Source organism: Hypanus sabinus, chromosome 10 (assembly GCF_030144855.1).
Source record: "Hypanus sabinus isolate sHypSab1 chromosome 10, sHypSab1.hap1, whole genome shotgun sequence".
Lineage (NCBI taxonomy): Eukaryota > Metazoa > Chordata > Chondrichthyes > Myliobatiformes > Dasyatidae > Hypanus > Hypanus sabinus.
Window position 1 is genome coordinate 164,208,497 of NC_082715.1, and position 60,948 is coordinate 164,269,444.

A 60,948-nucleotide genomic window follows, 5' to 3' on the forward strand; every position below is an offset into this window, starting at 1 on the left:
TCCCGACGGCAGCACTGGTCTCACCATTCCAGAGAAATCCCTTTGCCCCTCATGTCCCGCCCTGTGGAGTTGCAGCTTGAGGCGAACCTGTTACCCCTGCTTCCCGATTCTGGAAAACCTGCCTGATCCTGGAGTATATTTTCGTCTGTATCAACCACTCCCGCTCCCGTCACAACCCGTCCCGATCGTCACTCTCTTTCTGTCCTCTTTTTCTCTCTGGAGGTTCTCCCTCTCACTGCCACCTTGAACTACGTCGCTGGAAGAGAATTTTAACTTCTTTACAATTGAAGACAAAGTGCCCTTGCGTTCACTTGTGGCTCTGTGAGAGAAAGAGAAAGTGAGCGCGAAGAGGAGACATCTCGAGAGCGAGATAGCGGATGAGACATCGCGAGGGTGGGATAGAATGAGTCAGAGAGAGGGGAAGAGAAAGAGAGATAGTGTGAGCGAGGGAGAGAGAAAGAGGCAATCTGCGTGACATTGTCGGATCTGTGTTTCCACTCCAACAATGAGATCGGCTTGTTTACTGGAGGAAAAGTATTATTTTGATTTATGAACTGCTGCTACTATTGACATTTTTGTTCTCTATTAAAATCGTATGAATTCTAACCAAGTATTTTGCTTCAACAAGTGTGCACGCTCCGAAATACCCGGAGCTGAATCAAAAAAAGAATACAATGAATACAATGAATGAATTTTAAAACAATTCTTATTACAACGAGGCACTCAGATAAGCACGTGAATGTACAAGGATGGATGGATATGAATCACATGCAGCAAACTCTTTAACAGGGGAGACGCAGACGAGAGTATCTGTGGAAATGAATGATATTGCAGGATGTTGCGATACCTCCATCACGCCACGGCCAAGGATGTCAGTAGCAGCCAGGCGGAAAATTATTAATTTGTTGTTACCCTGGATATTATCACGGGGCATTTAATGCTGCCTGCTCCATATTTTCCCAGTCCTACACCTTTACCTCCGCTAAACATGATGCTGCTTCACTCAGACGGATGTTCAGTGACAAACGGACTGCTGTTGTCTCCTTTTGTACACAACACCTCGATCTGCCCGAGGAAGGTGCAGAGAGACAGACTGGGGCAGAGGATGAGACAGAGTCAGAGTGACCGACTACAGAGAGCGGCCCCTCATCTTCCAGTTCCAGGCAAACTCTCTCACACACCGGATCCATTCTGAATGATTCCCTGGTTTCTCTGCGCCCAGTTCTGCTCCAGAATTATAAGAAATCATTTTCCATTCTGCAAACAAACACTGGAGGAGTTGGGGGGAAAGTGAAGTAGGTCCTTCTCCGGGTCCAGGAACAGTTCAGCTCGCCTTCCTCACACACAGCAGCTGGTGGGCGAAGGTGCAGCTGGTTTCAATGTAAAACAGTTGTGGTACCAGGCTGTCAAGAGAAAATGAAAATATAGACAGAGGAAAATGTTGCATATACAAGCAGATCTGTACTTCTGGGGCCTTCAGAGCGTAATTAAACGGATTCAGGTAGCTAAATCGGACTGGGTCCTCACAGATTGCAAAGGCAGCAGATAATGGCTCAAACAGCAGATTAGAAAAGCCAAAATGGTTATTAATGTCCTTGGTGAACAGGATCAAGGATAACCTCAAAATATTTTACCCCTTTTGGCTGGAGTTTATTCCCTGGAGCGTAGAAGAGTGAGGGGATATTTGACAGTGATATACAAAATTATGAAGGGTATGGATATTTAACGCAAAATTTGATAGGTTCTTGATTAGTTAGGGCATGGATGGTTACGGGGAGAGGGCAGAAAATTGGGGCTGGAAGGGAAATAGATGAGTTACGATGAATTCATAGGAATGACTCGATAGGCCAAATATCCCACTTCTATTCCTATATTTTATGCTCATATGATTGTTTGCCTCTCTTTGTTGTGTGTGGTTTTCCATTGATTTTATTGTGTTTCTTTGTATCTGCTGAGAGTGCCTACGCGAGAATGAGTCACATGTTTGTATATCGTGACAGAAACACATTTAGACAGTAAATTTGCTTTGAATTTCCCTCATATTGATTAGGACATCCATACACAATTGGCTTCGATGGAACAGAATTTATTAAATCTGTCCTAGACAGTCCTCTCTAACAATATGTAGTGAGGGAACAACACTGGAGCTCTTACTGGCTGAGCAAGTGACTTAAATTTCCCTGTGGAAACACTTCAGGAGCAGCAACCATGATTGTTAGTTTCAAAATACCGTGCTTCCATTTAATTGGGTTATCAGTTAATTCGGACATCTGCTTATTTAGGATAATTGCCAAAGATCAAAAACATATCAAGAAATTAGCTCGGATTCACTTCATTTATTTCGGACTCTATATCATTTAATTGGAATAGGAAACTGGTGTCAAACAGTTCCTAACCATCGTCAGTCACGTGCACATTGTGCGGCCATTAGATACTACACCGTGCTAGAGCAAGCAATTTTGAAAAAGTGACACTTGGGTGTGTTTTTGTTCAAAAGAAACATGGTTCTTGTCACTGCTAGTTGGTGAGTAATAAACAGTCAGACAGTTCACCACTGTATTGCTCACTGCGGTTTCAAACATTCAGCCTTGAAGATGCCAGAAAAGGCAAAGATTGAAATGAAATAATTTCACTATTTCATCAAGTTAGGAACTATGGAGAATCATCTTGAATGTTACAATGAAAATGAATATTTGGAGGATACAAACATCGAACACATTGCCTGGCAGCTGCCCATTATCTGCGCTAGGTGTCTGCGCTGATACAGTACATCTATTCTCAATCAAAAGAGTACACCATCACACTCTATGGAGGAATTTCTCCATCGAAAACTGCTAGGAACTAGAGTTTTATGGTACAGTAGTTCTATATTAAAGTTCTAATATGTACTATATTGCAAACAAATACATAACTTGTTAGTTAGTTGAATGTTAGTTTGTCATTTTATACCTTATTAACTATTTTCATGAAGCTTTGGCTGATTGGGATAGCCGCTTAACTGGGCCAGAATGTTTCAACAGGTTTCAGGAGTTATATTTAATGTCAGAGAAATGTATACAATAAAGATCCTGAAATTATTTTTCTTCCAAACACCCAGGAAAACAGAAGCGTGCCCAAAGAATGAATGACTGTTAATGTTGGAACCACAAAACCTCCCCAACTGCCCCCTCCCACTCATAAGCAGCAACAAAGCATCGACACCTCTCACAGGGCACTTAAAAATGCAGCAAAGCATCAATAATGGCACAGACTTGCAGTACCCGAAAGACTACTCGTTTTCCCGGTATTTCGAAATACCACAAGCCCTCTCTCTAATGGGGAAAAATTGTCCCATTTAACCGGAATCCAATGTACTGGCCCTCATTTTAAAATTGTCAATAAGGGCTGAACAATCTATAAAGGCTTTAGGCAGGAACTTTCAAAGCTTGAATGGGGAGGCTATCTGCAGTCTGAGAGATTACCGGCATGTAGAAACCTTCTAAAATTCAGAATGGGAGAGATCTGAGACAGTGAGTTTCTATCATAGTGATAGCCAATGCTGGAAAAACTGGGGAATACTGGTTAATGAGTCTCTGGGCAGGGAAAAAGGAGGCGACATGTCAGCTACAGGCTCTGTGATCAGTTGAATCCCATAAGAAGTATACGAGATATCGGAGTACATATCAAGGGAAACTGCAGAGTGGAAAAGGACATTCAATTTCTTTGGCAGATCAGGAGATTCCTAAGAGATTATGGGTGTCTATCATGGACAAGAGGGTAAGTAGGGAAAGCATGAGTCCCTTAATGATCAATGTGGTAGTCAGTGTGTGGAACTACAGGACATGGGCATCAGTGAAGCTAAGGAATTAAGGGAAATGTATAATGAAGAAACGGAGCATATCCACAACAGCAGAGAAGGTACCGGCAAAGTTGAGGCATATTCAGATCGATAAATCTCCAGGGTCAAATCCATTAAATCCTAGGACATTTTCTGCAGGCACTTAAGTAATGTAAGGAGTCCTGGCAGATACCTCTTCATCTTGAGACAAGGGTAAGTCACTGGAAGACTGGTTGATGGCTAATGTAGATTTGTTATTAAAGAAGCCCTGCAAGAACACACTAGGTCAGAGAGTCTAACATCAGTGGTAGTGAAGGAAAATCTGAGGGGCAGGACCTACTATTAGTGTTTGAAATAGCAAACCACGTTGATTTTCAAATGAACCGATTCTGTGCCTTGCTATTCTTCTGCTCTTATTATACCAGAGCTATAGAATTCTTTAGGATTCCCGTTTAGCTTGTCGGCTAGACCAGCTTCATGCCCTCATTTAGCCTTCCTGATCTCGACCTTGCATTTCCCAAATGCCTCAGTGGATCCTAACTGCCTATACCTGATACGCACCTATTGCTTGTTCTGTTCTAGGTGCTGAATATCCATTGATAACCAATACGCTCTAAAACCGTATGCCTGCTCCTTATTCTAATGGGAAACATATAGATCTTAATATTCATAATAATAATCATCTCTGTTGGTAAACAGCCTGCCCCAATGCATGCCTACCAGATGTCTTCTTATGCTATCAACAATGGCCATACTCCAGTTCAGAAATTCAACCCGCGGACCAGTCACAACCTTCTCCATAATTATCCTGAATCAAATGGAGTTATGGTTGCTGGGAAGAATGTGTTACCCTGAACATTGTTCTGTCACCTGCCCTGTCTCACTTCAAGAGTAGATTCAGTATCGCACTCTCTTTGTTAGGACATCTCCGTGTTGATTAAAGAAACTTTCCTGAACACACTGAGCAAACTCTATTCAATACATTCCCTTTACAGTACAGGAGTCCCAGTCAATATATGGAAAGCTACTGTGATATTTCTGCTATCTCTCTAAAAATGTTTTCCTGTAAATCTTGCTAACTATTGGGAGGTTTACTTACTTCCATTTATATGATCAGCTGGAGCACCATAAGACATAGGAGGAGCATTAGGCTATTTGGCTCATCAAGTCTGTTCTGCCATTCAATTTTGGCTGACTTATTATTCCCCTCTACGCAATCTTCTTGTATCCTTGACATTCTTACGAATCATGACCAAAGCAATCTCTATTTTATATAAATATGGCCTCAGCAGCCGTGCGAAAGCTACAGATTAACCGCCCTCTGTATAAGGAAATTCCTCTCCATCTCTGCTCTAAAGAGACGTCATTGCATTCTGAGGCCATGCTCTCTCGTCCTGGACTCCTCCGCTTTTGGAAACACCCTCCCAAATTTCATTCTATCCAGACCTTCCAATATTCAACAGGTTTCAATGAGATTTCCTTTTTTATTGCTCAGTCCCACGCATATCATCTCAGTCGACGAGCCGTCTAGTATGTCCTGTCCGAGTACTGATATGACCTTTTCCCTGATGAGTCAGGCTATCCCCGCTCCTTTAACACTTGCCCTTCTATCATATCTAAAACAAGTCAATCTCAGAACATCAATCTGTCAGTCCTGCCCCTCCTGCATCCAAGTCTCACCAATGGACGCTACATCATATCTTCACGTGCGGATCCATGCTGAAGTTAATCACCGATTGCATTGAAATTGATGCATGTCCGAACATTTGTCCCACCAAACTCATCAACCAGTTTCTGTCTTTGCCTCAAGGCTTCACATCGAGTTGCTCCACATGGACTCCACTGTTCCCTCTAAGCTGCACTACTGCAAAGCCATGTAGTAACGGAAATGCTCCCGTGCAGCTGAAATTTTCTTTCATATTATGTTACCATAATGTGCCGTCTAACAAATCTCTGCTTTGTGGCTCTGGCAGTTGAAATAAACAAAATTAGAGGCAATGTAGATCCACTCCACTTGCTACCCTGGCAGTCTCGTTCCTACCCACCATAACTCTAGTTTAAACCCCCATCAGAGAAGCACTAGGAAACCTTCCCAAATGGATATTGGTCCACTCCATCTCAGCTGCAAACTGTCCTGTTTGTACAGATCCTGCCTGCCCTGCAGAAGCACAATGATTCATAACTCTGAACCCCTTCCACTTGCGCCATCTGCTGTGCGAGATGTTAAACTGCACTCTCTTACTTCTTCCACTGGCAAGCGGCACGGGCAGTAATCCTGAGATCACCATTCTGGAGGTCCTGCTTTATAACTTCGGACCTAATTCCCTGAGCTTGTTTTACAGAACCTTGTCACTCCTCTTGTTTGTATCATTGGTTTCCTTGTGAACCACATTTTCTGGCTGTTCACATTTCTCCTTAAGACTCCATGCTGAATAAGATTTAAGAAAACATCTGGGCATTTTGTAAAAACACTCCAAACAAGACTGTTGCGATGGTCTGGCGAAGGGTCACGGCCCAAATCGGCGACTGTACTCCCTATAGATGCTGCCTCGCCTGCTGCGTTCCACCAGCACTTTGTGTGTGTTGTTGCGATGGTGAACGTTGGACCTGTCGAGGATAAGCAGGGAATTTCTGCTTGGAGCCTAAGGACGTGGTGAGGTTCCAAGCAAGTGTTTCGCATCAGTATTCCCAAAGGGATGAGTGTGTAAATTGCTGATAATCTGGGCAGGTTGACATCAAGGAAGTGGTGCTGCATTTCTCACAGAGTAGAAATGTCAAATATGAGAGGACAAGCCTGAAGGAGATGTGTAGTGTTAATTTTTGTTTTACACAGATTGGTAGGTACCTCGGAAGAGCTCCCTGCTGCGGCTGAGGAAGCAGACACGAATACGGCATTTAAACAGGTATGTAAGTCTGCACGGAATGGAGCATGTGCAGGGAGATTGGTGCAGTATAATTTTGTGTCATGTTTGGCATAGGCATCACAGGTCAAAGAGCCGATACCTGCGCTCTTCCATCTTTCATAGTGATCCCTGTGTTTCATCCCACACCATGTAATTGTACTGAGCCCAGGAATGGGAAACTCAGTATTCCGGGATAGCCAGCGCTCAGTAAAAAAGAAAGAGGAGGAGGGGGAGGCTGCCGTGTTAATCATTTGGTGATGAGGTAGGATATCAATGCAGGGACAGTGAAGTTATGTGAGAAGTATGAAAAATCCAAGTTTGTCAATTACAGGGAAAGACGTGGAGATAATGTTGTGATGGGATCATTTAGTCTCTACAGCAGGAGATAACAAGGTTGGGGAACGGGAGAAACTTGTTAAATAAAGCTTCATGTCTGAAAGTATGAGGTCAATAGGCGGACTATTATGTGGAGAGTAATTATGTACAGAGGGATCAAGGCTTACTTGTGCATGAATCACTCTGTTTAGTAGCCAGATGGAGCAAGGATTTATGAAAGGAAGTGGAATGTCGATCTTTGTTACTGAAGGATTTGAGATCAGAAATTGGGAAGTTCTGTTCCCATTGTACGGAGAGCTGGTGCGGCCACTCCTGCTGAACTGGGGACCGTTCTGATCCGCTTGCTGAGAAACAGATCTATTTGGTCATTCAAAAAGCGATTCAACATTCCTTAGATGATACAATTGTCCAATCATGAGTTTCTAGAAAAACCATGTTCAGAGCTTTGGAAAGTGGAAAAGAGACGACTGAACTATCCCAATCACACAATATCTTTAGCGCTGCTGACAGGTGAGAAGGTGAGATGGTTGCACCAGTAGGTGAAGCTGGAATGTGGGAATACCGTTAAAAGGTCATTTAAAGTTGATATCAGAAACATCTGGCAGAGGGTAGGGAATATTTGCAATTCTCTTCCCTAGAGAGTATAACAGATTGGTAACTAGAAGAATTCAATAGAAGAGGGCTACATTTTGGAAAGATTAGGGGATTGAGGTAATGTCAGAGAATATGAGCTGAGGCCTGGGAGAGGTCAGCCATGATCACATCGAGTGGGCAGGGCTGAGGCTCCGATTCTCTTGTGTTCCCCTGAGTGCGGTTCCCATCTGGGTCCCACTGCCTGTCGCGCCGGTGGAAACAACCAGTCAGGATGGTCAAAAGGGTCTTGGACAGGTTCATCAGGTGGATTAACTTGCAGAGCTGTGTGAAGTGTTGGGGATGGGACTGATTGGATTGTTGTACCAGGAACTATGATCCTCTTCTTCTCTATGTGCCTCTCCTTTCCCCCATCCAACACATTTGAAATGCAAGGTGGACAAAGTCAGATTGTAAAATAAGGGCACACTACTGTAAAACACAGGCACTGTACTTTAAGGGCGCAGATCTTCACCAATGTCGTCACTCTATTGTAAGGATACAGATCTTTAAAAAAAATCAATTGGACAAGACAGTGAAAATTAACCATTAAATGTGTCAATGCTGGAACATATAAATAGAAATAAAAGATACTGAAGCACTGACAGGTCAGACTGTATCTGGTGATTGATTACAGTAATTTCCGGTTTTATATCATTGAGATTGATACCTGGACGCACACAGACTGTACCAGTGGGACACACTTGCATATGTACACAACAGATAACTGACGCTGCACTGTGTGACCTGTACATTCCATAAGGAAACAACAATGCACCCCTGCACTGCTAACCAAGAAGCATGGTCATGCTGTTCCCTGAGGGATTTACCCCTGCACTGCTAACCAAGAAGCATGGTCAAGCTGGATTATTCCCTGAGGGATTTACCCCTGTACTGCTAACCAAGATGCATGGTCAAGCTGTTCATTGAGGGATTTACCCCTGCACTGCTAACCAAGATGCATGGTCAAGCTCGTCCCTGAGGGATTTACCCCTGCACTGATAACCAAGATGCATTGTCAAGCTGGTTCCTGGAGGCATTCAGAGAGGATCCCCATACTGCACTGTACAGAAGCAGTCAACTGTGGTCTAGCAGAACAGTGAACTTTACAGTACCGATTCCATTTTCATAAATACACACTTATAAAGCTCTCAGCACTGTGCAGTGAGCACATAGATCTATACACACCCAGCACTGTACTCCACCTTTAAACATCAGTACTGCAAGGACAGAGACCCGTACATCCCCAACAGCAGACTGTGATTCATGGAGCAAAAAAAGTATTTCCGCGATCGAAGTTTCCAGAACAAGTGAGAATGTCGTAAAATGAAAATAAAAATAGAACATGCTGAAATACTGTCCTATGTTGTGAAGTTCTTGTATTCTGGCAGCAATTCAGCACAAGGTATACAAATTGCGATTGTAACCCTCGCTTTGCCTGGTGGCATGATCTCGGGGGTTCTAACCCCCCCCCCTACCCAGCCAAACTTTAGAACTCCCGTTTGGGTGGATGCTGTGTGAGGTGTCCCCAGTGTCAAAATCAGTACGCCGGAATAACAAACAGTACACAATATACGGTTAAACAAGTAAGATTTCATACCTCTTACTTGTACTATGAGACTAGTAGAGAACAAACTATAAAGTGAAAGGCGCAAAGAATTTATTTAATCTGGTCGTTCACAATTCGTAGGAGCTCACGGTTTTCCTTCGCTGATTCCTCCTTCGATCGTCATCGATCCTCGGCTCTCGTCGGAGCCCGAGGGTCGGGCAGCCCACCGACTCCTCAATTCGAGCATCCTCTCTTCATTTCCTTCGCTGCTTCTCCCCAAAGCCCGCGAAAACCAACAGCTTTCACAAAAACAAGAAAGAATAACATCTCGCCCATTGGTTCGCACTGAATTCCAAAGTCCCGTTATCTCTACCTATAACCCAAACATGCTGCTACAGACAGCCCATTACCTCAGCAGTTAACAGTACAGTGAGGCCATTTTATTGTAACACTACAGAGAAGCCAATGTTATTATCCTTAACAGTTAACATAAAAGTGAAACCCTTACGCAAACCTTTCAAGAGAGATGGGTAAGCGGATGGATCTGTGGATCTACAGATAGATCACCAGGCTGCTTGCATTAAAACAAATAAAACAAATGCAGTTTGGTCTCTCAGGCTGTTCTGACCCTGCCTCTCCAGACTGCAGAGCTTGCTCGCTTTACATTCACACCACTGAACCCTACCCTCTACCAGTCACACTTCAATCCTCCTGCATTGCATTGATCGATCTGTCTGTGAGAATATTGACTTGGCTGATTCTGGTGCAACTTGTTTCACTTCTCCAGGATGTCTCTGCTACAACAAAGATTCCGGTGGTTTGAAACCTAAACCCTCCTTGTGGACCAGCTCCTCATCCTCACATCCACCTTCCTTGTCTTCATTTTCCTGCCCTCTCCAGCACGTGACATCAGGAGTAAACCTGTGATTACAGTGAGACTATCTCCCACCTCCCCTGCTGTACATCGGAGTCACAGACCTGGATATCGCTGCTCTCCTCTGAAAGGCCATGTCTCCTTTTGATGAAATCTCCAGCAAACAGCTTCTTCCTCTCATCCAGCAGCACTCCAAACGGTCTATGAACATCAGCGTCACAAAACCGGCTTGGTGGAAGGACATAGAGGGTGGTAGTGGCAGCTTGTTATTCAAGCTGGAGGTTTCTGACCAATGGCTTTCACTGGGACTGGTGTGGGTGCTGTCATTTGTCAGCTACGTTAACAAGTTCTTTGACATTCTTTAGCTGAAGAGATCGTGAAGCCATTAGAGTCATAAAACACTGCACACAGGAAAATACTACTCCGCCAATCTAGTCCGTGCCAAAGCATTAAACTGCCCAGTTCCACCTGGACCATAGCCCTCCATATCCTCCTTACCCATGGACCTAAGCAAACTTCTCTTGAAGGTTGAAATCGTCCCTGCCACTTGCTCTGGCAACTCGTTGCACTCTCTCCCTGCCTCTGAATGAAGAAGCTCCCCCCTAGTTAAAGTAATGAGTAATGATCTATCACGAATCACTAGATTTTGGAACAGTTTTGACAGAATGGAGAGTTGCAAATGTCACGTCACTCTTTAAGAAGAGAGGGAGGCAGAAGAAAGGAAATGATAGGACAGTTAGTCTGATCTCAGTGGTCAGGAAGATGTCAGAGTGAATTAAGGGTGAGTTTTTTGGATACTGTAATTGAGGATGCATGATGAATTCGGCCCAAGTCATCAGGATTCCTTTAGGGGAAATTGTATCTGACAAATCTCTTGGAATTCTTTGAGGAAATAACAGGCAAGATAGATGAAGCAAAGGCAGTGGATGTTGTTTGCTTGGATTGTCAGATGATCTTCAACAAGGTACCCATGCAAGGCTGACAGAGAAAGTAAGGAGGCATGGAATCCAAGGGGACATTGCTTTGTCGATCCAGAACTGGCTTGCCCGCAGAAGGCAATGGTGGTTGTAGAAGGGTCATATTCTGCCTGGAAGACGGTGACCAGTGGTGTGCCTCAGAGATCTGTTCTGGGACCCCTACTCTTCGTGATTTTTATAAATGACTTAGATGAGTAAGTTTTCTGATGGCACAAAGGTTGGAGGTGTTATGGATAGTGTGGAGGGCTGTCAGAGGTTACAGCAGGATATTGATAGGATGCAAAACTGGGCTGAGAAGTCCAAATGGAGTTCAACTTAGATACGTGTGGGATGGTTCAATTTGTTAGGTCAAGTATGATGGCAGATTATAGCATTAATGGTAACATTCTTGGCAGTGTGAAAAATCAGTGGGATCTTGGTTTCCGAGTCCATGGGACACTCAAAGCTGCTATACAAGTTGACTCTGTGGTTAAGAAGGCATATGGTGCTTTGGCTTTCCGTGGGATTGAATTTAAGAGCCGAGAGGTAATGTTGCAGCTATACAGGACCCTGGTCAGACCCCAGGGAGTAATTTGCTAAATTGTGGTCGCCTCACTACGGGAAGGATGTGGAGACCATAGAAAGGGTGCAGGGGGCATTTGCTATACAAGGATGTTGTCTGGATTGGGGAGCATGCCTTATGAGGTTGAATGAACTCCGCCTTTTCTACTTGGAGTGATGGAGGATGAGAGGTGACCTGATAGAGGTGTATAAGGTGATGAGAGGCGTTGATCGTGTGGACAGACAGAGGCTTTTTCCCAGGGCTGAGATGGCTAACACGAGAGGGCACAGTTTTAAGGTGCTTGGAAGTAGGTACAGAGGAGATATCAGGAATAAGATTTTTACGCAGAGAGTAGTGAATGCGTGGAATGAGCTGCCAATGGCAGTGGTTGAGGCGGAGACTTTAGGGTCTTTTAAGAGTTACCTGAATAGGTTCATGGAGCTTAGAAAAATAGAGGACTATATTTAAGCCTAGGTAGTTCTAGGGTACTGACATTTTCAGCACAGCTTTGTGGGCCGAAGGGCCTGTATTGTGCTGCAGGTTTTCTATGTTTCTCAGGTGCTGCGCGTGAGGCTGCTCAACAAGATCACAGCTCATGGAATTACAGGAAAGATACTTGTATGGATCGAAGAGTGGCTGACTGACAAGGGAGAAAGAGTCAGAATAATGTGGGCAATTCTGTTTTGCTGTCGGTAACTAATGGTGTTCTGTAGGGGTCAGTATTGAGAACACATATTTTCATGTTAAATCTGAATGATATGGAAGACCGAATTGATACCTTGGTGACGAACTTTGCAGTTGATACAAAGATAGGTACGGGACAGGTAGTTTAGAGCAAATCGGGAGTCTACAGAAGGACTTCGATAGGTTTGGAGAGCAGGCACCGAAGTAGCGGATGAAATACAGTTTATGCAAGTGTCCGGTCATGTACAATTGGTAGAAGGAATAAATGCGTAGAAAAAAATAAATGGGAGAAAATTCAAAGATCAGAAGAGCATAGGCACTTGGGAGTCCTTGAGCAGGAATCTCTAAAGGTTTGCTTGCAGATTGAGTTGATTAAGGATGACATCTGTAATGTTAGCATATAAGATCAAGGATGTGATACTGTAGCTTTATAATACATTGGTCAGATCACTCTTGGCGTATTGTGAGCAGTTTCCGATCTCGTCTCTGAGAAAAAGATGTGCTCGTATTGGAGCGGGTCCGGAGAAGGTTCACGAGAATGATTCCAGGAATGAAAGTGTTAATGTATGAGGAGTGATGGATGGCTTTGACCCTGTACTTCCTGGTCCGGAAGGACATCGAGCTGGATTGAGTGCAGTGGAGATTTACGAGAATGCTGCCGGTACTCGAGGGACTGAGTTCTGGAGAGAGGTTGGGCAGGCTGGGATTCACACCTTGAAGTGCAGGAGATTGAGGCTGACATTTTGCAGGTGTTCCGAACCATGAGTGTACAGAAATGGAGAATATGCGCAGTCCTTTTCTCCACTTTTGTGGAATCAACAACGAGAGGGTGCCGGTTTCAGGAGAGAGAGGATTGATTTAATAGGGATTCCAGGGAAAGTTATTAATCCACTCTCCTTCCGGTTCATTGTTTAACTAACTCGATGAGTGCACTCTCAGGTTGGCGGAGCAACAAATCATATTACATCCGGGAGGTTTACTTCCCGATGGCATGAACATTGATATCTTTAACTTCTACCTCTAACTTTTCTTTTCATCAACCCACACGCCTGTCTCCTCCATTCTGTCTCCACACTTCTCTCTTCTCCACTGCTCATCGTCTCCCTCTGATTCCTCGTTTCCGTCGTTCTTTTCTCATGATCCGCTTCCCTATCTTATCAGATTCCTTCTTTTCAGCCCTTTGCATTTTCCACCTACCACCTCACAGTGTCTCACTTCATCACCCACCTCCCCCACCCACTCACCTTCACTCTTATCTGGCTTCACCTACAGTGGCAGGCAAAAGTTTGGACACCCTTGGTCAAAATTTCTCTGACTGTTAATATCTAAGCGAGTAAAAGAGGACCCGATTTCCAATAGGCATAAAGTTAAAGATGACACATTTCTTTAATATTTTAAGCAAGATTACTTCTTTATTCCATGTTTTACAGTATCAAAATAATAAGGAAAAGGGCCCGAAGCAAAAGTCTGGGCACTTTACATGGTCAGTCCTTAATAACAACCCCTTTGGTAAGGATCAGAGTTTGTTAACGCTTTCTGTAGCCAGCTGAGTCCTTCATTTATTGTTTGAGAGATTTTCGCGCATTCTTCCTTGCAAAAGGGTCTCACTGTGAGATTTGGGCTGTTCTGCATGCATTGCTCTGCTCTTTTAAAGTGAATCCTCAGATTTCAGGTGATGTTTAGGTCGGGGGACTGTTAGGGCCATGGCAAAACCTTCTGCTTGCGCTTCTTGAGGTGGTCCATTGTGGATTTTGAGGTGTGTTTAGGAATATTATCTTGTTGTAGAAGCCATCCTTTTTGCATCTTCAGCTTTTTTACAGACGGCGTGATGTTTGCTTCTAGAATTTGCTGGTATTTAAGTGAATTCATTCTTCCCTCTACCAGTTAAACGTTCCCGGTACCACTGGCTGCAACACAAGCTCAAAGCATAACAGATTCACCTTCGTACTTAACATTTGGAGAGATGTTCTTTTCATGAACATCTGCACCCTTTTTTCTCCAAATATACCTTTGCTCATTGCAGCCAAAAGTTCTATTTTAACTTCATCAGTCCACAGGACTTGTTTCCAAAATGCATCAGGCTTGTTTGGATGTTCCTTCGCAAACTTCTGATGCTGAATTTTGTGGTGAGCACACAAGGAAGGTTTTCCTCTGATGACTCTTCCATGAAGGTCATATCTGTGCAGGGGTCGCTGCACAGTAGAACAGTGCACCACCACTGTTGGGGCAAGGTTTGGGGAGTCAGGGTATCTTTGAAATTTGCATCTTCTGGCCTTTCCTAATGATGACTATGAACAAGCCAGAGCCCTAACAAGCTAGTTAAGTTATGAGACTTTTGTAAAAGCTATCTGACAGCTCAAATCTCTTGCGGTGCCCAAACCTTTGCATGGAGCTCCTTTCCTTTTTTTCACTCTAAAATTGTAGAAAACATAAATAATACACCAATTTTGCTTAAAATGTTGAAAAGAACTTCTTTAACTTTATGACTTTTGGAGATTAGTTCATCTTCTATTCACTTAATTATTCACAGTAACAGAAATTTTGACCGGGGGTGCCAAACTTTTGGGTGCCACTATATCATCTGCCAGCTTGGACTCTTTCCACTCCCCGCACCATCTTACTCCGGATTCTCCACTGTTACGTACCCCGTAACTGGGTGTCTTACCAGCAAAGATAGAAGTGTCCGTTGGAATCTGGTGGTACTATTTTCAACAGTGTTTATTAGTAAAAATATACAAATCAATATCAATGCAGATATACAGATAATACACGTTAGCAATACTAAAGATAAAGTGTGGGTGTAGTAATAATCAATAATAAACAAGCTCTATCGTTGTCTAGGGGATAGTGAATTGTCAAATGGAAATATAAAGTTCAGTTCAGTTCATGCAGGCTGAGGTAGTTGTTGGTCGATGTGTTGTAATTGTTGGAGAGAGAGAGCGAGAGAGAGAGAGAGAGAGAGCAAACAGTGACAGCTATTGTCTTGCAAACCTTCCTTTACGTTCTTGATCCGTCGATGTGTCATTCAGGTATGACCCCTCTGTCCTTTAGCTAGACCGTTCTTCTATGGTGGACTCGTCACCCAGGCAAGGGTGGACACACACACACAAGCCCCCATCGGCCTCGCTATAAACACTGTGAGTTAAAATTGACCGATCATTTCGGTCCCCGATGCCCCACACTTTCTCGTGGGTTTCTGATGCTCGTTAGTGTGTCTCCTGGTGCGTCTCTTAGTGTGTCTGAGGGGTGTCTCCCCAGACCTCACTTTTATCCCCACTCACGGGGTCTCAGGTGTCAATCAGGTTTGAATGACTTAACCCATCAAACCAGCCCACTCTGGCTGTCCACTGAGTAATTATAATGAGCAGGATGGTACCACATAAACAGCCCTCTCCGCAGCCATAAGTCTTTCGGGAGTCATAGCATGGGGGATAAACATAACTCTCTCTCTCAGGCTGTTATCTCGCCCTTGTCTGAAGCAAATGTTCCAGTCCCAATATGTTTTTGTTCCATCCCTTTCTCTCTCATTAACAGCCTGGCAACAGTAACAGTTTGTGATTCTCCCAGGGGAGGGGACATGGGCAGCTCTGCACCCTTCTGCCCATCAGAGCTGTTCATCCTTCGTAACACCGCATTTCCGGTCCTGATGGAGGATCTCGGCAGGAAATCTCTGTCTTGTTTTATCCACCTCATTAGAAGCTACCTGACCTCCTGACTTCCTGCAATATTGTTGTGTATGTTCATCATCTGCAGAATCTCATCGGGACAGAGAGCAGAATGCAGAGACTACATCGGGTCTCACTGATATCGAGGAGGCCACACCTGGAAAACTGGAAACAGTAGATGACCCCAACAGGAACAATGTTGAAAAGTTGCCTTGTACGGAAGGACTGTTTCGGACCCTGACTACTGGTGAGCAGAGTGGTTAGGGGCAGGTCTAGCACTTCATCCACTTGCAGAGATGGTTTCCTGCCGGCTGCACCCCTCCTTATTGTTGTAAACCTCTCCCTTTTGTGGACAACACTGTCACTTGGCGGTGATTTGCCTCAAAAACAGGACCCCTTGATATGTGGACTCCATTGCCAGCAGGTAGCGGTCTGCCACAATAACGCTGAGAGACAGAAATGTGACGCTGCAGCCTGCTGAAATGTTTATTGAAAATTCAAGGTTGTTCAATTCCATTTCCAGCAGACAAATACAAATGGGATCAAAATAATTATTACTCCAGCTCCAATGCAACACAAAAACGTAAAAACATATATCCACAGCTTACATACTATGCACAGATTGAATGTATGTCCATAAGTGACGGCCGGCATAGGATGCCTGCAAATAAGATGACAGACAGGAAATTATAAAGTAGAGGTGTTTGGTGGTGTGGAAGTGGGGGGGGTGTTAGTGGGGAGAGATATTTATCAGCCTCACTTGTCCCAGAGGCTGGTAGTCCTGGTGAGGATGCTGTATAGTCTCTTCCCCGATGGGAGTGGGACAAACACTCCATAAGCGGGATGGGTGGAGGTAGATTATGAAAATCACGTTGGTGCTTTATCTCAAGAGAAGGAATTCGGAAAATACCAATGAGATGGCGTTTAGAACAGCTTGTAATTGTGCCCACTAGGGAAAAGTTAATTCTGATTGGGTGTTGTGCAAAGAACCAAATTTGATTAGGGAGCTTATGGTAAAGGAAACATGTGGACGCAGTGTTCATAACATGTTAGAATTCTCCTTGCACTTTGAGAGGGGAAAGGTACAACAAGATGTATCATTATTAGTGGAGTGAGTGGAACTACGGAGACACAGGAGAAGAGCTCACCAAAGTTGAGTAGAAGGGTCACTAGCAGGGATGAAGACAGGGATGATATTTTTTTTAAATCGGAGAAAGAGACTGAGAGTGAAGGAGTAAGGAATCTCGGAGAGATGCCATTTTTTTACACTGCCTAGGGAAGAGTCTGGTCTGCGCAGGTGCATGACGTCAGCTAGTAGAGCACAAAAGTTTTAAAAAGGAGAGGAATTTTTCAACGGTCTTTTTTAAATTGGAGCCAGAGGCTGAGAGTGAAGGAATAAAGAATGATGGAGAGAAGCCACTTTTTACACTGCGCGGGGAGAAAAGGCTAGACTGCGCAGGCATCTGACGCCAGCCGGTAGAGTGCCAAAGGTTTCAAAAGCAGCCCACCATGTTCAGCCGGCAGCGGAGTGAGAGGGAGCAGAGTGGGGCGGCCTTGGCTCAACAGGCAGAGGCGTCGGTAGGTTCCGGTAAGTTATGTTTCCTTTGTTTGCAGTAGAGAGAATACCAGGCAGGAAGTGCATCCACCTGCAGCTCCTAGCAAACCGCGTTATGAACTCCGGATCATTCAGAGAATGACGAGTTTATAGACGGTATTTCCAGGGAGGCAGTTACGCCAAAGGAGCAGCGTACAGATAATTGGGTTACCGTCAGGCGAGGGAAGAGGAAAGGACAGTCAGAGCAGGGCTCCCCTGTGGCCATTCCCCTCAACAATAAGTATACCGATTTGGATACTGTTGGCGGGGTGGGGGATGACTTACCTGGAACAAGCTGCAGCAGCCGGATCTCTGGCACTGAGTCTGGTTCTGCAGTGCAGAAGGGAGGGTGGAAGAAGAGGAGAGTGATAGTGATAGGGGACTCGATAGTTAGAGGAACAGACAGGAGGTTCTGTGGTCGCGACAGAAACTCCAGGATAGTTTGTTGCCTCCCGGGTGCCAGGGTCAGAGCTGTATCTGTTCGTGTGTACAACATTCTGAAATGGGAGAGTGAGCAGCCAGATGTCATGGTACACATTGGTACGACTGACGTAGGAAGAAAGAGTGAGGACGTCCTGAAGAGTGAGTATCGAGAGCTTGGTAGGAAGTTAAAAAGCAGGACCTCGAGGGTGGTAATCTCAGGTTTGCTACCTGTGCCACGTGCCAGTGAGGGTAAGAATAGGATGCTCTGGCGAATGAACACGTGGCTGAAGAACTGGTGTAGGAGGCAGGGTTTCCGATTCCAGGATCATTGGGTCCTCCACTGGGACAGGTGGGACCTGTACTAGAGAGACAGATTACACCTGAGCTACAGGGGAACCAATGTCGTTGCAGGGAGTTTTGTTAGTGCTATTCGGGGGGGGGGGGGGGGGGGTTAGACTAGATTTGCAGGGGGAGGGGAACCAGAGTGACAGAGCAGATTGTAGAACGAGGATGAAAATAAATGATGTTAAATGTTCGTGCAAAGTCACAAATAGAAGGTTTGTGTGTGGTGATAATAATCTTCTGAGGTGTGTCTATTTCAATACGAGGAGCTATGTGAGGAAGGCTGTCGAGCTGAGGGCGTGGATTGAATTATGACATCATAGCCATTTGAGAAACTTGGCTACAGGAGGGGCAGGACTGGCAGCTCAATGTTCCAGGGTTCCATTGTTTCAGATGTGATACAGGCAGAGGGATGAAGGGTGGGGGGGGGGGGGTGGGGGCGGGACTGGTGGCATTGCTATTCAGGGAAAATTTTATAGCAGTGCTCCGGCAGGGCAGGTTAGAGGGATTCTACCGAGGCCATATGGGTGGAGCTGAGAGACAGGAAATGTATGACCACATTAAGCGGGTTGTATTATAGACCACCCAATAGTCAGAGAGAATTGGAGGAGCAAATCTGCAGAGAGATTTTTTTATAGAATAGTAGAGCACATTACAGGCCCTTCGGCCCACAATGTAGTGCCGATCCTCAAACCCTGCTTCCCATATAACTCCCCACCTTAAATTCCTCCATATACCTGTCTACTAGTCTTTAAAACTTCACTTGTTTATCTAGATAGCAGACAACTGCAGGAAACATAAAGTTGTGATAGTAGGGGATCTAAATTTTCCACATAGTGATTAGGGCCCCCATACTGTTAAAGGTCTAGATGAGTTAGAGTTGGTAAAATGTGTCTAGAAAAGTTCTCCAAATCAATATATAGACGGACCAGCTAGAGACAGTGCAATATTAGATCTATTAGGAAACAAGTTAGGACAGGTGACGGAAGTGGGTTAGGACTACCTAGTCTCGGGTCTCGGCCCGAAACGTCGACAGCGCTTCTCCCTATAGATGCTGCCTGGCCTCCTGTGTTCCAGCAGCATTTTGTGTGTGTTGTTGTTTGAATTTCCAGCATCTGCAGATTTCCCCATGTTTGCTCGAAGAATAAGGAACCTTGGCTCTCGAGGGATATTGGAACTCTGATAAAGAAGAGAGAGATGTATAACATGTACAGGCAACAGGGAGCAAATAAGGTGCTTTAGGAGTAAAAAAAGTGCAAAACACAAACAAGAAAGAGATCAGGAGGGCTAAAAGATGACATGAAGTTGCTTGGGCAGACAAGGTGTAGGATAATCAAAAGAGCTTCTACAGGTACATTAAAAGCAAAAGGATAGTAAGGGATAAAATTGATCCTCTTGAAGATCAGAGTGGTTGGCTATGTATGGAACCAAAAGAAATGGGGGAGATCTTAAGTGTGGTTTTTTATGTCTGTATTTGCTAAGGAAACTGGCATGGAGTCAATGGAAATGAGGCAAAGAAGTAGTGAGGCCATGGAACCATTTACTGACTGAAGAGGAGGCGGGGCCCTGGCAGATATATTTAAAATGTCGGTATCCGCAGGTGAGGTGCCGGAGGATTGGAGGATAGCTCATGTTGTTCCGTTGTTTAAAAAAGGCTCTAAAATTAATCCGGAAAATTATAGGCCAGTAAGTTTGACGTGAGCAGTAGGTAAATTGTTGGAAGGAGTACTAAGAGAGAGGATCTAAAAGTATTTGGATAGACAGGGACTTAATAGAAAAAGTCAACACGGCTTTGTGCATGATAGGTCATGTTTAACCAATCCATTAGAGATTTTCGAGGAGGTTACCATAGAACCATAGATCATTACAGCACAGAAACAGGCCTTTTGGCAGTGCCAAACCATTTTTCGGCCTAGTCCCACTGACCTGCACCTGGGCCATACCCCTCCAAACCCCTCTCATCCATATACTTGTCCAAGTTTTTCTTAAATGTCAAGTGAGCATGCATTCACCACTTCATCTGGCAGCTCATTCCACACTCCCATCACACTCTGCATGAAGATGCCCCCCCCCCCAATGTTCCTTTTAAACTTCTCCCCCGTCACCCATAACCCATATCCTCTGGGGGTTTTTTTTCTCCCCTGGCCTCAGTGGAAAAAGCCTGCTTGCATTCACTCTATCTATACCCATCATACTTTTATATACCTCTATCAATTCACCCCTCATTCTCCTACATTCCAGGGAATAAAGTCCTAACCTATTCAACCTTTCTCTGTAACTCAGTTTCTCTAGTCCCGGCAACATCCTTGTAAACCTTCTCTGCAATCTTTCAAACTTATCAATATCCTTCCTGTAATTAGGTGACCAAAACTGCACACAATACTCAAATTCAGCCTCACTAACGTTTTATACAACCTCACCATTACATTCCAACTCTTATATTCAATACTTTGATTTATAAAGGCCAATGTACCAAAAGCTTTCTTTAAACCATACCTACTTGTGACGCCACTTTTCGGAAATTATGTATCTGTACTCCCAGATCCCACTGTTCTACTGCACTCTTCAGTGTCCTACCATTTACCTTGTATGTTCTACCTTGGTTTGTCCTTCCAGAGTGCAATACCTCACACTTGTCTGCATTAAACACCATCTGCCATTTTTCTGCCCATTCCTCCAACTGGTCCAAATCCCTCTGCAAGTTTTGGAAACCGTCCTCACTGTCCACTATACCTCCAGTATTTGTATCATCAGCAAATTTGCTGATCCAATTTACCATATTATCATCCAGATCATTGATATAGATGACAAATAACAATGGGCCCAGCACTGATCCCTGTGGCGCACCACTAGTCACAGGCCTCCACTCAGAGAAACAATCCTCCACTATTACTTTATGACTTCTCCCATTGAGCCAATGTCTAATCCAATTTACTACTAGTCCATGTATATCTAGCGACTGAATCTTCCTAAACTAACCTCCCATGCGGGACCTTGTCAAAGGCCTTACTAACGTCCATGCATACAACATCCACTACCCTCCCTTCATCCACTTTCCTGGTAACTTTCTCGCAAAATTCTTAATAGATTGGCTAAACATGACCTCCCACGCACAAAGCCATGCTGACTTTTTCTAATAAGTCCCTGTCTATCCACATACTTGTAGATCCTGTCTCTCAGTATTCCTTCCAATAATTTACCTACTACCGATGTCAAACTTACCGGCCTATAATTTCCTGGCTTACTTTTTGAGCCTGTTTTTAAACAACGGAACAACATGACCTATCCTCCATTCCTCTGGCACCTGACCCGTGGATATCGACATTTTAAATATTTCTGCCAGGGCCCCTGCAATTTCAACACTGGTCTCCCTCAATGTCCGAGGGAATACCCTGTCAGGTCCTGGGGATTTATCTACTCTGATTTGCCTGAAGACAGCAAGCAGCTCCTCCCCTTTAATCTGTATAAATTTCTTGACCTCCCTACTTGTTTGCCTTGTTTCCATAGACTCCATTCCAGTTTCCTTAGTAAATACAAATGCAAAAAAAAAAACCGTTTAATATCTCTCCCATTTTTTTGGTTCCATAATTAGCCAACCACTCTGATCTTCAAGAAAACCAATTTTATCCCTTATAATCCTTTTGCTTTTAACATACCTGTAGAAGCTCTTAGGACTATCCTTCACCCTGACTGCCAAAGCAACCTCATGTCTTCTTTTAGCCCTCCTTTTTTTTTTCTTAAGTATTTTTTGCACTTTTTCTAATCCTAAAGCACCTTACTTGCTCCCTGTTGCCTATACATGTTATACATCTCTCTCTTCTTCATCAGAGTTCCAATATCCCTCGAGAACCAAGTTCCTTATTCTTATTCGTTTTGCCTTTAACCCTGACAGGAACATACAAACTCTGCACTCTCAAAATCTCTCCTTTGAAAGCCTCCCACTTAGCAATCACATCCCTGCCAGAGAACAACCCGCCCAATCCACGCTTTTTAGATCCTTTCTCATTTCTTCAAATTTGGCCTTTTTCCAGTTTAGAACTTCAACCCGAGGACCAGATCTATCTTTATCCATGATCAAGTTGAAACTAAAGACATTATGATCACTGGAACCAGTGTTCCCCTACACACACTTCCATCACCTACCCTAACTCATTTCCTAACAGGAGATCTAATATTGCATCCTCCCTAGTTGGTGCATCTATATATTGATTTAGAAAACTTTCCTGATCACATTTCACAAGTTCTAACCGATCTAGACATTTAACAGTATGGGAGTCCCAATCAATATGTGAAAAATTAAAATCCCCTACAATCACAACTTTCTGTCTCCTGCAGTTGCCTGTTATCTCTCTGCAGATTTTCTCCTCCAATTCTCACTGACTATTGGGTGGTCTATAGTACAATCCTATTAATGTGGTCATACCTTTCTTGTTTCTCAGCTCCACCCATATGGTCTCAGTAGACAAGCCCTCTAATCTTTCCTTCCGAAGCACTGCTGTAATATTTTCCCTGACTAGCAAAGCCACCCTCCCCCACCCTTCATTCCTCTGCCTCTATCACGTCTGAAACATCGGAACACTGGAACATTGAGCTGCCAGTCCTGCCCCTCCTGTAGCCAAGTTTCAGTAATAGCTATGATGTCATCATTCCACGTGTCAATCCAGGCCCTCAGCTCATCTGCCTTTCCCACAATACTCCTTGCATTGAAATATACACACTTCAGTGGATTGTTACCACCACACACAACCTTACTATATATGACTTTGCATGAACTACTAACATCATTTATTTTTATCCCCTTTCCACTATCTACTCTGGCACCCTGGTTCCCATCCCCCCTGCAAATCTAGTTTAAACCCTCACCAATAACACTAGCAAACCTCCCTGCAAGTATATTGGTCCACTTGTAGTTCAGGTGTAACCTGTCTCTGTTGTACAGGTCCCACCTACCCCAGAAGAGGTCCCAATGATCTAGAAATCTGAAACCCTGCCCCCTACACCAGTTTCTCAGCCACATGTTCATCTGCCAGAGCATCGCACTCTTACCCTCACTGGCACTTTGCACAGGCAGCAATCCGGAGATTACCACCCTCGAGGTCCTGTTTTTCAACTTCCTACCAAGCTCTCTGTCCTCACTCTTCAGGACCTCCTGACTCATTCTACCGATGTCATTGGTACCGATGTGTACCACGACATCTGGCAGATCACCCTCCCAGGAAATTGCATGAAGTGAAAGCAGTGAATATTGTCTACATAGACTTCAGTAAGGGCTTTGACAATGTCCCGCATGGGAGGATAGTTAGGAAGATTCCGTCGCTAGATATACATGGTGAGGTAGTTAATTGGATTAGACATTGGCTCAATGGGAGAAGTCAGAGAGTGGTAGTGGAGGATGCCTTCTCTGAGTGTAGGCGCCTGTGACTAGTGATGTGCCACAGGGATCAGTGCTGGGTCCATTGTTATTTGTCATCTATATCAATGATCTGGATGATAATGTGGTAAATTGGATCAGCAAATTTGCTGATGATACAAAGACTGGAGTTGGAGTGGACAGTGAGGAACGTTTTTCAAAGCTTGCCGAGAGATCCGGACCAGCTGGAAAAATGGGCTGAAAAATGGCAGATGGAGTTTAATGCGGACAAGTGTTGAGGTATTGCACTCTGGAAGGACAAACCAAGGTAGAACATACAAGATAAATGGTAGGACACTGAGGAGTGCAGTAGAACAGAGGGATCTAGGAATACAGATACATAATTCCCAAAAGTGTCGTCACAGGTTGATAGAGTAGCAAAGAGAGCTTTTGGTTCATTCGCCTTTATAAATCAAAGTATTGAGCAAAAGAGTTGGAATGTTATGGTGAGGTTGTATAAGACATCGGTGAGGCCGAATTTGAGTATTGTGTGCAGGTTTGGTCACCGAATTACAGGAAGGATATTGATAAGATGGAAAGATTGCAGAGAAGGTTTACAAGGATGTTGCCGGGACTTGAGAAACTGAGTTACAGAGAAAGGTTGAGTAGGTTAGGACTTTATTCCCTGGAGCGTAGGAGGATGAGGGGTAATTTGATAGAGTTATATAAAATTATGATAGGTATAGATAGAGTGAATGCAAGCAGGCTTTTTCCACTCATGCTAGGGGAGAGAAAAAAAACAGAGGACATGGGTTAAGGATAAAGTTTAAAGGGAATATTGGGGGGAGAGCTTCTTCACACAGAGAGTGGTGGGAGTGTGGAATGAGCTGCCAGATGAAGTGGTAGATTTGGGCTCACTTATAACATTTAAGAAAAATTTGGACAGGTACGTGGATGAGGGGTATGGAGGGATATCGTCCAGGTGCAGGTCAGTGGGACCAGGCAGAAAGTTAATTCGGCACAGCCAAGAAGGGCGGAATGGTCTGTTTCTGCGCAGTAATGTTCAATGGTTCTATCACTTCTGAGTTATACTGCGAAACATCAGTTTCTGTGTTCAAAATTCGAATAAGGTTCTGTGTGCACTTGCATGCTCCAGGTTTTGTTTCCATGTGAAGAGAAACGGGAGTTTCAACCCAGCGGTGTCCGTTGGAAGTCAGACGGGGTAAGGTTCATGCGGTACCCCGCTCGAGAACAATAAGCGTCGAAGGATTTAGAATAATCCTGCAGCAATTTGGGAAAAATGCAACTCGAAAAGAGACAGATGTCTTTAAGTACCTATATTGACTTTCTTTTGGAAATTGGATGGTTTAAACACTCACGTGAAAAATAGCTGGAAATTCAGCGTGTCCGGCAAAATCTTTACAAGAACAAAGCTGAAATTCTCTGATCGGATACTTTACATCGTGCGCAGTAACCGCAAATTGGTATTGATTTCCCCAAAGCGCCCTCAGCAATCAGTTGTCAATGCCTCCTTACCAAACCATGACCCTCTTCCAGTACCGATTACCGTACCCTTTCAACCGCCATGTATTTGTGCGAGGCATCTTCAACTCCCGGTCTACACATTTTAAAGCTTCAGAAATAAGTTATCAGCAAAGTTTGATTGTTGTCAATTACCAGCTTTTCTTCTTTCCTGAGACAGAGGGAGCGGCGAGACAAGAATTAATATTCTTTTTGCTGTTCTCCCAGTGAATTTAGTGCTGATTGCAATTCTGTCCCGGGTCAAGTGCGTCCTGTCCACCTGCACCACGCGCTACCTGGTGGCCATGCCAATGACGGATCTACTGACCATTGTCTTTAATGTTATATTGTGGCGGGTTAGTTATTATTACTTCCCTGGGACGTTCCTGGACGTCACCCTGTATGCAGTGTGATAGCTGTCCTGGGAGAGGCCGCCACGGACTGTTCTGTCTGGTTCACTGTCACTTTCACCTTTGATCGGCTTGTCGCCATCTGTTGCCAGAAGCGGAAAGTAAAATATTGCACCGGGAAAACTGCGGCTGTGGTTCTGACGTTCTGCTCTGTTTTTATAATGTACCCTACTTCTTTATGTATCATCCTGTGAAATTGATTGACAATATGCTCTGGGACTGTATTCCAAAGCCCGGTTACTATCCCAGATGGGTAGGATACGAATGGCTTTGGGTGTTTTAACACCATTACTCCCGTTCGAGTTAATACTACTGTTCAACGCATGACAGTCAGACATATTTTAGTGACCAGTCGCGTCCGTAAGGGGCTGAGGACTTAGGGCAAGGCGGAGAGCCGCAGTGACCCGGAGATGGCGAGCAGGAGGAAGGTTGTGATCTTACTTCTCACCATCTCGGGGAGCTTCATCATCCTGTGGTCGGTGGTCAGCACTCTGGCTCCATGCTGATGATATTAACTTGCTGCACAAACACGTTTATTTATGGGGTAACTCAGTCCAAGTTCAGAGAGCAGTTCATCAGCGCAGCGAAATATCCGCTGACGTCAATTATTCAACTAAAGATTAACCGAAGTAACTGAACGCTTCTCGTAGGCGTTCGCAGTGTTGTTACAGAACTGGCGGTCACCGGAGAACGTGGCAGCACGAAGGATAAAACTTGCTTAGGGCCAGAGAGAGACACACCACGGGACCAGACCATTCAGCACGCACAGCCCACGACCTTCACCTTCTGTGAATTGTTAATCTCATCCTATCTTTTATTTTACACCAAATTCCAGCTCTCGTCACCGCCACAGCCCTTTCGATAATGACAGAGCCAGTCAGGATCCAAGGACATTCAAGAACAAATCGGCAGCAATGTAAAGTCATTCGTTATTTTAGTTTCTAGCATAAGAATAAAATGAAAAAAGAAAGTTAACAGACTGCACGAACTTACAGTAAACTCTCAGTTGGCCTTTACATCAGATGAACCTGTTATGGGGAGCGGAGAACTCATCCATTCAGCTCATAATTGTGCAAATATCTGTGGAAAACCCCGGCGTCGGCTCTGCTTCAAGGACGCAATGTCACCTCACCTCCTGATTTCTAATGAATTTCCATCCGAGCAAACTGCATGTTGACCATGAGACAAAGGAGCATTCGGCCCATCGAGTCTGCTCCACCATTTCATCATGAGCTGATCCAATCTCCCCTTTAGTCCAATCCCCCGCCTTCTCACCATAACCTTTGATGCCCTGACTACTCAGATACCTATCAATCTCTGTCTTAAATACACCCAATGACCTGGCCTCCACTGCCGCCCGTGGGAACAAATTCCATAGAAAAAACACCCTCTGGCGAAAAACAATTTTTCGCTTGTCCGCTCTGAATGGGCGACCTGCAATCCTCAAGTCATGTCCGCTCGTACTGGACTCCCCCACCATGGGAAACAACTTTGCCACATCCCCTCTGTCCATGCCTTTCAATATTCGAACTGTTTCTATGAGGTCCGCTCTCGTTCTTCTAAACTCCAAGGAGTACAGTCCGAGAGCGGTCAAACGTTCCTCATATGTTAACCCTTTCATTCCCGGGATCATTCCAGTGAATCTTCTCTGAACCCTCTCCAATGTCAGCACATCCTTTCTTAAATAAGGAACCCAAAACGGCACACAATATTCCAAGTGAGGTCTTACCAGTGCCTTATAGAGCCTCAACATTACATCCCTGCTCCTATACTCTATTCCTCTAGAAATGAATGCCAACATTGCATTCGCCTTCTTCACCACCGACTCAACCTGGAGGTTAACCTTAAGGGTATCCTGCACGAGGTCTCCCAAGTCCCGTTGCATCTCAGAAATTCGAATTTTCTCACCATTTAAATAATAGTCTGCCCATTTATTTCTTCAACCAAAGTGCATGACCGTGCACTTTCCGACATTGTAATTCATTTGCCACTTCATTGCCCATTCCCCCAATCTATCCACGTCTCTCTGCCTACCCTCTGTATCCTCAGCACTACCGACCCGTCCACCTATCTTTGCATCATCAACAAACTTAGCCCGAAACAGACAGACAGACAGACATACTTTATTGATCCCGAGGGAAACTGGATTTCGTTACAGTTGCACAACCAAGAATAGAGTAGAAATACAGCAAAATAAAACTCAGAAATAATTAAATAATAATAAGTAAGTCATGCCAAGTGGAAATAAGTCCAGCACCAGCCTATTCGCTCGGGGTGTCTGACACTCCGAGGGAGGAGTTGTAAAGTTTGATTGCCACAGGCAGGAATGACTTCCTATGATGCTCAGTGTTGCATCTCGGTGGAATGAGTCTCTGGCTGAATGTACTCCTGTGCCTAACCAGTACATTATGGAGTGGATGGGAGACATTGTCCAAGATGGCATGCAACTTGAACAGCATCCTGTTTTCAGACACCACCGTCAGAGAGTCCAGTTCCACCGCCACAACATCACTGGCCTTACGAATGTTTGTTAATTCTGTTGGTGTCATCTATTCCATAATCCAAATCGTTGATATACAACGTAAAAAGAAGCGGCCCCAACGCGGACCCCTGTGGAACACCACTGGTAACCGGCAGCCAACCAGAATGGGATCCCTTTATTCCCACTCTCTGTTTCCAGCCAATCAACAAATGCTCTATCCATGTATGTAACTTTCCCATAATTCCATGGGCTCTGATCTTGTTTAGCAGCCTCACGTGCGGCACCTTGTCAAAGGCCTCCTGAAAATAAAATTTTCCATCCAGTACAATCACGTGCTTATTATTATTTTTATTTTTTTCTCAGCGAAAGCTGATAAAACTTGAAGTATGAACATAGACGAACACACTTGATTTTCAATTGCTATGTTACGACTATTCTAGTACTGTTCAGTATTGTGGCTTTCTGGAGATGACATAAATATTGCTGGGAGGGCCTAATTGTTTAACGATATTTTGTAGTGACTTTGGAATGAAACCAGTTGTAGATATTACTGTTTGGACAATGTATAGCCTATTCTTGAAACATACTCTTTCAATTTCATTTTCCATGTCAGTATATTTCTGTTGTTTTTCACACTTTGATCTCTGTATGTTATGTGTGTTTGGAATGGCGATATCTATTAAGTAAGTTGTTTTTTCTTGTTAATCCTGTAATATTAGATCCGGGCGGGTATCATGTACTGCCCCATCTCTAATGCTGGATCGGTGGTAATATAGTTGTAGGGCTCCGACTCTGAAACTGACCCAAATTGTATTTATCGTGTTGTCTAATGACTTTTATGAGCTTGCATTTCAAAGCGAGATTTTGGTGAATGATGCTTGCCATTGGATGCTGCCTGTGTAACTAATCAGATTGAACTCAACTGTTGCAAGATCCTGGAATGTGTTGGATAGTTCCTAGTTTCTCTTGACATTTTCTGCTTTAATCGTCTTTTAATTTTTTTTATGATTTTATTGTGTAATTTCGATATTTTTGTTTTAATCCCTTCTTAGGGAATTTCCTTTTCATACAAGACTCAGATACATGTATTCTTTCGGAGACTCTTCATTTACGTGACCCGGAGAGCCGTCCCTGCAGAGAGCAACATCTCCGCACAATCAGTACACGCAACCTGTTTATCATTGAGTCTAACAGGTTTAGTTCATTCAACATTTGCAGAGAACATAGAATAGTCCATCACAGTACAGTCCAGGCCGGATGTTGTGCCGACCCTTAAACCCTGCCTCTCATCTACCTCCATGGGACCAATCTGCTTGATCCAAATATGTAAATCACTGGAAAAGGTAACAAGGTATCTGTTGTCCCGTTCCCAAGCAAAACTTATCGACGGGCGAACCTGGGGGAGCTTGGGGGTCGCGTAACAATTGCTTTGTGCTCTTGTATTGTGCGATTTTCCTCTCCTTGTCCTTATTCATTGAGGCCTTCATATTTGGATCGGCTGGGCGTCGCTCTTCGGGGCGCCCTTTGCACTTTTCAGATCGAGTTGGCCTATTTTCCCATTTTAACATGTATTTCTATTTTTTATTTATTCACATTAATAGTATTATACATTCTTATACTAACCACGCTCCGCAATCAGCTGATTACCATTACGAATACCTGGGTCCCATTAAATTTAACAAATTGTACTTTGTCCATTAGGTCTGGTCGCCCTTTCCCAGTTTCCTTCCTGTTCTTACCAGAACTCAGGAACTGGTCACCAGTCACTCAGGGTTGACCTTTCTCACGCTTCACCCTGGTCCTGGTACTGGTCTTGATTCCCGTCTTTCAGGGAAGTCTCACAGGTTGGGATGAGATTCCTGTCCGAAGGGCTGAGTTGAATCCCGTACACAGGGATACCATCCTCGCTGCCAGGCTGTCAGGGAATTTTCTTTTCCACACAAGACTCGGACCCAGGTATTCGTTAGGAGACTCTTTACATGACACGGGGAGACGTCCCTCTGGAGAGCAACGATGCGGCTTACCATCTTTATGGTTGATTCGAACAGGTATGGTTTGTTCAACATTTCCATATTTGATTTTGCTCTGAGCAAGCTAGAGGGGAAAACGTTTAAGTCATGTGGCCTGATGCTACACAGCTGCAAGCCAGAGGACAGTACAACACAGTCCGCTAGAGGGCAACATCAGGCTGATCCAGACATGAAGCAAGAAAGACACAAGATGCTCTAGTCTCACAAAAGTGTTTACCTGACCCAGCTGGCCAAAGTTCTCGGCACAAACGAAGCAACCTTCCTCAGGATCCTTGTGCAAGAACACAACATATATCAGACACAACAGATAAACCAAAATATTGTACTGGTTAATGAAGTACAAAGTGCATGTTGTAACGCACAGCACTGGGAAACAGTATACATTAAGTTAACAGCTCACTGTCCAAGTGACAAGACATCGGCAGTGGCAGGACTTTAATTAATCTCGCAACTCGAGGGAAGAAGTGGTTCCGCAGGCAGGCATTCCTAGTCCTGATATATATGTACCTTTATCCTGACAGGAGTGTGTCAAAGAGATCGGGGGATGGGTGGTAGGGACTCTCAACAATGCTTTGACCCCTTCATCTGCAACGCTCCGGGAAATGTCACAAACAGAGCTGAGTGAGACTCCGATGATTATCTCAGCAGTTTTTACTGTCCCCTGTATTGTCTTGTGGTTCGATGCCTTGCAGCTTCCGTACCATGCAAAGATGAAGGCAGACATGACACTCTCCATTAGCTCCAGTAGCCACTGCTGTGCCTTCTTAACTAGTGCGGAGGTGTTGTGAGTCCAGGTTAGATCGTTTGCTATGTACACACCAAAGAACATTGTGCTCCTGACCCTCTCCAGAGCAGATCCATTGATGAACAATGGAGAGTGGCCGACCTGTGCCTTCTTGGTCCATCATCGTTTCTCATTGTCTTATTCACGTTGACATTCTTGGTGTTGTTCTTGCACCATTTAACAACCCTCTCTCCCTCCTCTCCGTTTGCTGACTCACCAGTGTTGCTGATGATACCAACCACTGTAAAATCATCAGCGAACCTGATGATGTTGTTTGAGCTGAATCCGGGAGTGCAGATGTCAGACAGCAGTTTGGATAACTGAGCACACAACCTGGGGTGTGGGTGAGGGTGCTCACTGCTCAGCCTAATGGAGCTTGTGCTGTTTCCACCAACACGTCCTGAGTGGGTTTAAGATCCGGTTTCAGAGAGGAGTGTTGAGTCACAACAAAGGCAGTTTACCCACCAGCCTCTGAGGGATAATCGTGTTAATGCCGAATTCAGGTTTGTGAACAGCATCTTGGCATACGAGGCATCGTCATCTCGGTGGGAGAAGTCTGGGGAGAAGGGCAAGGCCATGACGTCATCAATGGAACCGTTTGAGTGGTAAGCAAACTAAAACTGACTCAAAGTAACCGGAAGGTGATAATTGAAACGACCCATTACCGTCCGCTCAAAGCACAGTATGACTGCTGAAGTCAGTGCCACTGGGCATTATCATTTAGCCCAGTTATCGTTGTTCTCTTGGGAACAAGGATCAGCCTTGAAACTTGAAGAGACAGTGGACTCTTACAGAGAGATAAAAAAAGATGTCCTTTAAGACTTCTCATACCTGGGCCAAATGGTCCCTTGGCACTTGCCTGGGTAAATTGTCTGGCTTTGCGGTGCGGATTTGCGTGGGGTTTTCCTGGGTCGTGTTCTCCTCACCTCGGCTCTAGTTGTCTCTTCTTCTGGAAGAGAGGAGGCTTTTCTTCAATGGCACATCATTCAATTGGTCACATCGTGCATTTAACGTATTTGGCCTATCAGAAATGGAGGCATTGCAGTTATTGAAGTGTAGGGTCCACTTGTGATTCATTCAGGTGTGTGCACCAGAATGCTCCGTGGATCGCTGGTGTCACAAAGGTGTCTGTGCATTTTCTGTGCAAACTGCCACATCTCCTCCCTGACAGCATGCGGTTCGCTCTCCTGCTTTCTGCGGGTTTGTTCCGTGGGATCATGAAGAGGTTAAGGGCAGACAGATTTGAGGAGGATAGAATTAACACGAACAGAGTAGAACGTGCTGGCAATTTACCTGAGTTGGGGAGACAGAAATAAATAGAGTTGTTGGAAATAACGAAGGGTTGCAGGAATTTGAAAATCACAGATGTCGCGGTGATTCTAAAAAGAGACACTGGTCGGATTTAAGCATTGCTGGCCGGGTATTCCAGTCTCAGTGATATACTCCCATCGGCTCTCCACTCTGCCTGGGAGCAATGTAACAACCCCACACAAACAGGTTGCTGTTACCGATGGAACACGGCCTTCAACACCATCGTCCGTTCAGTACGAATCAACAAGCTTCAGACGGGCTCTGCTCCTCTCTCTGCAACTGGATCCGCAGTTCCCTCAGCGGGAGTTCACAGTCAATAAAAACTACTTATTGCTCGCTGAGAGTTAACACAGACACACCTGAAGAATGTGTGATCAGTCCACTGCTGTACAATCTGTCATGTTTGTATATCTAAACGTAGCGACATGTTCTGTGATATATTCACGTGTTTATGAAAGTATTGTTGTTAGATTCTCAGCCGACGGAGAAAATTGCAAAATCTTGCAAAATTTCATGGACGTACATGTATGTGCAGGTCACGTGAGCCCTTTCCCTGCTCCCTTTTTACCGCAGATCTGCCTTGTTTCCGAGGTTCTGCCCCCAGCTCTGATGACATAAATTACAGTCCTGACTTCCCTTCAGTTCTGTGTTGAAGCGGGTCGGTGGCGGCGGCGGATCATCTGCAGGATCCGGATTGGGAGAGGACCATCACCCCTAGAGTCGGGAATCAGGGGCAGGGTTCACTGTCCGGGCGTGAAGACAACAAGTTCTCATCGGTGAATATTGAGGCTGGTCCCGAGCGTAGACGTCCGATGTTGGGTAGTGAATCCAGTGAACTTCCCCGATCTGGTGGCCTCTCTGCCCTCGCTGGACAGAACCTGCCGGAGTCCGTCTGTGTTGTGGGACCTTCACAACCTACCGACTGAGATGAGGCGCCGCTCAGCCCCTCTTGCCCTGGTCCAAGGAGCGTGATAGGCCGGTGATACCGAGACTGCACCCATCCGTTGAGGTTTATCACGGGAAATTTATCTCCATCACCCGGCCCCGTATCAGATCCAAAATTCATCTGACTCGATAACCGGTGTCTTCAACTGTTTTACATCATTCCAGGGCAACGGAAGCGGCACTTCCACCTGTTGTGTTTTTGCAGACAGAGAAGGTTAAAGTGGGCAACAGCACCTTCGGGACACTGCTCCATCTGTCTGAGTACATCCATCTTTCGCCCGTTCAGACAAGGCAGTGAGATCCAGATCTCTCACGGCCTCTCGTTCCGTGTTGCCATTGTTGTGTTTATTTTTGTTGAATCCATACACCTATTCCGAATTGCCGAAGCTCAGCCAGTGTTTCCGGTTTTATAAGCCCATTAAATGCGAGAAATAAGCCTTTTCCAGTTATCTGGGCTTCTCAAAAGTGTACAGTGTACACTGAGATAGACTGTGAGAGGAAAAGTCCAACTTATCACGCTGGGAACACTCAATATGCTTACAACAGCAGCCTGAAAGGTTTCCTGCAGCCTGGTGCCATCCATGTGTTTTCAATGTTATTTTAAATCTTCGACCCGGCTGAGAAGAGAGAATATCGAGGGTTATGAGGATCTTTGATGCTGCCTGCTTTAGTGATGCAATGGGAAGTGCAGTCACAGTCCAGGGAGGGAGTTCCGGTTCTGTCATGTCCTCAGCTGTGCCCACAGTTTTCTGCAGTTCTTGCAGTCAAGGGTAGAGCGGTAGACTTATGAAGGCATTATGTATCTGGATGGGATACTTCGTCTGCTTTGGGGAGGGGCAATGTGTCTAAGCCAAAGTTATTGTTGTTTGATCTAGCTTTGTCATTTTAGGATCTCTTTCTATCCTATTATTCAGTAGCTGTGTATTGCTGAATGACCACCAGTGACTGTCCTTGATCCCTCACCCACATGGTTCCATCTCCTCATTCAATCACATCTTGTGCAACCTCTCTCCAGCCCGTGTGTACCCAGCTCAATGATGTACAGTACATCAGTAAAGTTTCATCTAACATTTGACTTAATTGTGAAGTATTATCTTGTACCTTCTATCTCATTGAGATTTCCAGGAATCGTTTTTTGTTAGCTAGAATGACAAGAGGTTTAATTGATTGCAGCACCTGGTCAGCTGAGAGTTACAAGCGACGATCCTAGAGCACAGCAGGAAAGATTCCAGCAGTTTGTTATGAATTGTAACACTTTAGAAACGAACCGGCAGCAATAGACTGCACCTGGAGTCTGGTTTTGATGTTAAAACCACTATCTTTATTAGTATCTACTTATAATGTAGTAACTTAATCAAGATAAACAAAAGTTAACAGTGTTATGTGTACATGTGTGTGTAAATATAACTCCCAAACTACTGAGCTTGGGGGAGGGGGGGAAACAAGGCTTAAAGTCTTGAGATGGCAAAGTAGGGAAGTTCAGTTCATTCACGGAATAGGTGATGACAGAGAGTTATTTGTAATCCAGGGGAAATGTAGAGAGAAGGCAATTATGTCGAATTCCACAGGTTCCACCGTGGTAAAACGAGATAACAGCCGCTATAGATTTTATCCATCGTTGTTCCAAATCCACATCCGAATTATCATCGAAAGTGACGTCACAGGGATATCATCTTCAACTGAGTCACCACACCACATGCCCAGGCAAGGGTTAACACATAAGTAGTGTCCACAGGATACCCCACACAAAATCCACTCCTGTGGATTATATGAGGCGACAGGCACACATTCAATGTGCACTGGATCGATAATCAAACCACGCTTGGCCACTGGCTTCCTTGTCTAAATCCTTTCGTTCTCTTTCTTTGTCTCCTTGTGACTGTCAGTGTCTGTGTCCTCGCTTAAAACCAAACAAACTGCGAGTAATAGAAACAAGCTGCAAGTCAGACAGTCCCAGCTCCTTGAGCTCTCACTCTCTGTAAAAATTTAAAATGAGCTGAGAAAGTCAGCGGCTGATGTCATTGTTAGTCCCCACCTCACTCAGGCACTGTCTTAAAGTGACAGTCCACAGCATACGAAACCGAGGGATTTGTAACACTTCCCCATAAAAAAGAGAATTATCACTAAAAGAGCAAAATGTTATCTGCAAACCACAGTTTGGTTATCATGTAACACATTGCCGAAGCATATACAAATAGCAGATTCTACTCCACTATTAAAACTGGAAGCTTAGCATCTGGAAAGACAATCGGCAATGGTATTGTCCTTGCCTTTTACATGCGTTATCACAATATCATATTCTTGCAAAATCAGACTCCAGTTTAACAATCTTCTGTTTTTGTCCTTTACCTTACTCAGAAACACTAACAGATTGTGATCAGTATAAACCACAAGTGGTTTCTAAGCAGGACAAATATAGACATCAACATGCTACAAAGCCAAGATGAGTGACAACAACTCTTTCTCTATGGTGGAATAATTTCTTTGACTCTCATTGAATTTTCTGGAACAGTAAGCTACAGGATGTTCAACATCATCACCATCTTTCACTGGCATCCACAGCTATAGAAAATGGCTTTGTAAAGTCAGGTGCCCTGACCACGGGTTGATAACATAAAAATGGCTTTCAATCGATCAAATGCCTCCTGACAAGGCTCGATCCAAACAAACTTTTCACCCTTCTTCAGGAGATTATCCAGGGGAAGAGTGATACGAGCAAAGTTCTTACAGAACTTACGATAATATCCAACCATTTCCAGAAACCTTCTAAGAGCCTTCTTACCAGTCAGAATAGGAACTTCAGAAATTGCCTGGACAGGAGCCAAGTTGCCTTGACCTACAACATAGGTCACCGTGGCATGGCCAAATTCACTCTAAGCCAAGTTATCTGTAAGGCTGGCCTGGGAAAGCTTGTCAAACAGCTTTTCTACTGCAGAAATATGCTCTTCCCAAGTGGCACTCCCTGTGACTAAGTCATCAGTACAGACATCTGTGTGTCCTAACCCTCGAATTACAGAATCAAACATTCTCTGGAATGTTCCTGGAGCATTTTTCATTCCAAACAGCAAAACATTGTATTCATACAACCCAGAAGGTGTCACAAATGCAAAAATTTCACTACCTCTGTCTGTCAATGGAACACACTAATACCCTTTCAACAGATCAATCTTCGTAAGAAGTTTAGCTTTTCCAACCTTATCGATGCAATCATCCACCCTCGGGATAGGATAAGCATCTGTTTTTGTTACTGCATTTACCTTCCTATAGAATCTAACACTACCATCAGGTTTGGGCACAATAACGCAGGGTGAGCTCCAATCTGATGCTGAAAGACTAATAATACCATTTTCCTGCATATATTCAATTTCTTGCTCAGCCAATTTACTTTTCTATGTTCATGCGATATGGGTGTTGTTTAATCGATTTGGCTTGACCAATATCTACGTCATGTACTGTGACCGTGGTTTGCTTGGGAACATCAGGAAATAAATCTTTAAACTTCAGAATTCCTTCAGCTGCTGTTGTTGCTTTGGCCACAGATGAGCTAACTTGTTATCAATGTTTTCTGGAATAACCGAGTTCATTAGCCTAACCGGGACCGTGTTTGGCTTGTGAAAAGTCTCAGACGTGTCAATTGTTTCATTCTCAGGGTTGCCAGATTCATACGTTTTGACAACAACACTCACAGATGGTGCCTGCTTGTCAAAATAAGGCGTTGTCATATTTATGTGTACCACCTGTGTTAGTTCATGCCGGTTGGGTGTTTTAGTAACATAATTCACATCATTAATTTGAGAGACTGTTTCCTATGGTCTATTGAATTTCCACTGAAGAGCATTCGTCAACATTGAAAGTAAGGCAAGCACCTTATCCCCCACCCGGTATTTTCTTTCGCAAGCCCACTTATCAAACCGACACTTCATTTTGTTTTGAGAAATCTTTAAGTTTTGTCTTGCTAAACTATAGGCTTGTTGTAGTTTATTTTTCAACTTCAAAACATAGTCTAACAAGTTAACATGTACATCCCCATCAACCTACTGTTCCTTTAAGGTCAAAGATCCCCTCACTATGAACAAATACAAGTTCAAATGGACTAAAGCACAGTAATTCCTGTACCGACTCTCTTCCTGCGAACAAAAAGAAATATATTCCTTCATCCCAGTCTTTCCATTTTCAACACAGTATGTCTTAATCATTGTTTTGAGGGTAGAATGAAATCTTTCTGAAGCCCCTTGTGATTCCAGATGGTACACAGATGATGTAATTTGTTTTGCTCCCAATTCATAAACTACCTGCTGGATAATCCAGATGTAAAATTACTTCCTTCATCAGACTGTATTTCTTTAGGCAAACCAGATAAAGTAAAAAACTTGGTAAGAGCTTTCGCCACAGTTTTACCTGAGAGGTGGTGCCTCTGGGAATCTGGAAGCAGTACACATGATAGTTAGCAGATACTGATGGCCAGCTTTAGTCTTTGGCAATGGGACAACACAATCCACTGTAACTTTTGAAAAGGGTTCACTGAATGCAGGTATAGACCGTAGTGGGGCCACTGGGGTGACCTGTTTAGGTTTACACACAACTTGACAAGTGTGACAGGTTCTGCAAAAGGTCACAACATCTTTTCTCAAATTAGGCCAGTAGAATTATTTCATAATCCTGATTAAAGTTGTATTCACTCCAAAATGGTCACCTAAGGGCTTACTGTGGGCCAAAGTTAAAATTTCAGTCCTATAAACTTTAGGAACCACTACTTGGTGAACAATTGCCTATTCCACACTCATTGGTACAGCAGGTGGCCTCCACTTCCTCATTAACACTTCATCCTTGAGATAATACCATACTGGCACTTTCTGAATCTCATCATCTGAGAGAGCTGTTTCTTTTAAAGCTTCAATCTCAGGGTCTCGGTTCTGTTCTGCTATAAACTCCTTCCTAGACAGGGATAAATCTTTCTCATCAGACTTACTACCTGAATCCTGTTGAAACAATGAAGGCAGAAAAGCTCGACAAGTCATAGTAACCTGAATCCCGATTTCATGGGTATCAGAATCACACTGCACAGAAACGTCTGCATCGGCAGACTTTTAGCCAAACTTTGAGTTACTGCGCAGGAAGGATAAATGTTAAACTCCATCTGTGGGTCGTCAGTGGTCGGTTTAGTTGTCAGCTGCACTGCAGGAACAACTTTACTATCTGCCAGGTCATTCCCTAACAGCAAAGTAACAACGCCCGCCAGTAAACTGGAGCATAATCCGATCTTAACAGGTCCCAAAACCAACCCCGACTGTAAAGTTACCTTGTGCAGCAGCATAGAAACCATGCCGCCCCCAATGCCTTTAAGAAGATTTACCTCACCAATGTTAGTCTCATCACCAAGCTTTAGAACGCTGTCCAATATAAGTGACTGAGAAGCCCTAGTATCTCGAAGGATTTTCACTGGTACTGGGGTTGACCCTTCCTTTACTGAAACAAACCCATCTGACATAAAATAATAGAATCCCTTCATAACTCAGTCAGACCTCTCAGTCCTTAACTGAGCCTCAACAGACTGTTCAAAACCCTGTGGGTTTATAGGTGTTTCAACATACTGACCACAGGCTTTTGAGACTGCCTCCTTTTCCTTCTTCAGGACGGAACAATTAGCCATCATATGACAAGTATGATAGTAACAAGTAAGACCAGAATATTTCTCCTTCAACCACTTCCCTCATCCTTACTCGTCACTAATCCCAGTTTCAATTTCTGGTTTACCCTGGTTATCCCTGCTACTCTTTTGGAAATTCTTATTCGGGGTAAACTTAACCTTATGAGTTAAAGCAAACTCATCTGCTAATCTAGCAGACTCCTGCAAAGTGGCAGCAACACTTTTATCTTAATACGTCTTTATGTCATGAAGAACACATCTTTTGAATTCTTCAATTAATACCAACTCTTTCAAAGTGTTAAAATCGTCATTTACATGCTTAGATGTGCACCAGCAGTCAATACACACAAACTTCTCATAAGCAAATTCCATAAGTCTGGTTCACAGATTTCCTCAAATTTCTAAACTTTTGTCTGTAAGCTTCTGGGACCAACTCATAAGCTTTGAGCACAGCCTATTTCACTGTGTCATAATCAGCTGCTTCATCAACTGTCACAGAATTGGCTTGCAGAGCCTCCCCCTTAATTACACTTTGCAAGAGAATAGGCCAACCCTCTTTTGGCCACTTTAAACTCTGAACAAACTTCTGAAAATGCTGAAACTATTTATCAACCTCTGCCTCGTCAAATGGAGGTACCAATTTAACTTTCCAACTGGCCTCAAACTTAACATCAGATAAATCTAGACTCCTTTGCTGCAATTTCTCTATCTTTCCCAGCTCAAACAGCCTCTGTCTTTTTGCCTCTTCTCTCTGTTTATCAGCCTCTCTAGCCTCAAAATGTCTCAGCCTTTGCGCAGCCTCCATCTTTAATTTTTCTAACTTGTTCGGGAGTTCAAGCTCACTAGGTTTACTTTCAGGAAACGCCTTCAACTCCTCCACTTTAAACACAACCTCAGATAATAATGCTCAGCTAATATCTTCTGCATCTGTGCCCTCCTCACTGTCGATTTCACCTCAGCAAGCTTTAACCTTTTAGCAAAACTCAGCAACTCAATCCTTCTGGCATCCTCTAATGGCTCAGAGGTTGGCACTTTGAGAAATTTATCAACATCCATCGCTGCTGATTTTCCACACACAAATAAATCAAAAGTGATTTCCCCAATGAGACCGATAATTAATCAATCAATACGCCCCCAAATGCATTCATATCCCGGACGCAGGCCCCAATTTTGTCATGAACAGTAATGCTTTAGAAATGAACCAGTAGCAATAGACTACACCTGGAGTCTGGTTTTGATGTTAAAACCACTATCTTTATTAGTATCTACTTATAATGTAGTAACTTAAGCAAGATAAACAAAAGTTAACAGTGTTATGTGTATATATGTGTGTAAATATAACTCCCAAACTATTGAGATCGGAGGAAACAAGGCTTAGAGTCTTGAGATAGTAAAGTATGAAAGTTCAGTTCATCCACAGAATAGGTGATGAGAGAGAGATATTTGTAATCCAGGGTAAATGTCAAGAGGAGGTAATGATGTTGAATTCCACATGTTCCACAGTGGTAAAATGAAAGAACAGTCCCTCTAGATTTTACCCATCGTCCTTCCAAATCCGCATACGAGTTATCATCATAAGTGACTTGTCACAAGGGGTATCGTCTTCAAGTGAACTACCACACCACACCCAGGCAAGGGTTAACACATGTGGTCTTCACATGAAACCCCAAATCCAATCCATTCCTATGGATCAAACAAGCTGACAACCACACATTTGATGTACACTGAATCGATAATTAACCCACCCTTGTGGGCATAAGAAAGTTCCAAACAGTGACCCTTAGCCACTATTTCCCTTGTTTCGATCATTCCATTTTTCCTCCTTTATCTCCATCTGACCCTAAGTGTCCATGTCCTTGGTTAAAACCAAACAAACTGCGAGTGATTTAAACAAGCTGCAAGTCAGACTGATTTGCCTTCTTAATCCCTCTCTCTCTTAAAATGACAGTCCACAGCAAACAAAACCTAGGGTTTCATAACAACTTCCACTTCCCATTGTGAACTGACTGGTGTGCCAGTAGTTGGGATGACTGAGTGAATCCTTTCCCACATTCTCAACTGGTGAATGGCTTCTCCCCAGTGTGGACTCGCTTGTGTTTCTGTAGGGTCAAAGAGTGAGTGAATTTCTTCTCACAGACTGAACAGGTGAACGGCCTCTCCCCAGTGTGAACTGACTGGTGTGCCAGTAGGTGGGATGACTGAGTGAATCCTTTCCCACATTCTGAGCAGGTGAACGGCTTCTCCCCAGTGTGAACTGACTGGTGTACCAGTAGGTGAGATGACCGAGTGAATCCTTTCCCACATTCTGAGCAGGTGAACGGCTTCACCCCAGTGTGAATTTGCTGGTGTCTCTGTAGGTTGGATGACAGAGTGAATCTCTTCCCACATTCTGAGCAGATAAACGGCTTCACCCCAGTGTGAATTTGCTGGTGTCTCTGTAGGGTGGAAGAGTGAGTGAATCTCTTCCCACATTCTGAGCAGGTAAATGGCTTCTCCCCAGTGTGAACTCGCTGATGACTCTGTAGGTGGGATGACTGAGTGAATTTCTTCCCACAGTCTGAGCAGGTGAACGGCCTCTCCCCAGTGTGAACTGACCGGTGTGCCAGTAGTTGGGATGACTGAGTGAATCCCTTCCCACATTCTGAGCAGGTGAACGGCCTCTGCCCAGTGTGAACTAACTGGTGTGCCAGTAGTTTTGATGTCTGAGTGAATCCTTTCCCACATTCTGAGCAGGTGAACGGCCACTCCCCACTATGAACTGACTGGTGTGCCAGTAGTTGGGATGACTGACTGAATCCCTTCCCACATTCTGAGCAAGTGAACGGCCTCTCCCCAGTGTGAACTCGCTGGTGACTCTGTAGGCTGGATGACTGACTGAATCCCTTCCCACATTCTAAGCAGGTAAACGGCTTCTCCCCAGTGTGAACTCGTTGGTGAGTCTGTAGGGTGGATGAATCAGTGAATTTCTTCCCACAGACTGAGCAGGTGAATGGCTTCTCCCCAGTGTGAACTCGCTGGTGTCTCTGTAGGCTGTATAACACAGTGAATCTCTTTCCACAGACCGAGCAGGTGAAGGGCTTCTCTCCAGTGTGAACTGACTGGTGTCTCTGTAATTTGGATGACTCAGTGAACCCCTTCCCACAATCTGAGCAGGTGAACAACTTTGCCCCAGTGTGAACTCGCTGATGACTCTGTAGGTTGGATGACTGAGTGAATCCCTTCCCACAGAGTGAGCAGGTGAACGGCTTCTCCCCGGTGTGGACTCGCTGATGAATCTGTAGGGTAGATGAATCAGTGAATCTTTTCCCACAGACTGAGCAGGTGAACAGGTTCTCCCCAGTGTGAACTCGCTGGTGTCTCTGCAGGGTGGAAGAGTGACTGAATCTCTTCTCACACACTGAGCAGGTAAACGGCTTCTCCCCATTGTGAACTCGCTGGTGAGCCATTAGGTCAGATGACCGAGTGAATCCTTCCCCACAAATTCAGCAGATGACCAGCCTGTGCCCAGTGTGAACTGACTGGTGTGTCCACAGGTGGGAAGACCGACTGAATCCCTGCTCACCCACAGAACAGGTGAATGGCCTTGTCGAGTGTGAACTTGCTGACGTACCTTCAGTTGAGATGACCGAGTGAATCCATTCCCACTGTCTGAGCAGATGAACGGCCACTCCCCGGTGTAAAATGACGGGCGTGCCAGTTGGTCAGATGATCGAGTGAATCCCTCCCCACAGTCTGAGCAGGAAGGATGATCGAGTGAATCCCTTGCTCCACTTCTTAAATATCTGGACAGAGACAGTGAAACTGGTGTGCCGTGTTTGAATTTCCTGGAGACGAATTTCTTCTCGTTTTTATCCTGTGAAAAGATTTACAAAATCCATCAATGGGTGTAGGACAACATTTCAGATGAGATCACATTAGTTACCAAGGTGTGATCTGGCATCACACTGTTACAGTGAGGTTCAACCCAAGTTGGAGAGAGAAATCATCTTCTAACTGGGCACAGTGCTGGTATCTGGAATGACCATCAAACTCTCTGATGCTCTTCCTGTCTCTATAAGAATGGGGCATTTCTGCCGTCTCCAATCTGTGACCTGGCTCAGTTTGACTCTCTCCATTGGTATTATTCCCTGTTCCCACTGAGCTGCTTGGGTTCCTGACCCCACAGTAACTGAAACACTCTCACGCAAATAGACTTTCCTGAGGTGCAGCTGCGATCTTCTTTCGTGTATTAATAACTTGAAGTGCCACAGTTTTAACACTATGTAGAAAATTCCTGCTGAGATGAATGGTTGGACCGCACAGCTGTTAAATGGACAACGGTGAATTTTTGTATTATTTCAGGTTCTTGTCACAGTCATAGAAAATTACAACACAGAACAGGCCCTTTGGGCCATCTAGTTTGTATTGAACCATTTAAACTGTCTACTCCCATACCCCTACCATCCAGGTACCTATACAAACATCTTAAATGTTGAAATCGAGCTCGCATGCACCAGTTGTACTGGCTGCTCATTCCACACCTGGATGATCATCTGTGTGAAGAAGTTTCCCCTCACGTTTCACCTTTCACCCTTAACCCATGAGCTCCGATTGTAGTCCCACCCAATCTCAGTGGAGAAAGCCAGCTTGCATTTACCCTATCTATGCCCCTCTATCACAATCAAATCTCCCCTCAATCTTCTACATTCCAAGGAATAAAGCCCTGACCTGTTCAATCTCTCCTTATAACCCAAGTCCTCCAGACCTGGCACCATCCTTGTGAATTTTCTCTGAACTCTTTCAACCTCTTTTCCATCTTTCCTGAAGGTAGGTGACCAAAACTGCAACAATACTCCAAATTAGGCCTCAAGAATATCTTCTACAAGTCAACATAACATCCATCTACTGTCAGTACTTTGGTTCATGAAGGCCAATGGGCTGAAATCTTTCTTTCTGTCCCTGTCTAACTGTTATACCACTTCCAGTGAATTATGGACCTGTATTCCCAGGACCCTTTCTACTACAACACTCCTCAGTGCCCGACCAGTCACTGTGTAAGACCGACCCTGGTAGGTCCTACCAAAGTGCAACACCTCACACTTGTCTGTATTAAATTTCATTTTCTATTTCTCAACCCATTTTTCCAGCTGGTCCAGATCGCACTGCAAGCCATGATAGTCTTTCTCGCTGGTGTCAGTCATTCTTGGTGTCAGTCACAAATTTGCTGATCCAGATAACCAGGTTATCATCAGATTACTGATATAGATGACAAACAACAACAGATCCATCACTGATTCCTACGGCACACCACTAGTCACAGGCCTCCAGTCAGAGAGGCAACCATCTCCTAGCACACTCTGGCTTCTCCCAGAGACAGTGTCTCATCCAATTTACTGACTTATCTTGAATGCTGAGTGACTGAACCTTCTTGATCAACCTCCCATATGAGACTTTGTCAAGTCCACGTAGACAACATCAACTTTCCTGATAACTTTCTCGAGAAGTTCTATAAGATTGGTTAGACATGACCTACCATGCACAAAGCCATGCTGCCCATCCTTAATCAGTCCACATCTATCCAAATACTTATATATCCACAGCAACACACACAAAATGCTGATGGAACGCAGCAGGCCAGGCAGCATCTATAGGAAGCAGCGCTGTCAACGTTTCGGGCCGAGATCCTTTGTCAGGTCTTGTATTTCCGGTTCCTGCACATACGTTCCAATAACGTTCCCCCACTGATGTCAAGCTCACCAACGTACAATTTCTTACTTTACTTTTAGAGCCTTTCTTGAACAGCGGAGCAACATTGTCTGTCCTCCAATCCTGCAGTCCATCACCTGTCACTGGGGATGATTTAAATATCTGTGCTTGGGCCCCAACAATTTCTGCACTTGTCTTCCACAGGGTCCCAGGGAACAACTTGTCAGGCCCAGATTTATCCACACTAATTTGCCTCATGACAGCAAACCCTCCAGCTCTATTAGTGGTGAATATAAGCTCGATTTCACCATTTAAAAGAAGTTTGGAAGGGAGCCTGGATGGTCCGGGTATGGAGGGCAATGGTTCCGGTGCAGGAAGTTGCAATAGACAGCTTAAATGTTTTTTCAGCATTGACCAGATGGGCCAAATAGCCTGCTTCCATACTGAACTTCTCCATGTTTCTATGACAGAGAAGCTGGCCAAACTTGTTTGGAAGGGAAAAGGTAGGAGTGACAATGGAGCAGCAATGGCTGGAGTTTCTGGGAGCAATTTGGGAGCCGAGTGATCGATACATCCCAAAGAAGTGGAAGCACTGGAAAGGCAGGAGGACACAACCGTGGCTGAAATGAGAAGCCAAAGCCAACATAAAAGCCAAAGAGAGGGCAAACAAAAATGCAGAAACTATTAGGAAGCTTTCAGAAACCAAGAGAAGCTGAATAAAAAAAAGTCAGATGAGCTCAGGGCAAGAAGTTATGATATTGTAGTCATTAATGAGTATTGGTTGCACCCAACAGCCTGAGGCATTTCGAGGAACAAAATATCCAGGGCCTCAATATCTCTTGAAAACCAAGGTTTTCTGCACTAGTTACCTTTCAACTTTTATTTTGACAGGCACATACAAACTCTACACCCTCAAAACTTCACTTCTGAAGGCCTCCCACTTATCAAGTACTCCTTTGCCAGAAAACAACCTATCCCAACCAACACTTGTCAAATCCTTACCATCAAAATTGACCTTTCTCCAATTTAGAATCTCAACCCCTTGGTCCAGTCCACTCTTTTTCCATATTTACTTTGAACCTCATGGCATTATGATCACTAATTTCTGTCACCATCCCTGGATCATCTCCTGACACCTTATTGCACATTTCTACATCAGGAATTCTACGTACTGATTAAGGGCACATTTGACAAACTTTACCCCATCTAGACCTTCTACAGTATGGGAGTCCCAGTCAATATATAGAACGTTAAAATCACTTACTGGAACAACCTTCTTGGCATGGTCTGCAATCGCTCTGCAAATTTGTTCCTCTAAATCCCTCAGACTGTTGGGTGCAATCAAGTCCCAATAATGGCTACAATATCATAATTCCCTGACCTGAGCTCATCTGGCTTTCCTATAATGTTTCTTGCATTGTGATATACACAGCTCAGCACATTCATCGCACCATGCTCAACCATCTAATTGCTGACTCTATTTGAGGTCTGAACAACATCTGACTGGTGTCAAGAAAATAAACTCTCCCTCAAACAAAGGAGCTGATTGTGGACATACCGGCTGTGTTGTGAAAAGAGCGTAGTAGCACCTCTTTCATCTCAGATGATTGAAGAAGTTGGGGATGGGGCCTGAAATCCTAAGAATTTTCTACAGGGACACGATTGAGAGCATCTTGAACTGGCTGCATCACTGCCTGGTATGGGAACTGTACTCCCCTTAACCACAGGAACCAGCATAGAATGGTGCAGACAGCCCAGCGCATCTGTAGATGTGAACTTTCCACTGTTCAGGAGATTTACAGAGATAGGTGTGTAAAAAGGGACCAAAGGATATTGGGGACCCAATTCACCACAACCACAATCTGTTCCTGCTGCTACCTTCCAGGGAACAGGACCACAACAAAAGGACCAACACACTCTGGGACATCATCTTCTACTAGGCCATCAGGCTGATTAATTCATGCTAATACAATTGTATTTCTATGCTATATTGACTGTCATATGTACAAACTATTTACCATAAATTATTATAAATTAATCATTGCCCATTTAGATGGAGACATAACATAAAGATTTCTACTCCTCATGTATATGAAGGATGTATGTAATAAAGTCAGTTCAATTCAATTCACCCTCTTTCATTCTTTCATTTCTTTCATTCTAGCTCCCATTCCCCCTTCAAGTTATTTTAACCACATCACCTCCTCCACCACACTAGCACTAGCAACTTTATCACTAGGATATTCGTCCCCTCTTGTTCTGTTCCCCTAACGATTCCCCTATCACCCCTTTGACTTTCCTCTGCCGGGTAATCCACCCCAACAGTTTCTAAAGTGGTCCACCTGCTGTTGTGCTGGATAGCCACAAGAGTACTCTGCGATGGCTATTTAACCTCATTCCCCTTCCTGTGTCCTGCACCTTGGGTGTATCTCGCCTCTCTTACCATCATATCTATCACCCCCTCCAAATCCTGGATGATCCGCAATTTATCCATTTCAAGTTCCAGCTCCTTAATGTGCAGGGTTACAAGCTGCAGCTGAATGCACATCCTGTAGGTGAGGGCATCAGGGACACTGGAGGTCTCCCCACCTTCCCACCATTGTCCCCTCTAATTTGTAATGACCAGTGGACACATAAATCTTCTACTGTGCATACTTTTACCAAGTGATAACATGTACACAGTGAATTTTACATAGAGAGGCATTCATTTCAACAGCTAGCAAATCACTGTTGATAAGATCTTTAATCTCCTCTGCATCTGCACTTTCACACAACCTATGTAGCAGGCCTGTAATGGGGAATGAAGAATTTTCTCAACAGAGCTTTTGCACATTGCCCAGATGTGGTTTACTTGCTAATTATACTTTAAAATGTCAGATTTCCAAATATCACTCTACTTCTTCCCACTTGTAAATTCTCCAGCAACTTTTGCATCACCACAATACACACAGGTAACACCAGTATCGATATGGACATAAATATTTCCCCTGAACCGTCCTGAGGAACTGAGGATATATAAGAAAATTTTGAACCTATGTACCCTCTGGCTAAAAAAATAATTGGGACTGAATAGGAATTATCTAACTGAAGTGAACTGTGTCTTCAGCAGTTAGCTAAGAGAGGCTCATTACCAGTTCCCTGTGGCTTGCAGAGAGACACACTGAGAGCTGATAACGTTATACATTGTACCCTCATTAGTAAAGGGAGGAGGACTCACTGATAAGGACAGGAATGAACATCTGTTGTATTTAAGTCAGGGCCTTGCAAAGGGAAAAACTGATAAGGACTGGACAGAACATCCATCTGTAATTACAACCTTGATTTAGCAAACTATCTTATCTAAGTAATTAAGTTTTGCACCAACAGACTTGGTGGGCGTACCAGTTCGAATAACATCTTGCAATAGTAATGCATGGGGTTTACTCTGTATAAATATACGTCTGTAACCTGACTAAGTCAGTCCACTTGTCAGATGTTGGCAGTGCTTAACGTGCCTTCCCTTTGACAACTGGGTGTCAAAATCCTGCAGGAGAATGTGCAATAAACTGTGGTGACGATAAGAATCTGGCCTCCCGAGTTTTATTCAGATTCAACTTTAACATTTGGCATCACGAATGTAGGGAGTGCCAAGCAAACGGGCTGAGGAAGCTGCTGGACCACTCTGGGGACTGTAGAGACCGACCGGGCACCCAATAGGTATTTTACCTTTTGTCTTTTCTCACTGGGGCGGGGAAACTGGGATAATACTTCAATGGAACAAGCAGTAAATTTGATATGGAAAAAGAACTGTGGAAAGAAGTGGAAATTGTTGAAAAGGGAATGGAAGGAAAAGGGAACTGTGAAGTGGAACAAATGTGAAGTTGGAGGAATAATACATGTGACAAAGGGATAGAGGTATGGACTGCAGAAGGAATGCCAAAGGTTGGGAGACGCTAAAAGCGGAGCATGAATGGGTGGGTGGGCACTGAAAACGAGAGCAGGAAAAACAACGTAAGCAAACCAAGGCCGGCCTGGATAGGAGAGAAGGGCAGGAACGTCAGTCTAAAGTTCGAACTGACAGGGAAACAAGGGATCCCCAACCCATGTCTGGCATACCGACCCTGTTTGAGGACAGTGACCGTGATGGGGAGTGGGCACCCACCGTACCACCCCTCCACCTTACCAGGGGCCAAGTGCACCCAATGCCCCCGAACCCCAATCCTCCCAGTACTCAGATACGGTGGCTGCTCGGGTAAAACAGCGGCACAGGGAAGGGGAGGTCCCTATACCGAGATCCAGAAAGGGAATACCGAGGATTATTCTGAGTCAGGGAGGGAAGAATCCAATAAAACCCCAGAGCTGAAGTGATTCCTGTGTATCCACTGTGGAAGCCTCAAGAAACAATAGCAATTGTGAATCAGGCCCCAGAGAGAAAAGAAAATCCAGCACAGTTTGCTCAGTATGTCCACAGTACCAATGTTTAATGCGAGCCCGCAAGACTTATCCGGTCTCTGCTGCATGATTCTCTCAGGTGAGGAGGGGCGGAAATGAAAGGCAGAATTGAGATACCAAACCTATCAGGAGTTACAGGCAGGAAACCATAATGAGAATGAACAGACAGACCAGATTATTCAAGCCTTGGAGTGGGATCTCCAGCAACCTGTAAACATCCCTAAAGTACTTGAATGTGAACCTAAGCCTGGAATCGGGACCAGACTACCGGGAGTGATTTGTGGCCTGCTATTGCACTTTCGCTGGGAGACCAAGCCTTTAATGAGGGGAATCCGTCCCCCCCAGTTTGACGCCTTACTGCTGCAATAAGTCAGCCAACATGATTAAAACAAATCATATGGATTGGCCTGCAATGACTGAAATCGAATGCGACAAGCTTTGACATATTATTGGGACCCGGCTTTCGAATCCCGATCAACCCCGAAGGGAACTGATACTAAAGGTGAATGTGTTCAGTGGGAGGACGCGAGCCGGCCATAGCTGGGGATCAGAAATGGGAACAAAAACCTACCAAGAGACAGGTGGGCACAACAACCCATTTAGAAATTGACAAGCAAAGAAGCTTCCTACCGTGAGTACAGCCCCTCAGGAAGAGCCCAATGTAATATTGCAAGTTGCTGGAATTTCAATTCCATTTATGATTGATATGGGGGCAACCACAACCTCTCTTGATCAGGAAATAGTATCGGGAAAGGGATTCCGGTTCCGGTGATGTCATTGTTGAGAATGGCAGTTTAAGTCACTAGCTCCTCTGGAAAAACGTGTATTAAGCCCCATTATCCCATCAAGTATAATATTTTTTGAAAAATATTTGAACTGAAAAGAGAGGCAGGAATGCGGAAAAGGAATGGAAATTTTAAAAAGTGACACTGCGGAACCTGCGGCCGAGAGGAGTGCAGCGAGCGGCTCCCCTACCCGACCGCGTGCTAGTGAGGCGGACGCCGGGCCTCATTCAGGCAAAGCAACGAATATCTTCGAAATCCTGACAGAAATAATGGAGATCCAGAAAGAAATAAAGCAGCAGCTCCGTGATATTAAGGCAGAGCTCGCCAGCGTTAATCAAAAAATAGCGGTGGCAGAGACTCGAATTGAGAAGGTGGAAGATCGCGTTCAAAACTTGGAACGGATACTGAGCAAGACAATAAAAATAATACATCACCAAGAAGGTAAACTGCTTTACCTAGAGGGAAGATCATGGCGGAAAAATATCAGAATCTACAATGTCCCCGAAGGAGCGGAGGGCTCGTCTATGACGGAGTTTGTCAGAAAGTTACTGCTGGACGTGTTGGATCTACCCCCAGCTATGAAGCTGGAAGTCGAGAGAGCCCACCGCGCGTTGTCCCAAAACCTACCCAGGATAGAAAGCCACGCTCAATAATAATTAAATTCCTTCCGTACAGCACCAAGGTGGAGATTCTATGAAGAGCCTGGGGTAAGAAGAGAGTGTTTTTGGATGATAAATTAATATATTTTGACTAAGATAACTCCCCCCCCCCCCGCGACTTGCAGAAACACAAAGAATACTATGAAGTAAAGCGATTACTAAAGCAAAAAAAGATTAGATTTCAAACTCCGTACCCTGCTAAACTTCGTGTTTTATGACAATGGGACGCTGTTGGACCAGACAGTGGAAGAGGCGACGACAGACATGAATGCCAGAGGGTTGCCTGTCAGCGTGATTAAACCGAGGGAAAGCGTGACTGAAGAATTATCCCGCTCCGCTTGGGAAATAGTGCGAGAATCGAGAAGGCAGGAGACGGGAGGAGGCCGAGAGAAATATATCAGGAAGAGACCGGGAGTTTCCCAAAGACAGTCTTCACCCCCTTCAGAAGAGCCATAAGGTTTGGCTAACTTTAAAAATGGTGAGAAGCTAAACGGAAACAAAAGCACATAGTGATATACCTATCTCCAGAAATACTTATTATAATGTGGATCTTATATTACTTAGTGTGTACACAGGGAAATGTTTTCTGTGTAATAGATTTATTCACTGACTTTTATGAATACTGCAACGGGGGCCCTCAGGGATTATCCCCCACAGCTAGACATTTCCTCTAGCTCAATGCAGTGGCATCTACCAGAGACCTTGGAATCACACGTTTGTTGCCATTTTTGTTACTATTTTCGTTTCTTGGTTCTTATTTGTTCAGGGAGTAGATCGATTAAGTTTTATTCTAATTTCAATGATACATTGACAGATAAATACAGATGGCTAAGGAGAAGGTAAAATTCATTTCTTTTAATGTCAATGGGCTATTAAATCCAATCAAACGTAAGAGAATTTTATCCAATTTGGAACAATTTGATTCATACTGGGAAAAACAGTTTAACTGCATAATGCCTCATGGGCCTGATTTTATTCTCACAAATCAATGAATATGTTGTAATAAAAAAGATCGCTCCCTACTTGTACATAGTTCTTTCCTTTTGCTTGTTTTTTCTTTCCACTCTTTTCTATAAGTGTATACCCCAGATAAATACTTTGTGGAGATTTGTGATATATATGATTATATGAGATATATGTACAATGTCTGAAATACATCTTATGGAAATGTTTGTTTGATGATGAACTTCAATAAAAAAATAAACTACAAAAAAAGGAAAAGGGATTCCAGCTGTCAGACGCTACAATCACTGTGTCTGGGTTTGAAGGCACGGAACGTACGTATTCACGTACCCAGGTGGAATTCCGGGGGACCCAGTGTGAGGTTTCATTTACAGTCACCACCAGTCTGGGGTGTAATCTAGCAGGGAGAGTCTTTCTCTGTCCGTTGGAAGTCAAGTTTCTAGGTACGGACAAGGGTGTCACCCTGGGAACAACCGACAGATTCTCCAGTTTCTGACCCCCCCCCCCAGTGGTGGGCACTTAATCTGGACTCCAGCGGCCGACCCCCATGTGACTCTGTGCTATGACCCTACGGGGTGCTCAACTGAGGAAAGCACCCCCCGAGGGACAGAATTTCCCAGTCACGGTGATTGGAGAGGTTAAAGGAAGAGAGGGCGGTGCATTACCAGCCAAAAGTCCGGATTTCCTTCGGCTACAGACAGGACTGGTGGTTCCCCATACCACCGTTAGGGTTTGCCCTGGGTTCGAGCCAAAGAGCCTAGTTCCTTGCCTACACCCTGACGAAACAAGCCTCCAGCACCGAGGGACCACCGCGGGCCAACTCCAATACTGGAAGGAGTCTGAGGTGAAGATGGGACATCTGGTAAGACACTCTTTTAATATTGACTGAACCCAAGACATTGTACCCCATCTCTGGGCAATTTCAGGCCATGAAGTCGACCGCACCAACTGCCCCCCGTCCGGATCACTGTGAAAGAAGGACAGACTCTCCCATCCATTCCGCAATAACCCCTCAAGCCCGAGGCAACGTTTTATGAGGATGGAAGCTCTTTTGTGGATCCAGCAGGGAAACGATGTTCTGGCGATGCGATAGTGAGACAGTGAAGTAATTGAGCAGGCCTCTTTTGAAGCTGCTGTCTCGGCCCAGGAGGCTGAGCTGTTTGCTCTGACTCATGCCTGTATCCCAGCAACAGACAAAAATGCGAATGTTTACACAGGTTCGCGTTATGCATTTGGAATTGTACATGACTACGGGGCTTTGGGGATTCCTGACCCCCTCTGGCCACCCCATTAGCAACGCCACCTTTGTAAACAACTTACTCACTGCTCTACAGCTACCTCCAGCTTTGGCTATTATTAAATGTGCAGCCCACACACGCATGTCCGACTGGGTCACTAAAGGCAACGCGTTAGCAGATAAGACAGAGAAAAGTGCGGCACAATCCTCGGTAGTTGTAGTCCCGTCGGGTTCCCGTCAATCAGCCCTCCGTGACTCAAGCAGAGCGGGTTTGCCAGACATGCGGGAGGTACGTACTTTTCAGGAGTTCGCCTGTGAGGAGGACCGCACACTGTCGTCCCAGAAAGACCCCGACCTAGGTTTGTGGACCACCCCAGTGGGACAGGTTTGTGTTCCTACACAGTTTTTACCAATATTGGTCGATTATGTACATAATTGTACACACCTGGGAAAGGAGGGAATGGTTGGTAACCTGTACCCTGCACACTGGGTACGACTCCCCTGACAGGTGGACCGTTTCCGTGTCCACAAGTTGATTTTATTGAATTGCCTAGAGTACATTGCTATATACTGCTTAGTTATTATAGATGTGTTTAGTAAAAGGATTGAAGCTATTCCAACTACCGATAATACCGCTATGACTGTTGTGAAGGTATTATTACGGGAAATAATTCCCAGGTATGGCCTGCCAGAGGTGCTGAGCTCTAACAATGGCCCACACTTTGTGGTGAAAGTAAATGAAGGGGTATGTAACAAACTAGCTATCAAGCAACAATTCCACTGTGTACACCACCCACGGGCCCCTGGCAGAGTGGAGAGAGCCAATGGCACTCTGAAGAGTAAACTGGCCAGACTAACAGCGGAGACTGGACTGGCTAGCGGTTGAATGTCCGACCATTAGCCCGATTCCACATGAGGGTCACCCCACAGGGGAAAACAGGGTTATCACTAGTTGAAGTCATTTATGGACGGCCCATGAAGACACCCTGGGGAACTAAAGCTTGTGTACCATTGCTCCCAGAAAGTCTACCAGCAAAATTGGATCTGCATATCCTAGGGGAAGAGATGGGGAAATAGATATGCCAACTAATCAAAATTCTCCAAGCATTACATTCACAGGTACGACAGGCTTACAAGGAAGAGAACTACCCTGCAGAGAGGAGTGACTATCCCACCATAGAACCTGGGGATTTTGGCCTGATCAGACTGGGATTGAGGGAAACTCAGACCGCGGTGGAGAGGACCATATCAGGTGTTACTGTCCACTCCCACGGCTGTGAAACTGAAGGGGCAATCTCGGTGGATATATCGAACAGACTGCAAATGTGTTACTGAAGGAACTGAGTAGAAGGACTCTCTCGGACTAAAGGAAAATGTATTGGTTGATAGTGGTGTTAGTGCTTATGTCTTTGAGAGGGCTCACCCCAGCATCCAGGGGCTCCCATGTTAAGACCTTTCTGTCTCTCTGTCACACCTATGCTAAACAGGTAGAACTAAGGACCTGCTGGGTTTGTGCCGAAATTCTGCAGCATGGTAAAACTATGATTCCAATGTCAGTAATCCTGCTCAACCAGAGTGAGGAACTCTCAGCCTGGGGTTTCTTAAATGACACCTGGGGAAGTGAGGTGAGGAACTGTGGTCCAATCAGAGGTGACTGTGGCTGTCAGTGTTTTGAGGGACGGTATCTCAGACCCCCACCAAACACAACTTCCTAGACAGGGAAACATGCATCCTGGCCATACTTGCAGATGACCAGCAGCAGAGAGGAGTAACTGAGACTGAGCGATTTTGGATGGTCGCTTTTCTCTCCTATGGAGTAGCCCGGAATCCACCAGAGATAATCAATATGGCTACCGCACTTGAGGAGCTGGCCACAATACTGCAGGGGCCCTGACGGAAACACAGGCCCAAGTAACAGAAATATCCACTGAAATGATTGCAATCCGGCAAACAGTCCTACAGAATCGTACTGCTTTAGATTTTATCCTGGCTGAGAAAGGGGGAACCTGTGCTATTATTGACTCAGAATACTGCACCTATATCCCTGATGAGTCTAGCATCACACCCTTCTCCGAGCACACTGCCAAGAAGATTGACAGCATTAAACAAGTAGGGCAGGATTTACACGGGTTCACTGAAGGATCTAAATGGTGGTCTTCGAAGGCATGTTCAGTAATATGTGGGGCATGATATTGCATTATGGCATAATAGTTGTACATATCTTTGTTATAATTACTGCTGTATGCTGTTTTTACCCACTGTTAAGTCAATGCTATACTCGGTTGCTTTCTCTGTAAAAAATCACTACTTTGTTGATCATATAATGATCAAAAGGAGGGAATGATAAAGTATGTAAAAGGGTGACCACTTTGTTAAACAAGAGCAGCCTGTTTTTCTGAAAGAAGCTGCAGATGATCAACAGATGTGCAAAGCCACGCTGAGCCATATTTCTTCTTGAGGGTAGCTAGCCAGGGTTTCAGGACACTTACCTCCTTGGGCACTCATGCATAAAGATAGGACAGCTTCAGTCTGTTCTGTGTGTGTAAGCCATTATGACTATTTTGCAATTTGTCTTTAGGGGCTGTCATGTAGTAAATAACTTTGGCTCCAGCCTGTCTTATGAGGGGGGAATCTGGTCAGATATATCTATGGTGTAAAGGGAATTGTTAGTCAGTTAGTGGATTGGACGGGAAAAGTCATAGACTGTTCCTGTTTGTGCGACTAACTGAGTAAGCCCCGGGTGCTTGGAATAAAGAGTTTGTATTTATACGGTCTCTGAGTGACTTTATCAAGATTCGACTTCCAAAGAATGGGAGTGGTTTTAAAGGACCGGGATGCTGGAAGCACATTATCAGACCTGGAGAGATTGCACCTGAGTCTGACAGAGGGATAACTGGTTCGTCTGGGCACATTCGGTCTCACTCCAACTATTTCCTACCTTCTTTTCTACAGGTGTGTAATGTCTAAAGGAGCAGTGTTTGAGTAAATGAGACTCACCAAACTTTCTCCTGACTGAATCGCTGGATTCTCCGAGTCAGATGGGTTCTCTCCAGTTGATGCTCTCAGTCCTCGGGCTGGTTCACTTGTTGCTGTTTCCTCGTCTTCAGTTGCGGTTTGCTTCCAGTTGGGGTTTTTCTTCCAATAAATCTCTCACTGCAACTCTAACTTTAACATGAAAGATAATGAAGCACGTTAACAATAAAAAGGAGAACCAAACATTTCTGCTTAATGTTACTAAGAACAAAACTCACTGAAATTTAAACGTTGAAGGCAAATATAATGATCTCAGTGAACAATCTTTTATTGTCCCTCAGACGACACAAAACGATATGGGATAAGCAGGAGCCATCATTCAATCATGGTGAGACATAAGACACAGGAACAGAATTGGGTGATTCGATCCATCTGGTCTGCCCCTCCACCCAACCATGGCTGATTTTTATTCCAACACCATATTCCTGCCTTCTTCCTGTAACCCTGAAACTACTCAGCAATCATGAGTATATTAATCTCTGTCATAAACATACCCAAATGGCAGCCTCAACCAACCTCTGCTGCAACAAATTCCACAGATCAGACATCCTTTTGCCAAAACTCTTTACTCAACTCAGTTTTAAAGGGAAGCATCTTTATTCTGAGACTGTGCTGTCAGATCACAGACTCTCTGTCTAATGGAAACATCCTCTCCATATCCACTGTATGCAGGCTTTTCAGCATTCGGTAAGTTTACTTAACCATACATCCCCCACCACCCCCACAGTCCCTCTGAACTCCACTGAGCACAGGTCCAGAACCATCAAATGCTCCTCCCACATAACGCAGGTCATTCCTGAGATTATTCTTGTAAACCCCATTAGCAACAACTGTACTGAACACATATCTGGGAATAACAGACAAATTGGTACCAGGATAATTTACAGAAAAGCGTTGTGGTTTCTTTACTGTTCTACTATCTACAGTTCTACAGAACGAGCTATTTCCATTTCCAGGTTAAAACAGGCCCATTTCAGGAAATATAAACCGTTCCAAGGTGAATGTAGTGAAAAGAAACTGGAATTACCAGAAATGCTCGGCAGGTAAGGAACAGCTGTGGGAGAGGAACAAACTTTACAATTCAGGTTAATAATGTTTCGTCAGAATGATCACAAACATTTTTAGTTTTTAGTGCAGATCTCCAGCAACTTGAGATTCTGCTTGATTTCCACCGGGTGACAGACAGGTGACAGTGAGGGGGGGGATTTCCAAACCCAGTTTGAACACCAAACTCACGGGTCTATTTCTACTGTTGTAAACACGGAACAGCCCATTTACTCATGGCCTCTCCCAGTGAGGATGGAATGGGGACTCATCCTCTCCTCAAATTAGCAGTCATTGCTTCCAAAGGAACTCCAGAAACAAACATCTGATCCCAGACCAGAAATACTCGCTCAACACCTCATAAGCCCAAGCAGCTCGATCCCTGGGTCCATTTTACCTGGATCAAAAACTGTGATATCCCAGGACACAACCTCACAGAGTCACACAGGTGAATCTGCCACTCACTGACCCTGAGAGTCTCACACATCGTCCCCGCATCTCACCCTGGGTAGTGCAATCCGGGATTTCCCCACAACCAATCTCCAGCTGCTCGAATTTTCTGCTTCATTACAGAAGGACGAACATCCAGCCCCATCTGTAGAAGCACTAACCAAAGTCAAAGCCAAAACACCGACAGTGCCAGATGCCTGGAATGCCGATCACAGAATTAGAGCCCAATCACAACTCTCCCAGTACTCTTTGCTGCCAGTAAAATGCTGCAGAGTGTCAGCCAGTCACAGTTCAAAGACTAGCACCTCCACACCAATGCACAACAGAACTGGTACCTGATCATCCTCTGGCATCCCAGCTAACAAAAACCAATTCTGGAATAACTCAGCAAGGCCAAAGGTGCAAAGAACACTTCACAATGAAGGCAAGGGTTAGAAGAAAGATTGCTGATATATAACATTGAGGTGGTGGGATACAGGGTGGACCGAGGTTGACCCAGATGGTTGATGCATATCACGGGAGGGGGAGGTGGGGTTAGCAGACTGGATACAGGTTGAACAAGATAGGCAGGTATGAGCAGATGGAACCAGATAAGAGAAGGGATCAAGGACATGAGGATGCACAGATAAACAGATACTGAATTAATAGTACATATTACTTTTTAAAAGATGCTAAAATGACAATGTTAGAACAAACAACAAGAACTTTGCCATATATACTTTGACCCTCACCAAATTTTTATCAACACGCCATAGCAAGTTTCCCATCAGGACACTTCATGCTTTGCATGGTAACTACTCTGCCCCTGACTGCGAGGAACTGCAGGGACCTTTGGATACAGATCAGCATATTACAGAAAGCATTCTTCCCCCCCTAGACTTCCCAGTCCCTCGGTAAAGCAGGCAGTGAAATCAAAGATCCCCACAACCTGGGACGTTCTCCTTTCTCACCCACCCCAATCCGTGGGAAGACACAACAGCCATAATGCTCCAGGACAAATGCAAGGAGTCTCAGGAAGCGAGGCCAGTTGGGGGGAGTTAACAGGACTCAGTCACCAACATCAGATTTCCCAACACAACACAGCATGACCACCCCTCCGGGGACTGCACGCACACACCACGGGATCTTGTGTCACACAGCGGAGAGCCGGGCAGACCTGTGGTACACAGCCTCACGTGACTCCGGCTCCCCGCTCAGGAGACGAGGATACCTTCCCGATCCCGAAGACAATCCGCTTCAGTGCTGAGCGGAAAGGAAAACACTGCCCACCTGGAGACAGTGAGCATGAGAGAAGAGATCGTTACATCTGCAGTTAAATTGGAGGGGCAAATGTGATTACACGATTGATGGGGTCTCCTAAGGCAGAGACTCTGTGGAAATAAACAAACAAAGGTGTCACTGATCAGAGGGTAGAGAATTAAACAGAGGATGAGGCAGTTTAGCGGGTTCTAAGGAAGAGGTTTTGTTAAGTTCTTTCACGGAGAGGGTAGTTGAAATCGGGAACACACTGCCCGAGGAGTTGGTGGAGGAAGGTCTCTTCACAACAGTTACAAAGTGGGTGAGCATTGAAACTGCCCACATACAGTCGGCTGTGAACCAAGTGCTGATAGGTGGGACCAGTGTAGACCGTGAGTGGATGGTCAGAACAGGTATGGCCGGCCAAAGGCCTGTTCCCATGCTGTGTGACCCACCACTCTGGACATGCTAAATTAACGATGGTGGCACCACAAGGCATTGATTTCAAAACCACAGCCCTCTCCAACCTGAAATAAACCAGACTGCACACCTCTGACACCACTGTCTATATCTGTTTCTGTCAAGGTGGCATTCAAATTGGTCACTTCTGCTAAACAATTCACAATCGATGAAGTTCCTGTGTCTTTTTTCATTAATGCTGCTTCCTTACAGCAAAACTAACCCTCTCACTGTGTCAGAATCAGTGATTAAATCTGGCCCCAAACACTGTGCTTTCATCCCTGCACATTGTAACTTGAACCATCTCACTGAGTGTCTGATGGAGACATAAACCCTAAATGATCACATCTCCCCTGCTTCTGACATTTCAAATACCCTCAGAATGGTTTTCTGATTCAATCTGAAGGTTCTGGTACATTCAGCTCATCGTCAAGCCTGACAAACCATGTCTTCCCACGGCTGGTTCCACCTGTTGTTGTGTCCTCTTTCCTCAACCTCCAGGGAAGCTGCATCTTCACACAAACTCCTCACTGGATATGAGTGTCTATACCCATGACACAGGAAATCACATCACTGTCACTCTCCGTGTCTGACCTGCTCACCTCCCGGTATAGAACATAGAACATAGACTAGTACAGCACATTACAGCCCTTCGGTCCACAATGTTGTGCTGACCTTCAAACCCTGCCTCCCATATAACCCCCCACCTTAAATTCCTCCATATACCTGTCTAGTAGGTTCTTAAACTTCACTAGTGTATCTGCCTCCACCACTGACTCAGGCAGTGCATTCCACGCACCAACCACTCGCTGAGTGAAAAACCTTTCTCTAATATTCCCCTTGAACTTCCCTCCCCTTACCTTAAAGCCATGTTCCTCCCTCACCAAGACTCTCCCTCAGTCACCATCTGTGAGATTATATAAAAAACAAAACGATCTTATCAGGCAGCTCCCGTACCCCTCCACCCCGGACGACGATTTGATGATTAAAACTCTCTGTCCTCAGTCCCTTCCCTATTCCCTTCTCTTTTGCAAACTCCAGATACGCCACCAGATCCGAATCAATTGTAAGGACATTTATATCTCACAGGAGGATATACTAACCCCTGTCGTTCTCAAATACAGAGGTCACTGACACCCCACCGCCATCCCAATCTTCACTATCGGCCCATGACGGTGACAGCTCTTCCCAGACTCTGGGGCTTTGTAAGAAACCCAATATTAACAGCAAGATTAATCAGTAATTCATTTGAAGAGAGAATTGTTGCTCACTGAAAGGACATCCGAGCGTCCGATACAACGGAGCAGATCCTCCCGTTTACAACTTTATTTGACCCGGGTCACAGAACGTCCGACCGTCCCACTTTCTCACAACAACCCCCTCCCCCGACTACGGTCGCACACCCTTCCCTCCAACTCACCCCACACCCACAGTCCACCCATAACCTCTACCCACACACTCAGACAGATCCCCTTCTCCCCAAACCGTCTCCCAGCTTGGGAACCACGACTAACTGATCCCACACAGATCAGCGAGACACAGACACAGACGTCTGATCCACAGCATCTGCAGTTGTATTTCTGTGTAACTGATCCCACAGCCCGGGATCGGGCGCAACGCTAAAACCGGGGCTGCGGTACCGGAAAGCCCGGAGCCTGCAGCCCTCCGGCAGAACTCGGTCCGCTTTCCCACTGCAGCAGGCCCCCGATCTACACAATCCCGGGATCAGACCCCCTGCTCACCACCGCCCGAACAGGAGACCCGCCGGCCACAGCTGCGGGCTGCACTGCGCCTGCGTTTAGCAGGAGGTTCTCCGCAGCGCCACCAGTCGCCGGAGGTCTGCACATCGCCGCCGGTGGCCGGAGGTCTGAAAATCGCCCCTGTCTCGGAGCTCCCCCGCAGCACCACCCATGGCCGGAGGTCTGCACATCGCCGCCCGTGGCCGGACGTCTGAAAATCGCCCACTGTCTCGGGGCTCCCCGCAGCACCACCCATGGCCGGAGGTCTGCACGTCGCCGCCGGTGGCCGGAGGTCTGAAAATCGCCCCTGTCTCGGAGCTCCCCGCAGCACCACCCATGGCCGGAGGTCTGCACATCGCCGCCGGTGTCGGATCTCCACGCAGTCCCGATTGCCGAAGGCGGGAGGGACAAC

General features: G+C 44.9%; 1 protein-coding gene across 1 annotated transcript; it reads right to left on the reverse strand.

Moving 5' to 3' along the window:
* Positions 1–34,607: 34,607 nt before the first annotated feature.
* LOC132401300 (zinc finger protein 229-like) lies at positions 34,608–60,531 on the reverse strand. The gene is made up of 2 exons (XM_059983405.1): positions 55,573–60,531; positions 34,608–42,668 (listed from the first exon to the last, which is right to left on the reverse strand). Exon 2 carries the CDS (start codon positions 42,259–42,261, stop codon positions 40,870–40,872), a length of 1,392 nt encoding a protein of 463 aa, XP_059839388.1. The 5' UTR covers positions 42,262–42,668; positions 55,573–60,531; the 3' UTR covers positions 34,608–40,869.
* Between the last annotated feature and the right edge of the window lie 417 nt (positions 60,532–60,948).

Excerpts from the sequence above, each read along its gene's own strand:
- LOC132401300 (XM_059983405.1), bottom strand. The coding sequence starts at position 42,261 with ATGGCTCACCAGCGAGTTCACAATGGGGAGAAGCCGTTTACCTGCTCA.